This window comes from Chinchilla lanigera, unplaced genomic scaffold (assembly GCF_000276665.1).
Source record: "Chinchilla lanigera isolate Chin_1 unplaced genomic scaffold, ChiLan1.0 scaffold00012, whole genome shotgun sequence".
Taxonomy (NCBI): domain Eukaryota; kingdom Metazoa; phylum Chordata; class Mammalia; order Rodentia; family Chinchillidae; genus Chinchilla; species Chinchilla lanigera.
Genome location: NW_004955413.1, coordinates 9,593,093 through 9,663,516, shown reverse-complemented (window position 1 = coordinate 9,663,516; position 70,424 = coordinate 9,593,093). Strand labels below are relative to the sequence as shown.

Genomic DNA, 70,424 nt, shown 5'->3' with positions numbered 1-70,424 from the left:
GCCATTGCAGCCATTGAAAATCCTGCTGGTATCAGCATCACAGCTCCAGAAACACTCGCCAGGGGCCATCTCCAAGTCCGCTGCCCTCTCTAGAGCTGCTGGTACAGCTAATTGTGATGCATCGTGACTTGGGTAAGAACCGCCTAGCAGATTAGTAAAGCTCTGGGTATATCTGTGGATGATGACATAAGCCAAAACGTGAGAAGACCTATATCCAATAGGCTTGTAGCCTGGATGGAAGAAAAAGGGAAAGACCTTGAAGATAACAATATGTAATGCAATAACCATTGTTAATTTCCTATCATCCTTTTTGGGAATGCTGTATTGTTTTTATTGTTTTTGTGTTGTTTTGTTTTTGTTATTTTGTTTTTGTGCTTTTCTCTTTAAAAGAAAAAGAGAAAAAAGAAAGTCTTCTCTTTTTTTTCTCCTTCAGAGGAGCGCCAATCTTTCCCGTTGCCTTTGTACATTCGTCTCCAGTTCTTTCAGCCTGCCAACACAGACTCTTCAGCCTTCTGACATAGACCTGCACCAAACCCCACAGGCAGCTCCAGGCCTTCCACTTTCAGCTAGATCCTCAGGCCCTCCACAGACCATTCTGGGTCTTCCACCTCTGATCTGGCAGTCACTGAGACCCTTCTGCTTCTGATCCTGTAAGCCTGCCTAGTAAATTCTTTCTATATTAACATATATATTTTATAGTAATTCTGCTTCTCTAGTGAACCCTAACCAATGTACGTATCTTCTGGTGTTACTCATCCCAAGACGTGCTCCTCACAGAGGTGTCCTATATTAACTGCCATTGTCTGTATCACACAGATCCTGCCCCAGTGCCATGTGGACATGGCCACCAGTGCAACAATGAGGGGGTTCACTCCACGGGACTGGTATCAGCATCACATCCTCCAGAAACACTGGCCAGGGGCCATCTCCAAGTCCCCTGCCCTCTCTAGAGCTGCTGGTACAGCTAATTGTGATGCATCCTGACTTGGGTAAGAACTGCAGGCATGGATGTCGGCGCAGGCATGCATGGCCGCCTCTCCCGGGAACACCCCTCGGAGGGCCTGTGTGATCTCTAAAGCAACTGGAAAGGAGGAGCAAGCTGAGGCTGACAAGGCTTGTGAGTGAGGAGGAACTGCAGAGTGAATGGACTGCTCTAGCTCCTGAGTTCCCGCTATTCCACCTAAGATCACGGACTGGTCCTGGCTGGTGTGCCCTGCATCTGTTCCGCTATTTGCTGTCCATTGCACAGCCTCTAAAGGGTAAGAACAATCTCTAAGCAGTCCTGAGGCCCTCAAGCCAAATGGAAGTAAGTTGGCAGAAAAGAAACAGCCATTTCTTTTTAAATAAAGGAGTCATTCATGTCTGTAGGTGAGAAGAAGGAGCCCAGGGCTAGGCTAGGTACCTCTCCAAGGAGGCTGGGCTGTGGCAGATATCAGTGCCACTTTGCCTTCATTTTGGTGGCATGATCCCCAGTGGTCTGTTGTGATTCAGGGAGCCAAGACCCACAAGTCTGTGGTAAACCTGAGCTCCATAAAAAAGAGCTGGGATATAACCAGTGGTAGAGCTCCTGCCTAGCATGCCCAAGGCCCTGTGTTTGATCCCCAGCACTGAAAAGAAAAAAAAGTGTTACAATTTAGATCTGAACCATCACCCGACTTCATGTCTTGAAGATTTAGAGTCCAACGCACCCGTGTTCCAAGTGGGGCTTTGGAGATGTATTTGGATCATAAAGGCTCTGACTTTCTCAGTGGACCAATACATTAATGAGTTCATAATTCGATGGGCTTTGGGGAGGCTGCTAGGAAACTTCAGAAAATGAACCCCATTGGAAGAAGTAGGTCATTGTAAGCCTGTCCTTAGAGGGTTATCCGATAACAGGTACCTGGCCCCTTCTTCAAGCCACTCCTCACCCTGCTTCCTGGCCACCATGAGCGGAACGGCTTTCCCCCACCACACACCTCTGCCATGACTTTTCTGCCTCACCACAGGCCCAAAAGCAGTGGAGTCAGCTAACCCTGGACTGAAACCATGAGCTAAAATAAACCTTTTGTCCATTCTGTTATTTTCTCAGGTATTTTGTCTCAGTGACAGAAAGCAGACATGAAAGCGGGGAGGGGAGAGGAAGAAAGCTACAACTGCCTCATCAGGGAGCTTCAGCTTCTTCTAGAAGAGCTCACAGGCCTTTGGCCATGTTGCCTGAAAACACGAGCCAGGTTCCAGTCTCTCCAAATTTCCTTGAAGATGATGGTATGGAGAAAAAAACTATAACGTATTTTTTATAGTTCTCTTGTTCTGGAGAAATTTTTACTCAATTAAAAAAACAGCTGTGAAAAGGACAAATAGGGTATGATTCCACTTACATGAGGTACCCAGACTAGGCAAATTCATGGAGGAAGAAAGTAGAACAGTGGTTATCAAGGCATATGGAATTCAATGAGTACAGAGTTTACGTCTGGGAAGATGAAATAGTTCTGGAAGTGGCTACACAACATTGTGTGACTAAATTGCAGCTTTCAAAATAGTCAAAAGGATGAGAATGTGTGTGCATGTATATGTGTCATTTTAAAAAACAATAATTTTTTAAGAACACTATAAAGCAGAGAGTACAATTCTCTAAATAACTCACCAAACAAATCAGAGGAGACTGTATTATTCTCAAAAAGACGAACCATATCAAAAGAGATTATAATGGCCCAATATTATTTTTAAAAGCTATCAGCCTCTATGAAGAATCAGGGGGAACAGAACTCGACCCAAATTCTGTGGTGAAGCAGATTATATGGATGAAAAAAAGTAAAAGAAGGGAAAGAGATGGCTGGCATTACAAGGATAAAAACAATGATACAAATGAAAATCCATGTGACCCCCAGGCTTTTTGTCCATCAGAGCGGCCTTCAGCCCTGCCTGAGAGTAATTCTTTCTACCTTCTGCTTTCAGGGGCTCCTGTGGTCCCAGGATCCTTCTTCCACCTTGTTTTAGTCAGGGCTCTCCAGAGAAACAGAACTAGTAGGAGGTAAATAAAGAAAAGAAGATTTATGCTAAGCCCTTGGCTCCCACCACGGTGTGCATAAGTGGAACTAACTGGCAGGCTGGAAATTTAGGGAAGAGAGGTTACAGTTCTTAGTAGAGATTCTGCAGGCTAGAAACTCAGTCTTGGAGCAGAATTGCTTCCACTTCAGAAGCCTGTCTCCACCTACATTATGGAGAATGATAGCTTTATTAGAGTCTGCTGATGAAAATGTAAATCACACGTAAAAAATACATCCCATGCAACATCCAGACTGGTGTTTGACCAAACACCTCAACACCATAGCGGAGGCCAGTCAGCTCATGAAATCAACGATCCTTTGTTCTTTGGGCCTGAAGGAATCTCCTCTATCTCCTGCTTCCCCAGAAATTACAGCGTGTATGCGCCACCCTGGAATCCTTTCTTAGCCTACCACTCCTTCAGCAGCAATGGGAAATACCTACTCACCAAAGTGTTTTCCTCCTTTTCCTTTAAAAAGAAATTTATTAGTATATGTTTTCAAGGCACCATCTCGAAGAGTGGCACACATATGTATGGTATTTTCATCATTTATGTTCACCCTCCCCCAACCTCTCCTCGTCTCCCAGATCCTTTTCCTATCTCCACAGAATCTACTTACTGGTTTTTTGTTTTTGTTTTTTTTTTGACATCTCTCTTTTATTTTGCTCTTTAAGTTATTTATATTTTGGATCTCTCATATAAAGAAACCATGTGACATTTAAGCTTCTGTCTGATTTATTTCACTTAGTATTATGGTCTCAAGATACATCCATTCTCATACAAATGACTCAGATGTATCCTTCTTTCTGGTTGAATAGTACTCCATTGTGTATATACCACATTTTCTTTATCTATCCATCTGTTGATGGGCATACCTCCTTTGCTTCCCTCATATAACACTGTGGTCTGTCAGTCCTATATCCTAAAATAGTGAGTTCTCCTCAGCGTTGATTCAGAAATTTTATTTTTGTCTCTTTTCCAAATTATTTTCAAACTGTTGCTCAATTTTAGTTTAAGAAATTGCTCTTACTTAAGTGATAGTATCATTACTTAAATGAAATTGATTACAACATGGGTTCCATTATTAATCTAATGGAAAATTTACAGAATAATTCTTACAGAGAATGATTTTTATGATGGTACTTTGTTTTTGTTTTGTTGTTTGTTGTTATTGTTGTTGTTTCCGAGACAGGGTCTCACTACATAGGTCAGGCTGGACTTGAACTCACTATGTAGCCCAGGCTGGCCTCAAACTCATGGCTGTCCTCCTGCCTCAGTTTCCACATGTGCCACAATTTTTTTTGAGACAGGGGTCTTCCTATGTTGTTCAGGCTGGCCTTGAACTCACTATGCAGCCCAGGCTGGCCTTGAACTCATGATGATCCTCCTCCTCAGCCTCCCAAGTGCTGGGATTACAGGCATGCACCACTGCGTCCAGCTAAAAATATTTTAAGTTGTTGATTTACTGTTGCTTTCCTAGATCCCAGAACAGTGCCTGACATGTATTTAGGAGCTCACTAAACACTTTTAAAATCAATCTATTAATGTAACAAATTAGTAACACTTTTAATTGAGACTATTCTTGCATTCTGTGATAAATTCTCATTTGTCATCATATATCTTTCAGAATAGACCTAGATCAAATGTACTGATTGATCAAATCTTCTACTCTCCCATGTGATTTTGGTTGTTTTGGGGTTTTTTCTTTTGGTTTGTTTGTTTGTTTGTTTCCAGTACTGGGAATCGAACTCACGACGTCACACTTGCCAGGCAGGCACTGTACTGCTGAGCTAAATGCCCAGCCCTAACTCTCCCATGTGAGATTATCCCTGTCTCAGCTTGCTTTGTTTCCCTTGTGCTGTCCATATCTTGAAGCCAGGCTTATGAAATGAATCACACACCTTTCCATGTTACTCTATGTTGTGGAAAGACTGGATAGGATAAGAAATACCTGCCTTTTTTTTATAGAACCTGCAGTCTTACACATGCTAGGCAAGTGCTCCACCCCTCAACTACATCCCCAGCCACTCCTTTTTCCCCTTTTATAATTTTATTCTGAGCCCGGGTCATGCTTTACGTGCTTTTTCACAATTTAGAAGTCATTGGAAAACATTTTTTGGATAAGTTTTTTCATTTCAACTTCTTTTGTGGTTATCTATGAAGGCTTTCTATTTTTGGTGGACTAAATTTTTGAAATTTAGATTATCTTCAATAATTGTCCATTTAATTGAATACACTGATGTAAATTATCTACAGTATTCTCTAATTTTTAAAAATCTTTATAAATATTTTTCTTTATCCTAATGTTGATTTTTATCTTCTTTTTCCTGATTAAACTTCCCAAAAGTTACCCTAATTAGTTGTTCATTTCAACTGACATGTTCATTTTCTATTTTTAGTAATTTTAAAGTTATAAGATTTGGCAAACAAAAATGTATGATATAGGACTGTATCCTAGTTTTTCCATTTTGTTCTTCTTTTTTGTTTGGATTTATTTTGTTATTTTTCTAGCTTTTTCAGTCAAAAGCTTAGGAACTAATCTTCTACCTTCCTTTTTTCCCAAAAAAGTACATTTCAAATTATAAAACTTTTTGGTCTCACTTCTTAATTTTTAATATGTAGTACTCCTTTTGTTGCTCAATTTGAAATACTTTATAACCTTGGTTTTACTTTCTGTCTAATCCAACAGTTACTTTAATGTCACTTTTTAATTCTTAAGCATATAGATTTGAAGAAGAATCTTTGTATCCTCTACTTCTAAATTTTTATTGTATGATAATTATTGCATGTGGGCCAGAAATTGAGTTTTTCTTTGTGGTCAGGTATTTGTGTCCCACAATTTTGGGGCTGTGGCACAAACAGGAAACAATATCCGTTCATCTCTCTCACTGAGGGCTTAAGTAATGTAGAGCCCCAGACCGGGATGACGGCAGGAGTGAAGACACAGTTCCTGAGCCCCTGGACCATCCCTGGTCCCACTCTGCCACCCATGTCACACAGATTGGGAAGCTCTGGTCTACATGCCCAAGTTTTTTGGGTTTTGTTTTGTTTTGTTTTGTTTTTGATACCTGGCATCAAACTCAGGACCTTGCACTTTCCAGGGATGCGCTGTGCGGCTGAGCTATGTCCCCCGCCCATGCCCAAGTTTTGTAACTATTTTACAAGTTTTAAAAGAAGGCTACTTATGAAGATAAATGTCTATACACATTTAAGATGTTTGTCATATTCGAATCCCTCATAGTCCCTTTTTTTTTCCTTCAGTGCTGGGAATGAATGCAGGGCATCCTGGGAAACCACTCTACCACTGAGCTACATCCCCAGCCATATAGCTTGTTTTTTTCATCAATTTTCTTAAAAATTGCATGTTCTTCTTTTCCTTCCAGGGGTAAACACTATGTTGCATTTGAAACTTATTCACATGCACTTTGTTAAGTTTTGACTATGACGTATATATCCTGAACCAGTGTATAATACTCTTCTGCCTGTTTCAAACTTTGTGTAAATGATATCTTACTGAATATAATTTCAGCAATTTTCTTTTTTTTTTTCATTCAACACTACATGTTTGAAAGTCATCCCTGTTCTGAATTGACAGTTCAAGTTTAATCATAGTATAATCATAAATTATTTCATAGTAGTCTTTTTATTAATTGAATACAGTCTAGCTACCCAATTTCCCTTTGATGTGTATTGCTAATGTATGTTTTTATTTCTTTACTTTTACAATGCTGTTAGGAACATCTTTGTCCAAGTCTTGTTAACTCTTCCTGTGGTGACTTTCTTCAGCATAAATGCCATGGAGTGAAATCCTAGACCCTAGGCTGAATTAGGATGAGTGATGGTTAATCTTTTTTTTTTTTCTTTTGAGGTAGGGGCTGGCCTTGAACTCACTACGTAGCCCAGGCTGGTTTGAATGATACTCCATGCTGGATTACAAGTGTCCACCACCTTGCCCAGTGTAATGGTCAATCTTGATTGTCAGTTTGAGAGATGCCTGAAAGATTACAAAGCACACATTTTCGGGTGTATGTGGGTTGGTCGCGGGGGCGTAACCTTGGAGACTGTATCTAGTCCCTGGCCCCTTCTTCTCACCCTCTTCCCCTGTTCTTTACTTCCTAGATACCATGAGGTGAACATATTTCCTCTGCCACACCTTCCCGCCATGATGGTTCTGCCTTGGAGCCAGCTGACTGTAGACTGAAACCATGACCCAAAATAAACCTCTCCTCCTTGAAGCTGCAGGTATCAGGTATTTTGCTCTAGTGATGAAAAGCTGACTAATACAGGACGTGTATTTGCATAACTCTCCTAGACCTTACCAAAGTGGACATCATCAGATTAATTCCCTCCAATGGGGTATAAGAGGTCTTGGCTCCACCCCCTTACCAACAATTAGTATCGTCAGGTCTTTATTTATTTTTCCCAAACTAATGGGTAAAAATTGAATTATTTTATTTGCATTTTTTTTCCCTAACAAGATTGATCATCCTGTTATTTGTCATTTGATTTTACACTTCATATGCATTTCTTATTTATAATTTTCTTAATGTAATCTGGATACTGGGGGCTGGGAATATAGCTCAGTGGTATAAGTATTTGTCTGGCAAGCCTGAGGTCATGAGTTCAATTCCCAATCCAAAAAAAAATGTAATCTGGATACTAATCCTTAAGGGTTGTATTTGTCATAAGTATCTTCTTTCCAATTATACCTTTTCACTTTTTATGATACCTTTTAAGAAGCAGATTTTTTTCATTTAAAATTATCAACCCTTTCTTTTACATTTTGGGTCTATGGCTTCCTTTTGCCCTATACAAGTCAGTAAAAATATTCCTTACGGCTTTTTTTTCCTTCTAAAAGTCACTTTTCGGGGGCTGGGGATTTAGCTCAGCGGCAAAAGTGCCTGCCTGGCAAGCACAAGGTCATGAGTTCGGTTCCCGGTACCAGAGGAAAAAAAAAAATAAAAAAAAAATAAAAGTCACTTTTCAAGCCAAGCATTTTGGTACATGCCTTCAATCCCAGCTACTTGGTAGGCTGAGGCAGGAGAATTACAAGTTCAAGGCTGGCCTAAGCAAAATAGTGAGACCATGTGTCAAAATAAAATAATAAAAATGCCTTATACTTTGACCCTATGCAAGTTAGGATTCTAAATTTGTATAATGAATTGTCACAGCATCATAGGTGGAAAAAGTCACCCTTTTCCTATAGATCCTGGGTGTCAGTCTTATATAAATCAAGTTTTCACTTATGGGTGTGTTCATTTCTGAACCTTCTATTCTATTTTCCGAAAGTCTAATTATCTATCCTTGTACTAATATCACACTATTTTAATAAAAAATAAGTTCCTATTAAAGGTGGGTGTCTGACAGGAAAAGTATCCCTTCCCATCTTTTTCTTCTATTTGATTGGGCCTAAGAGAAAACTAAATTAAAAGTTATTATCTCTCAAAATTGTAAATGTATTGGGCCAGGGATATAGCTCAGTGGCACAAGTGCCTGCCTGGCAAGCATGAGGTTGTGAGTTCTAGTCCGGCTACTAAAAAAAGAAAAATTGTAAATGTATCATTGCACTGATTTCTTGGGGCAGGGATTTAGTGTGTGTGTTTGTGTGGTACTGGGGATCACACCCAGTATTGTACATGCCAAGCAAACATTCTACCACTGAGCTACATCCACACCACTTCTTTTTTTTTGAGACAGGGTCTCACTCTGTAATTCAGACTGGTAATCCATCCTGGCCTCGAACTTGTGGTAATCCTCCAGCCTCAGCCTCCCAAGTGCTGGAATTATAGGTGTGTGCTACCATGCCTGGCCACTTTTTATTTTTTAATTTTGACCCTACAATGCATGTTATCATTATGTATACCTAAAATGTACCAATTCAAATTTTAAAATGCAAAAAAAAAAAAAGCAGGAAAAGGAAAAAAGTAATCTTGAAACAGTTCACTAAGTTGCTGCTGCTGAGTCTGATGTCAGTTTGATTTTCTTTCCTTTGCAAGCATTCTGCTTATTTCCTCTGAGAGATTTTAAAGCTTTTCTCATTTTCTTTTCTGCTCACAAATTTCACGCTCTTTGGTGGAACTTTGTGGGTCCTGTCAATCTGAGGAATCAAATTTGGCTTCTGTTGGTGGTGATGGTGGTATTGTTCTTGGGATTTAACCCAGGGCCTTATACAGGCTAGGCAGATGCTCTAGCACTGAACTACACCACCAGCCCCTGAATTATTTATGTAAATGTTCTACCTTTCTTCCCTACTCTATATTCTTTCAGGAATCTTGCGAGATAAAAAATCAAGATTCTAGATCTATCTTCCATGTATTATATCTTGATGTTTCTTTCAAACATTCAATATCTCTCCCACTTGGACAATGTTCTGCAGGCTTTTTTTATTTCACATATTTTTTACTAGCCCATATTGGAGACAGAGATTAACGGGTTTCTTTTGGCAGATTCATATATGCACCTAACATGCTTTGATCATACCCCATCCCCCATCATCCTGTTCTCAAGAATTTTACAGCTCTAGCTTCCAGTTCATTAATTTGCTCTTAAGCAAATTAACTTAGTCCTTCTATTAAATCATTTCAAAAATCAGTTGAATTTCCACAGTTTGGTTTATTCATATGTATAATATATTATCCTTTCACATTATTTCAATAAACAAATCATTCTTATTGTAAATCACTAATCTTCTTGCTCTTAATTCTATTTCCCATATGGAAGTTTGCCATCTGTTGGATTTCTTGTCTCTCTTTTACGGTAGCATTCTTTAAAGTTTGACCATGTTATACCTTTCATTCCTTTCTATTGTGTAAATGTCCTGTCAGATCTATGTTGTACCTATTTTCTTTGCCTGTGTTGAGGAAGTGTCTTAGCTACTTTTCTTGCTGCTGAAACAAAATACCTGACACCCAAATTAAAGGAGGAAAGGTTTACTTTGGCTTACACTTTGTAGAAGTTTCAGTCCATGTTTGGCTGGCTCCAAGGCAAGGTGGCACATGGCAGAGGGTCATCATGGAGGAGAAACAGTTCTTGGTAGGCAGAAGCCAGCAAAACATCCAAGAATCAGCAATCAATCCTGCCTTTATATTTCATCCAGGGTGGGACACCCTTAATCCAAGCACCACATCTTTATCCCAAAGTCGTACACTGAATCTTAGCATCACACACACTAGGTCCAACCACCTCCGAAAAACTCCACCTATGACCACATGAGACTTTGGGGGGACATCTAGATATAAGCCATTAAGAGGAAGGATGGAATGTACCACTGATCACACTTTGGTGACCCATATTCTGCTATAGGTGCTCCCCTCTCTTTCAGGTGTGCCAGTGGGCACTGCCTTATTTATTTTATTGTCACTCTCCTATCGATTTTTTTTTAAAAAAACAGGGTCTCACTATGTAGCTCAGGCTGGTCTTGAACTCATTAAGTAGCTGAGGCTGGCCTTGAACTTGTGGCGACCCTCCTACCTCAGTCTCCTCAGTGCTGGGATTACAAATATGCACCACTGTGTCCAGCTTGCCCATTTTTCTTGAGTGGAATCAGGCATGACCCATCACTATGATCTGGCTTTAGGGATAGAGAAGGAATGATAAGTAGAAATCAACCCAGCTAGACTTCCTCCTGTGGAACCCAAATTAGTTAATCTGTTGCTTACCTGTCAATATCTTCTGTTCTTATCCACCCCTGTAGGGGCAAAGAACACGCTTACTGTGTCTCCTACATTGTGCACATATAGGCGACCATTCTAGTTTCAGCTGTGGCTTATCTCCTGCACCTGATTCTGTCTCATTCAGGGACTCATTACAGTCTCTGGTCCCTACAAATTTCTTTCTCTTGTTTCCAGTGCAGTTATGATTGTCTTCATTTATTGTTTCCACTACTTATAGAAATTAGGAGCTGGAAGAGGAAACTGTATCATTTTTGTTCAATCCATTATCTTCAAATTCACCCTTTTGCCATGGTTGATTTATAAGTGAAGAAAGAAATAAGACACAGAACTGGTTCGTGAAGGCCAACATGTAACCTTATTCTAATTTTTAAAAACTACTGGAAAATGTAGTTTAGTATAAAAGTCAACAGTGCTTATCCATACTAAACCACAGCATTACATAAGCTAAATTACCCAGCACTGACTGGGACAGGACATGGGTGTGTGGCATCCTGCCTACAGGAATTAGAACATGTGCTGTCTTGGACTGACTGGATCATAAAGGGAAAGAGAGTGAAACTGAGCCAATTGTCCTCTGTTTATTATTCCAGAATCTACTAATCAGATTAAATCACTCTAAAAACACAGGAGATAAGCCGGGCGTGGTGGCACACACCTGTAATCCCAGCACTCGGGAGGCCGAGGCAGGAGGATCGTTGGAGTTCGGGGCCAGCCTGGGCTACAAAGTGAGCTCAAGGCCAGCCTAAACTGCATAGTGAGACCCTGTCTCAGAAAGAAAAAAAAAAAAACAAAAACCACAGGATATATATATACTAAATGGAAGTATATTCACATGGAAGGTACATCTGTCACTTATTTTGCCACTAACAAATTACCAGAAGACAATTTCTTTTTTGTTTTGGCTTGGTTTGTTTTTTTTTTCTATTTTTGAGATAGGGTCTTGCTGTGCAGGGTCTTAGGCTGGCCATGAGCTCACTTTGTAGCCCACGCTGGTTTCTCACTTGTAATAATCCTCCTGCTTCAGCCTCCCAAGTGCAGGGATTATAGCCGTGTGCTGCACACCTGGCTTATAATTTCTTAAAACAACACAAAATTATTTTCTTACAGGTCAGAAGTCCAGAATCTCTTTCACTATTTCTATTTCAAAGTGTTAGCAGGGCTGGTTCCTTCTGAAGGGTAAGGGAAATTACATATTCTTGCTTTTTTAGCTTCTAGTGGACACCTGGATTTCTTCACTTGTGGCTCCTTCCTCCACCTCTAAATCTTTTTGCCCCAATATCTGCTTCTGTTGCCACATTACCTTTTTCTCTGACTTCTCCTGTATCACTCTTACAGGATCACTGTAATGTTGGTCATTACATTAGGTCAACCAGATAACCCAGGATAAACTTCCCATCTCAGGATCCTTAACCTAAACACATCTGCAAAGTTCCTTTAACCAGACAACATAATCAATCACAGGCTCTAGCTGTTGTGATGCACAAAATTTTAGGGAGGCCTTGTTTACCTGTCACAGAAGATATCAACAGCTGATTAAGAATCATTCTCCACTAGTATTCCCTTGGTGTTTATTTGTTTGTGTGTGTGGGGGGGTATTTCAAAGATAGAAAAATAATAAAAACAATGATACAGAATTTTAAAACAACATAGTAGGACATTAACAATGGTTAATATATTGCATATTGTTGTCTTCAAAGTAGTTGCTCAGATTACAAGATATAGGCATGCAGGGGCTGGGGATTTAGCTCAGCGGCAAAAGCGCCTGCCTGGCAAGTGCAAGGTCATGAGTTCAGTTCCCGGTACTGGAGAAAAAAACCAAAACCAAAACCAAAACAAACAAACAAACAAACAAAAATATATATATAGGCATGCAAAAATTTTTTTTAATTTTTTTTACTTTTTTTATTTTTTGTTTTTTTTCCAGTACCAGGAATCAAACTCATGACCTTGCGCTTGCCAGGCAGGCGCTGTGCTGCTGAGCTAAATCCCCAGCCCCAGGCAAGCAAAATTGATCAAACAATGTAAGCACAAACCATTCTTTTCAATGAATAGAAATTAGTAATATAATTATAGTAGCTATCTTGTGTATATATATATAAAGGAGGAAGGGAAAAGAAAATATATTATATATATATATATTATAAATCCATCCAACTGGCACAGAAAATATATATATATATTTTCTTTTCCCTTCCTCCTTTTCTCCTTTACCCCATCCCAGTTTTTCTTTCCTTTTGAGCAGGTTCCTTCCCTTTCACAATATTTTGTGGGCATTAGGGATTGAACCCAGGGCCTCACACATGCTACAGAAGTGCTTGGCCAGTGAACTACATACATAGCCCTTTTTATTTAATCTTGAGGTAGAATCTCCCTAAGTTGCCCGTGCTGGCCTCAAACTTGCAATCCTCCTGCTTCAGCTTCCCAAGTGTCTAGGATTCAGACCTGCACCATCATGTCCTGTGTCCCTTGATTCTTGTTCTCTTAATCCATTTGTTTAACCATCCACCTGTACCAACCAGGGGTAGGATAACAACCTTAGGAGAGGATCTCTGCTCTCTGCTAGTACAGTCCACCTCCATCTTCACGAGGTTACCTTCCAACTTGGTGCCCTTCCAGGAACCCTGGGGAGGGGGCAATAGAGATTTTCCTCATGAATATTTCTAAACTCCTTGTAATGAATTAAATAGATCCATGTTCCTTATAATGAATTAGTAGTTCGGCGTTATTCTGTATCCAGGGATGAAATTTCATTCAGCTTTCTATTACCCATTTTGTTATGCTTATCCAAGACAGGTTTATGCATATTTCTATTATGCTTGTATTATTGCTTGCATAACATACCAGAGGATCGGCAATGAGATTACATGGCACAATTAATGACTTCAATAATAATGGGCACTAAGAAATATCAATAGCAATTGTGTCGGAAAAATTTTAACATAAATCTCCCCCTTTTATCAAGTTTCTAGGGAGACATATATGTCCAAGATATTGAATTCATCCCCTTATAGTAAAATTCTTAGGTTATTAAAATTCAAAGAAAGTAGGGTTCAAAATAAAATTATCTTGTTTTTAATGGGTTAAAGTGCAAAGAAATTAAAGGCCCAAAATTCATATTCTCTGCTTCTTATTTCACTCTGTGCCAGTTGGATGGATTGCAATGCCTAGGTAGAATCGGAGAGGTCTTCTGGCAACTAAAACATGAATTGTATCTCACTGGAATAAAAGCAATCGCTTCAGGACCTCCAAGCTTTTTTTTTTTGTACCAGGAATCAAACTCAGGACCTTGCACTTGCCAGGCAGGCACTTATGCCACTGAGCTATATCTCCGGCCCTTCCAAGTTTAAAAATACTGTGATGTATTTTTGTTTGTTTGTTTCCTAAAGGGTCATATTCAGAAAGCAAGGCTATTCCTAGTAAGATCTCAAACATTATTGCATTCCTAGAATCAACGCTTTGGGTGGCAAGTCTATTGCAGGGATTACATCCTTACCAAGATGCCAGTTGCTCAATATCAACTGTCCCTGACTTTAGTCCCAGTTAGTGGAAACATTGAAGCCAGTAGGTTAATGTCAGCAGATGGCACCTTTCTTATTATATCTGAGAAGATGCGCCTCTGGGTACTGTCTTCTTTTTCCAAGTGAGCATTCAAAAGGATGTTGTTTCTGCAAAGTTTAGAAATGTGAAAGGGCAATAAGCCAGGCTTGGTGGCACACACCTGTAATCCCAGCGCTTGGGAGGCTGAGGCAGGAAGATTGGCGCGAGTTCGAGGCCAACCTGGGCTACAAAGTGAGCTCAAGGCCAGCCTGAACTGCATGGCGAGACCCTATCTCAAAAAGAAAAAAAAAAGAAATGTGAAAGGGCAATGTCCTCAGTCAGTACATCTTACTCCAGAGGCTGTTCTTTCCTACCCAGATGTTCAAATCCTTTTTGTTTCCGTGTCCCTGTTAAACTTCTGGTGCTGTACAGCAGTGCTGCAAGGAAAGCAAACTCCGCCCGGTAACGGAGCTCCCAATCACGTGTGCGCGTTCATCCCTGCGCCCTGTGGCTTCTTTCACAGCCTGGCTCTATGGGATTCCTCAGGCCTGAGAAAACCATCACCTGGGGAGGGCCCTCCATCCTGTCCATCCAATCAGCTTCTAGCAATCTCAAGAACCAGTAGAGTGAGTCATTCTTGAACCACATGAATTCAAACTTAGCCCATCTACCCTGCCCTTTTTTGCCCTTGAGGAGCGCTCTCAAAACAACCTAAAAGAGGAATTAAAATGCGGCTGTTTGTTTACATTACCTTCCTAGACTTCGCACTAACACATTGAAAACAAATCTCTCATTAATGCTCTGTGGTCCATAGTGAAACCAGCTGTTCCACAGATTAAAAACAGCAAATATTTTTCCTCTCCCTTAGTATCTACAACAGTAGTATATGGAAAGACTGTTTTCCCCCTATAATTGAACACTTGCCCCAGCTGTGACTGCTTATTAAGACTTCTTTAGCCTGCTGGCCCCTGCCAAGGCCCTCTCATAGCCCCTGTGCCCCTGCCAAGGCCCTCCTCCAGCTTCTGAGTGGCTTTTCACCAAGGTCTTTTTTCCCTGGCCACAGCTGTTAAGAGCCAACCGCACCATAAAAAACTACCTGGCCCAAGATAAGCCCAGACAACTGCTGAGATCAAAATGTCCCCACATACATGAAAGAACGAGGCCCCAAGGCCAAGGCCAAGCCCTGGGCACTCCAGAAGTCTATCTCTCTGGTGTTATTCCCTTACCTTTCACTAATTATGCTCTTTCTTTCTTACTTATCAATTTTCTGGCCAATGCACCAAATGCTGGAACATTAAAGGAGTAACCAGTAAATAACAATCCCCCCCAGAGCTCAAAACAAATTTAAATGAAATAAAGAAATGGAAGGAGTAAGCCAAATTGCTTTACTCCTGAAAGAGATGGGCTGCAGGATACAACTTAACATGTGAATGAGAAGAACTTCCCAAAACCAAGCTACAGAGTAAGATCCAGCATTTCTGGTTCAAGTAGACTCACCCACCCGGGACTGCCAATGAAATGACCAGCCCAGGGGCAGAGTTAGGGAAGAACAGAGAAAAGCCAGGTTTATACTAATGCAATCCCTTCCACCTGGGAGGACAAAACAGGTTTTGTTTTTGCTGGGTGCTGGGTGTCAAACCCAGGCCCTCACACATGCTAGGGCTAAGTGCTCTATGACTGAGCTATACCTCCAGCCCTGAAATTTTCTACTAGTAAAAGATATGTCTGTGTTATTTGGGCAATTAAATAACTTGATTATGTTTAAGCCAACATAGTGCCAATCGCTGCTGTCTGGTGCCATGGTTATAGTCAGAAAGTCTGTACGATAAGACTTCTCTGGTATTATCAGTTAACATTAGAGAATGTTCTCCCCTGTCTGCAAATCATTTTTCACACATCTTTGTGAAGACACCTAAGTTCATATGCTTATTAGCCATCCATGTGATTTTCTCTTTAGAGCAAGATTTAAATAAAACCTTTTCCTCGATTACAGAGAGAAATGTTTTAAGCTTTCTCAGATTCCCTCTGACAGCCCTTTAGTTCTTCCTTTTCCAGAAGTGGATGAAAGCCACCCTGCATGGATTTAGTTTATTTGCTGATGATCACAGAATGACCAGATGACCCCACCGGGGAGAACTGGGGATTTAACCACAGCGACTGTGAGCCTTGGCCGAGGCAAATGGAGACAGGAGGGAGCTGGCAGAGAGCTACTCTCACCTTTCTCCCTCGCTTGGTCTACTTGAGGGTGCAGCTTCTTCCTGTAACCTTTCTGGAGAATTGCTAAGTGCTGAGCAAACGAGCCTGCTGCGAGACTTGCTGTTCGAAAGAAGGCTCTGCATCTTGCTTGGCTTCTCTTTTCCTCACCCGAAGCTGGTTTGGCTCATCTTACCCTTGTCCTACGGCCACTGCAAAACCTAGTCTCTCACAAATCCAACACTTGTGTGGTAGTTGGTATTGAACTCAGTGCCTTTGCACTGAGCTACATCCCCAGGTTTTGTTGGTTTTCTTCTTTGTTTTTGTTTTTTGAGACAGGATCTTACTAAGTTGCCCAGGCTGATCCAAAACTTTTGATCCTCTTGCCTCAACTTCCCAGCGTGCTGGAATTACAAACAGGCATCCAGTTTACCCTTCTTAGAGAGGCAAACAGAATATGCAAAATATAGGAAAACTTCCTTTAAAATGCTTTTTGAATTTCCTTCTTTCCTGAAAAGTTGTACAGCTCACCCATCTCTTTACATGCCTCTCTTCTTTTTCTCTTCAATCTTCTCTTGAAATTTTAAGTATCTCTCTCATTTTGTGTTGGCACAGCCATTTGGTCTCCTCTCAGCATTTTAATTCCCTTCACTGCAAATCACCCTGCTTACTTCAACAAAGGCCCTCTAGTGAGCTGAGTGCACAAAGCATTCATTCTTCCTTGGGCGCAAGAAAGGAGATGTTGGCAGTACATCATTTTAATGCATGTCCTTTATCACACAACATAATTCAAAATTCCAAGCAGACCAGAAGTGGAAGGAAGGAAAGGCTATGTCAGAGTGAATCAAGACAGAGGTCTCGGTGTAAAAGTTCGTCATGACATTTGGTGGAGGGAAAGCAGATCAGGGACATGGGGCTGGGGCTGGGGCAGAAGCCACGTTCAGAATGTGGCCAAATCACTTGGGCATGAGGTGGCCAGGAGCTGGGAAAGGGTTTCCAGGAACATTGGGCATGAGCAACAGGAGCAAATGAGGACTATGAGTTCTAATGCAGAGCACCCTGGGAGTTCACTGCAAGCATGAGAAGTGACCCCAGTGGCAATGATACTGATTTGGAAAATGGGCAAAGAGTCAACTCTAGAATCACCTGCCTAGAGAGGTAAAGAAAAAGTAAACCAAACAATTCCTTATTATTTTAATATTTCCCATTCACGCTTAAGAGTACAGGTGGCCCTCCACATGCATGTGTTCCTCATCTGTGGATTCAACCAACAACAGACTGAAAATATTTGTTAAACTGCATCTGTACCAAACATGTACATATTTTGTTCTTGTCATTATGCCCCTAAACAGTACAGTATAGCAGCTATTTGCATACCATTTCTATTGGAGAGAGTATTGTAAGTACTCTAGAGATTATTTAAAGCATAGGGGGTAGCTCAGTGAGGTGGGTAGCTCAGTGGTAAAGCACTTGCCTAGCATGCATGAAGCCCTGGGTTCAATCGCCAGCACCACAATAAATAAACAAGTAGCATGGGGGGAATATGCATAGGTTATGCAAGTACTATGCCATTTTTTATAAAGGATTTGAGCATCCATGGAATTTGGTGTCCAAACAGGATCCTGGAACCAGTCTTCAGATGTCAAATACGTTCTCCTTCCATATTAGTCTTCTATTAGTACTCTAACCAATTAGCACTAATTTAGTAGTTTGAAATAATACAAATTTAAAACCTTGTGGTACTATGTGCTAGAAGTCTCGTAGGAGTCTCACTGGGCTAAAATCGAGGTGTGGGCAGGGCTGCATACCTTTGTGGATACTATAGAGCAGCAGTCCCCAAACTTTTTGGCACCAGGGACTGGTTCATCGAAGAAACTTTTTCCAGAGGTGGAGTGTTTTTTCTCTTTTTTTTTCACAGGTATATGTTTGCCATACATAGTAACTACATGTCCCTGTGCCAGCATCATCACGTTAGCACCGCTTTAGATCATCCATCAGGCAGTAGATTCTCACACGGAGAGGGAAACCTAGATCCCTCGCATGCGCAGTTCACAGGAGGGTTCACGCTCCTATGAGAATCTAGTGCAGCAGCTGATCTGGCAGGAGGCAGAGCTCAGACAGTACTGTGAGCAATAGGGAGCAGCTGTAAAGACAGATGAAGTTTCACTAGCTTGCCTGACACTGGCCTCTTGCTATGTAGTCCTGTTCCTAAAAGGCCAGGGACTGCTCTGGTCCATGGCTTGGAGATTTGGGACTCCTGCTGTAGGGAACAATCTGCTTCCTTGGCTTTGCATTCTATGGGTCATCGCTGCCTTCTTTTGGATTCAAAACCAGCAACAGCGGGTCTAGTTCTCCCCTCACATTACTCTGACCTCTCCTGCCTTTCTCGTCTACCTTTCAGGACCTTGTGGTTATACTGGGCCAAATATAGAATCCAACCTGATTCCCCTATCATAAGGTCAGTAAATTAGCAAATCAAATTCTATATGTGAACTTCATTTCCCTTTGCCACATAACACCTTCATAAATTCCAGGGATCAGCATGTGTACCTCTTTGGAAAAGGAGCATTATTCTGCCTGTCATGGGGTTATACTGCTGTGAAAAAAAACAAACCAGGCATGGGGGAAGGAGTCACAATTCTCCCTTAGTCATGTCTCCCTCTGACCACAGCTGCAGAGGTTCGCTATTTGCCTTTGAGGATTCATTTGACTACATTACCCAGGGCCACCTGGATACCCTCCCCCATTTCAAGGTCCTTAACATGGGTCACATCTACAAAGACTCCTCTGCCATTTTGGGTAACATCTTCCCAGGGACTGGAGATGAGTGTGGTGATCTCCAGAGGCTGTTATTCTCAGCCACATCTCATACGATGGGATTTTCTGGGCATCTGATCTTGATAATGACTCTGAAATGTCCAACTGGTGCTTGGTCAGAAGCCCTCGAGAATTCAGTTGTTGCATCTGATTATTTCAGTTTGATCAGAAAGCAGATTTCCCAGGAAATCAAGCAGTCACCAAAGACACAGGAGAATCACACCAAATCCTTCTCTGGTACTGTGCTTTTGTAAACACCACGTCTCAGCCTCTCCTCCCTGGTAACTACTGAGCTGGTTTCTGTTTTTTCACTTTTGCTTTTCTAGGAAACTTATGTAAATGGAATTGTATGTTATGCAGTCTGTTTTGTCCGGCTTCTTTTTTGTTTTGTTTTGTTTTGTTTTGTTGTTCACTTTTTTGCTTTTCGACAGCATCTTACTAGGTAGTTTAGGCTGGCCTTGAACTCATTATATGGCCCATCCTGCCTTGGCCTCCTGAGTGCAGGGATTACAGTCGAGCACCATCATGCCCAGCTAATCTAGCTTCTTTCAACTAGAAAAATGTATTTGAAATTCACCTCTGTTGTTGCACGTATCGACAATTCTTCCCTTTTTATTGCTGAATAGTATCCCACTGCACAGATGGACCACAGTTTGTTTTTCCATTTGGATGGTGAAAGCTATTTAGTTTCAGTTTTTGATGATAGAAATAAAGCTGTAATGAACATTCATGTGTTGGTCAAGTGAACTTTTCATTTCTCCCAGATAAATACCTAGAATTACTGGGACATGCAGTAAGCATATGGTTATCTCCATAAGAAAATGCCAACAGGCTCTCTGCTCCTGCGTGCCCACCAACAGCCGTTCTTCCCTTGCAGTGCCCGCTGCGATCCAGACACGATGATGAAGGTCAGAGTGAACGGATTTGGCCTTACTGGATGCCTGGTCACCAGGGCTGCTGTTAACTCTGGCAAAGTGGACATTGTGGCCATCAGTGACCCCTTCATTGACCTCAACTACATGGTCTACATGTTCCAGTATGATTCCACCCACAGCACCGTCAAAGCTGAGCACGGGAAGCTCGTCATCAACAGAAAGGCCATCACCATCTTCCAAGAGCGAGATCCCGCCAACATCAAGTGGGGTGATGCTGGCACTGCATACATGATGGAGTCCACTGGTGTCTCCAGCATGGAGAAGGCCAGGGCTCACTTGAAGGGTGGTGCCAAGACGGTCATCATCTCTGCCCCTTCTGCCAATGCCCCCATGTTTGTGATGGGTGCAAATCATAAGTATGACAACTCCCTCAAGATTGTCAGCAACGCTTCCTGCACCACCAACTGCTTAACCCCGCTGGCCAAGGTCATCCATGATAGCTTTGGCATCATGGAGGGACTCATGACCACAGTCCACACCATCACTGCCACCCAGAAGACTGTGGACGGCCCCTCTGGGAAGCTGTGGCGCAATGCCGTGGGGCTGCCCAGAACATCATCCCCGCATCCACTGGTGCTGCCAAGGCTGTGGGCACGGTCATCCCGGAGCTGAATGGGAAACTCATGGGCATGGCCTTCCACATGCCCACTCCCCAAGTGTCAGCAGTGGATCCGCCCTGCTGCCTGGAGAAAGCAGCCAAATACGATGACAGCAAGAAGGTGGTAAAGGGGCTGGGGATTTAGCTCAGCGGCACAGCGCCTGCCTGGCAAGTGCAATGTCATGAGTTCAATTCCTGGTACCAGAAGAAAAACAAAAACAAAAACAACAAAAAAAGAAGGTGATAAAGCAGGCATCAGAAGGGCCCCTCAAAGGCATCCTGGGCTACACCAAGGACCAGGTTGTCTCCTGTGATTTCAACAGTGACACCCACTCTTCCACCTTTGACGCTGGGGCTAGCATTGCTCTCAGTGACCACTTTGTCAAGCTGATTTCCTGGTATGACAATGAGTTTGGTCACAGCAACAGGGTAGTAGACCTCATGGTCCACATGGCCTCCAAGGAGTAAGCGGCCCCCCACCACAGCCCAGCGAGACCAGAGGGAGAGGCCTCACTGTAGAAGTCACTGCCCCACTCAGCCCCAACACTAAGAATCTCCCCTCAGCTTCCATCCCAGGCCCCCTGGAGGAGAGGGGCCTAGGGAGCCCTGGATCATTGCACACCACCAATAAAGTCCACTGTACCCAGAAAAAAAAAAAAAAAGAAAATGCCAACAAAGCAGCTATACCATTTTGCATTTCAATTAGCAGTGTATGAGAGTTCCAGACGCTCTATCTCCTTGTCGGCATTTGGCATTGTCAGCTTTTTAAATTTTATTTTGTTTTGATTTGGTTTTGGTTTTTAATTATTCTTTAGATTCATAGTATTATTTCATTTGGTTTTCATTTGCAATTCTTAGTTACTAATGATAGTGAACATATTTTTGTGTTTATCTGCATTCATATTTATTCTTTTGTGAAATATCTGTTCAAAATCAGTTGCTTAATTGTCTAGTTATTTACTTAATTATGTGCTTGATTATTGGTACATTGTGAAAGTTGTTATGTATTTTGCAAATAAAACTTTGTTCCCATACTTTAAATTATCTGTAGATTACTTATAATACCTAATGCAAGATGAATGCTATGTAAATAGTTATGAGTTTTGTTTTGTTTTCTCAATAATGGTGATTGAACCTAGGGCCTTAGCCCTGAGCTACATCTCCAGCCTTTTTCAAATTTTTTTTATTTTGAGACTGGGTCTTGCCAAGTCATCAAGATGCTTGGGTTAAGCACAAACTTGTGATCCTCCCGCCTCAGCATCCCAGAGTGCTGGGATCACAGGTGTGTATCACCACACCCCACATAAAATCATAATGACAAGCACAAGTTCAGCACAGACACACTCTCTTCTTCAAAATATTGTTGATGTGTGGTTGGTTGAATCTGGATTTAAAACCTGGATATATAGATATACCATAAACTGGGTGGCTTATAAACATTAGAAATTTATTACTCATAATTCCAGAGGTGGGGAATCCCAAGACTACACTTCTATCAAATTCAGTATCTAGTGAAGCTTTACTTTCTTATTCACACATGGTACCTTCCTCTACCTCCCTACATGATGGAAGGAACTAGCAAGCTCTCTTTTATTGGACACAAATCTCGCTCATAAGCCACATGGCCTCATGGCCTACCTCCTAACACCATCACATTGGTGATTAGGGTTCAATATATGCATCTTGGTGGACACAAACATTCAGTAAAGTCCCATCTCCTCCCTTTGTGATGTCACAAAAGGTTGTTCACATATTTTTACTGTGCAAAACTCACTGTACCATGATTATTTCACACACACACACAAAACCTCTGAGCTCTTTGAAGGCTTGAGGGCAGGAATGTTTTACATACCTAATGCACACAGAATATTCATGCGAAGGAAGGTGGGAAGGGCTGAGAGCTTGCTACCAGGAACAAGGCCCTGGGTTTGATTCCTAGCAGAAAGGAAAGAAGGCAGGGAGAGAGGGAGGAAGAAAAGTGACTGATAGAGAATTCCTTCCAAGACAGATGTTTGCCTCACTGCTGACCAAATGTGCATCCTCACCTCTGAGTTAGGTAATTCTCCCTCACATCTGTTATGTTAATTTTCTATTGAACAGTGTCTCACTATGTTGTCCAGACTGGCCTTGAACTCCTGGGCCCAAGTAATTTTCCTGCTCCATTTTCTCCCGTAGCTGGGGACTACAGGTACACACCACTGTGCCCATCTTTTTTGTTTATCTTAATGACTTCACCAGATGAATGGAGAACAGCTCCTTCCATCCCTGATGCAGTTATTTCATACCAATGGGCCAGATTCTCATTTAATTAAGCTATGTTTGTGCTCAGGAATGAGGTACTGGCACCTAAGCAGTAATTCTAACACATCATCCCTAAGGAAAACATACCTATTTTTCAAAGCTCGGGCCTGTTGCATCAGATTGTTAAGTAGTGTTACAACATGCCTTTGGCCTTTGAATTGTTCTCAATGTTCCCTAAGTAAAGAATAATGTGTAGTCAACGTTCACTTCACTAAGAACAAAACAACCAAGAAAAATAAATACGATGTTCCACCTGCTAACACTGAACGGAAGAGTACATTTTCATGAATACACTACACAGGTTGAGCGAAAGTAAAGAAAGGTGGAAAGAGATGCTAAGGAATGTCCTGGAAGAGTGCAGGAAAGGGATGTGGTGGAAAACTCACCACAGGTACACGCAGACCAGCCTCCTCCGAGTAAGCATGATTCTGATGCACACTGCTCCCAATAACAGTTAACATTCTGTAGCACTTCTTGGGGGGGGGTCCTCATTTTCACACAGTTTAATGATAAATTATAAATACATTACTTCAGATACATTATTTCAGGTGATCATGACAACAAATGGGTGAAGAAGGTTTAGTTTCCTTAATAAAATTAGAGAGAGGGGCTGGGGATTTAGCTCAGGGGCACAGCGCCTGCCTGGCAAGAGCGAGGTCATGAGTTCAATTCCTGGTACTGGAAATAAATAAATAAATAAATAAATTGAGAGAGAGTAGGCACAAAAATAATGACCCCCACCTACACATATTCCGGTCTTAGCAGATGGAAATGTTCCCTGGAGGAAGACTGCCTTAGATTTCAACCAATCAGATCCACCCTTTTCCCATCTCCCCTCATCAGACAAGCAAATGGCTCTTCCAGACCCTAAACCCAGGCTGAATGACAGCGGGCCCCCTGGGCATTATTTTTAGCCTCATCCCTTCCAACTCCTGGGTTCTGGTGATTCTCCCACCTCAGTATCCCCAGTAGCTGGGACAGGCACTCTAGGAATTCTCTAATCACACGGAGGAAATGACCCTTCTAATGAGACCTTCAGTAAATACACAAATTTCAACAACACTTGACTCTGATCTAGCTGCACCTATCCCCAAAGTACACCAGGAGGTGGGAAAACAGCATAAGGTTAGCAGATAGAAGGCTTTTGATCTGGGTCTTCTTTCCTACCGTGGAGGAGTAGCTTTGGGAAATACCTCCATCCATGGAGACTTAAAAAACAAAAGGAGGTTCAGACAGAAACTTCTTCCTTAGTGGTACTGTGCTTCTCTTACCATAAAATAACCTTCATTCTTTGAGAAGGGGTTTCCCAACCTGAAAAAGTTCTGTGGCAGTTGTAGTGACATCCACCATTTCTCTTCACCCCAAAATAACTGCAGAAAGTGACGGTGTTCTCTCATCTCACCCCAGGAGAAACTCAGGCACGCAGAACTGGAGATGCTCTTATAGCCATTCCAAACAGAGCTGGTGGTCTGTTTTGTTTTTAATGAAACAATTATTGAAGATATTGGGGTATCATTTTTCAATAAATGGCAGGGTGTTGCTAGCCAGAAATATTTAATCACCATAAGGTATTTCCATCTGGCAGAGAGTGAAAGGATAAATGTGGGATCAAGTGTCATGCTGAGACAGTTGGCCTCGCTCTCCTTGAGATTATTTGGAAGAATGACAGCACAGCCTCCCAACCCAGGCTGAGTCAGCAAGCCCTAACCCTGTGCCCTTGCTCAGCTGCCTGGTATGACCTTGAGCGACAGCTCCAAGGCTGTTTCCTCATCAATACAGCTACCTCTTAGAGTTGTCAGCAGGATTAAAAGTGTAGTGCAGATAAGTAGCTTAGCACACACTGAGTGATCCATAAATGTTGGCTGTTGTTATTATGTATTTAACTGGAGAGAGAAAGAGAGAGAGACATCAGCTTACAAAACTGTATGCTTTATTTCATTTTTTTCCTGTGTATGGACTGCAGCAAAATGCAAACCAAGAACTTCAGGGAGATGTAACTCAAAATGGAATATTTGAAGTCACAGAAACTGGAGATAATCCACATGCCAGCATCCATATGCTATAACTAAAATCGGGTTTGTAGAGAAAGCATGGAGGTCTGCAACACAGAGTCCAGGTTACAACCTAATATTCAGTCACTTGTATTCTTGTGTATTTTTCCCAGTTAGGTCAAAGGATAGGAGCACATAATTAAGAAGCAAGATTTTTTCAGGTAACCCTAGTCACATCTGCCCTTCCACATATATGGGGGGCCAGGCTAAACGGACTTTGAAAGTTTCATTTGGTTCAAGGCTTCTAATTACCTATCCATGCTGGTTTGGAAGGAACTTTAGAATTCAGGGGGAGGGTGTAACTCACTGGCAAAATCCCTGCTTAGCATGCACTGGGCCCTGGGTTCAAGCCTCAGCACCAAAAACTAATTTTTTTTCTAGCACTGGAGATTGAACCTAGGGCATTAGCATCCCTAGATCCCCAGTTGTTGTTTTTCTCTAGATAGGGTCTTGCTAAGTCACAAAGTTGTCCACTCTGAGTTCAAACTTGTGATACTCCTGCCTCAGCTTCCCAGAGTACTGGGGTAACAAGAATATGCCAGTTCATTTTTAAGGAAACAAAAAGATGAGATATTACGTTAGCCATCTAAGGGAGAGCTATGCCATGGAGCTGTGGTTTCCTGTTAGGTTAATGCAAAAAAAAAAAAAAAAAAAAAAAAATTAAAACAAGGTAAAAATATTGAATGGGGCAGCTACGATGTCCTGGATGTCCCGGATGAACCAAGGTAGAATATCCACACATAACAGGATCTGAGGAATATGCTCCTAAATGAAAAATGAGAGTTGAAGTACTCAAGTTGGTAGTATTTGATCTTATTAAACCTGGGAGTTTCTATTTTTATAACCCATGTAAGCAATAATTACATTTCTCCTAAGGTAAAAAGGATGAAATTACCTATCTAACCTCAAAATGAAAAGTTCACTCAAGAGACACTGTTCAATGTGATAACATGAACCATGGAGTAAATTACTAAAATACATTTTTCTCCTTTTAGAAATTTAGAGCATACAAAATTAGCTTTCCTCTGCAAGTTATTCCAGAATGTATTTTTAAATGTTATTTACAGTTGCCATCCAGTAAAGGATACATTTCAAATGCATCTTGAAGTAATAGTGGCTTAAGCAAGATAAACAATCCCCGGTAACAAAAGTTACTTCCGTTGAAAATGCCTAAGGGAGTTCAAAAAGCATAACCACTTCACTTTACTGTAACACTGATATGCTTTTCCTGCTCCAGCTTTCGCCTGCTTCTTTTTAAAGTACAAAGAGCACCCATCGTCTCAATCGCCCTAGCTTTCAGGCCAGTTGACAATAGCAGAATGCAAATTACTCAATAACTACAGCTTTAAATAGCCACGGCATAATAGGAATTTAGCAGAGGTGTCCTGGAGGGGGGGAACTAGTGACCCCACGCAAGATATACATTCTCCTCATTCAGTCTTCCTCAGGATCTGTCCCCACTGGCCAAGCCGACTTTATCTCCTGGTGCTCCCCAGAACACTCCCCTCCTGAATCTGTCCTTGCAGAGCCACCAACTGTACAGAAGCAGTCCCTTGCTCCAAAATCCTCAAGGACTTCTGTATCAGTTAAGATGTGCATTTGGCAGCTAGTAACAGAGCCCAGAAATAATAGTAGCTTAACCAAGATAAAAGTTTGTTTTTCTTTTCCGTACAGGAATTCTGGAGATAACCAATGCAGAGCTGGTATGACATCGCCTATACTTCCTGTATCTCTTTACTCCACAATGCACCTTCTATCCTCAGGAACAAAGAACGCCTCCTCGGGTTGCATCCATCCTATCCACCTTGTGGCAGCTGGGGGACAGACAGGTAGATGTCAACCTTCTTTTCAAATGCCTTCAGAGCCTAGCACAGTCCGCCGGACTTCATGAACACTCCATGAACACTCCGTTAATAATCGCAGACAGAAGACCGTAATTCTGTGACAACACTGAAATAAGACAATCAATCTATCACTCATGAAGCTTTAGTAAATGCCAACAATATTCTCAGAATGCCATGTGAGAAACTACAGGGTTGAAACCTGAAACTCTTAAGAGTCTGCCTTAAAATATCTACATTGTTAGGAGCTGGATATACAGCTCAGAGGTACTGCCTGGCTTAGCATGTGCATGACCAGAGGTTTGATCCCTAACACAATCATCATCATATCTTCTACACAATTGGCTCATCATGGGACCCGAAATTTTCAGAGTTACTGACTGGTAATTTTGCAGTAAAGGCTACTTCTCCAGTAAAGGTTACACTATTATGCTGATGAAGCAAGGGGAAATTATTGCAAGTAGAAAGCAACTTTTGACATACACAAATGTCAGGAACACACAACAAATATTCAAGGTTGTCAAATGGCACACAGATGCTAAGAACGATAGGCACTTCAGAGGAGGCTAACAGGTTTAAGCACAGCTTCTGGCAGAGTTGTGAAAGGAGGGGTTTGTTATGTCCCAATGAGATCCGAATAGTAAGCTTAGCAGAGGGAAGAGACCCGCCCAAGGCTGGTTGAAGAAGCTACCTGGTGGCTGCAGCAGCGGCCCGGGGGCTGCGTGTGCCCAGCACTGACAGCCTGGAGGCCTTTGAGCAGGGGAAGTTAGACAACAGAAAGGACAAGTGAAAACTGTCTCCTGAACGGTAAAGGGCAAAGGGGGCAGTACTCTTCACAAATCCAGGAGTTCTGAGTTCCAGTCCTGCCTCAGCCACTCCCTAGCTGGGTAATCTTAGACAACAGCCATCCTCTCTGGACCGCATGTTGTCACAGGAGAGGTCTGGACTAGATGCTCAAAAATGGTCGTTCCTTGATAGTAACAGTCCATGCTAGGATGGCTCCCCCGCAGGCTGCCGAAAGCATGAGTGAGTTCCGGTGGCGGGGGAGGCGGGGACATGGAAAATGGGGGCCTCCCCGCTGCTCTGCTCCCCGGAGCCAGAGGCTCATTTCAGAAGCAGGGCAAGGACTTACCCTTGGCAAGTTCAAGGCGACCCTCCACTCCTATGTAGGGACTGTGGCATATTCCAGAGTGAAAATAAAATGATGAAATAGGAAACATACATGGAGCTGTCCTTTTGTGCAGGTCTTGTTCTAAGTTCTTCACATATATTAGAGGTTTTTTCCCAGAAAAAAAAAAAAAATTTAAGATTGTGAGCTGGGCATGGTGGCACCCGCCTGTCATCCCAGCATGAAGATAGGGGGTGGCTGGTGCAGGAAGACCGCAAGTTCAAACTCAGCCTGGGCAGTTTAGAGACATAGTGAAACCACATTTCAAAATTTCAAAAAAGAGGGAGGGGAGGGCCAGGGTTGTAGCTCAGTGAAAAGGCCTGGGGTTGGAACCTTAGCACCATCAAAAAAAGAGGAAGGAGGAAAAAGACGGGATGAGAGAGCAGCAAAGCAAGGGACAGAATTAAGGTACATGAGGTATTTAGGCCAAGGCCTGATACACACTGGGAACTTGTTTTTGTGGCTGCCTAACAAAGGTCTCACTCAGCGAGACAATCCCTGTGCTCCCCCGGGGAATGACCCTCTTACATTTTTGAGCATTCACCAAGATCCACTCCACCACTGTGTACCCCCTTTCCCACGTTAAGCCCACCGCCCGCCAGAGACACCAACAGGAAGCACAGCTCTTCTCAGATCTGTAACACCAGCCGGGGCCCCAAACACCGACATTCAGCTGAGGATCCGCCTGAGATAAGCAGCGAGTTCCCTCCTTCTCACTTTCCATCAGCACGGCCCTCTTCTGCGGGAAGATTTGTTCCGTTGTACTGGATGAGGGGCGGAGGGGAGGTGAAGGGCAGGAAAGGGAAGGGAAACAAAGACGATAAGATGCCGGAGCCGGTTCAGATCTGGGCTGGGGCTAGGGCTCATATTTAGTGCTGTTGTTCTCAAGAACCATGAAAGACGACCCTTCTTCCAAGAGATGGAAAGAGAGGGAATCACAGGTCACTCAGACAAGCTCCGACCTGTGAAAACTTCAGGCTGGCAGCTGAAGAAACGAGCAATAATGAACGGGGGATTCGCTACCAGCTCTAAATGCTTCGGGGACAGACCACACCCCTTGTGGCTTCTCTCTGGGTCACTGACCAATTCCAGGTCATTGTACCACTTTAGCCAGCAGAGGTCTCTCTTTTACTAATCTTCAATTTCCCAACCACCAGAACAACTTCCTTCCCTTCCTACTACTCCCCTTCTGAAGTCTCTTTCTGAAGCTAAAGAAATAACAAATTATTTGGTCAAAGCATCTGTGAGCACGAAGTCCAGGCACTCAGTAAAACTGAAAGACAAAAATGCTGAGCTATTTGAAGAAAAGGATTCAATAGTCACCCCTCAGTTGTCTACTTGCTTAGAAGATTCACAACAATTATACAGGCACAGAGCAAAACATTGGTTGAACTCTAAAACAGCACGAGCAACTGGCTCATCAGGACCACGAAAAGGGAACTCCAGCTAAAACCAGTAGCTGGGTGAAGCAGCTCCTCCTCAGACCTCTGATTCAGTAGGCTGACACGAGGCATGCCTCCTGCTCAGCTGTCCTCCTCCTGAAAGCTGAAATGTGTCACTTGTGTAGTATCCACTCAGACATTCCAAGCATTGCACATTACATCCTTTCCACCAAATGAAGCCAGATCTTTAAGGTAATTTTGTGTAGGTTTAAGCAGCACCATGGGGAAACACAGAGGTGTATGCTTGCTCTTGCCTTCCCACATTCTATTAGAACGATACCAGCACAAAACCAAGGTTTTAACTAGAATAAGACAAAATGAGAAAATAATTGACCTTAATTGAAGCTGCTCAAGTTCCTGGCTGGTTTGTTTTTGAGACAGCCCTCCCTGTGTCGTTCAGGCTGGCCTTGAACTCACTATGTAGCCTAAGGTGGCATCAAACACTCAAAGATCCTCCCATCTCAGCCTCCCCAGTACTGGAATTACAGCCGTGCACCACCACACGGGCTTCAAGGTACTCTCTTAAATAAATTAATGGCTTCCCGGTGTTCTTTGAGTGGAGAATTGCTAATGTGGCTTAAAAAAACCAGCAACACTCTGGCCAAAGTGCTCATTCCTTCTGCCCTTAGCTCACTGTTTACCTGCCACAAGCACCTTCAAAGTCCTTCCATGACTTCATGCCTAAATCACTCTCCTTCTCCTCCTTTGGTTAATTCCTGCTCAGCCTCCAGGTCTCAGTTTGAAGGTCATTTCCTTCTAAGAGATTTCCCAGCCCCTATTACAAGGTTCGCCTCCTGTTTCAAATTCAAGGAATCCTACAGAGAAGCCCCTGGAACATAGAGAAGGGAACCACATATAGGGGGCTAGATCCTTTCCAATCCACCCCCAGGGAACAGGGCTGGTCAGAAGAATTTCAATTTTAGCCTCTTCTTGGACAATTTTATATGAACCTCAAAGTGCTGGAGCATAAAAAAGCAGCTCTAAGTTCCCCTCAAAACTCCCATCGAAACTCGATTTGCTAGTTAGAGCTGTGATTCCTTGCACATCTCCACCAGCAGACTGTAGCTCCATGAGGACATCCTCTTTGCAAAGACGAAAGGCTGCATCCTGAGCATGCAGACGAGGACATATTCAGCACCTCCAAGCAATCATTAAGTGATACAGTAACATGCTTTCTTAAACTTTAGATCCTAAAGGTCCACTGTTCAGTCTACACTATTGCACTATCCTCTCTCCTGGACTCCTGTGAATCTGTGGTTTGAGGCCAAAAAGTTAGGAACCTAACTTCCTTGGAAAATAACCTGATCCACAGCAGTGGAGTACTTGCTCTTGATGAGGAAGCAGGGATCACACGGCTGCAAACCAGAAGGAACCCATAAGTCATCTGTCTAACCTCCCCCTTTACAGGAAATCAGGAATTAGAATTTTCTCATCTACATACATTAAGGGTAGATGAAGTGACCTTCCATACCCAATCTGCTGAGCTTCTGAGATTTGCTCGAGATCGGTCCCATGCAGAGTGACAGCTAAAGATTAGTCTGCTAATGAAATATAAAACGATTTTCTCAGCACTTCGTCCTAAGTAACTAATCCCAGGCAGGGGGCTGATTTCCCAGGCAGATTCCCTGAGTGTACCAAATGCCAAAGATCAAGCAATGTGAGTTCAGGGATAATGTTACCAGTGAGAGCCCATGTGGCAAAAACATGGAATAGGCTCAATTTTTCATGGTTTGTTAAGATATCCCTGAGTTAATGGGAATGATATTTATACCTCACTTATGTGCCCTACAAGCCAAACCATATACACAAACACATATGCACACACTCCTCATAATTCATATATGGATTTAATGATGTGTGAAGTTAAACAGAAAAATGGCAGGAAACACATCATAGAAATGCTTTGTACTCTACTGATGCCTGAGACTTGGAACACTTGGAGAAAAACTCTGATTCCATGGTCATAAAGTTATCATTCTTTTTCAAATTTGAAATATCTTTTTTTTCTTTTGGTTTGGTTTTTTCCGGTACCGGGAATCAAACTCACGACCTTGCTGTGCCGCTGAGCTAAATCCCCAGCCCCAAATTTGAAATATCTTAATGAGCTTTTCCTTTTTAAAATCTACTATAAAAAATTCAGCTCAACACAAATATGTAAGGGAAACTCTCCTTATAATCTGACCCTCAGAAACAGAAATAGGAGCTATTAATGTAAGTAATGTAAAGGAATATAAAGAATAACCTTGGAGGCTGTGTGTGTGTGTGTGTGTGTGTGTGTGTGCGCTTATAATGGGGTCTTAATATTTCACAAAAACACTTCCACACCATATTACTCTGGGCCTGCCCTTTGCCTTAATTGATAATAGACAACTTTTCCTACTAATAGATAGAATAGTTTCTGAATTATTTTGAAAATGCTGAGAATTTAATTCAGGGCCTTTTGCATGCTAAGTAAGTACTCTACCACTAAGCAATATTCCCAGTCATACCTGAGATGTTTTAACAGCTGTATTCTGTGTCATTCCTGGATATACCATAGTTGATTCAATCAAATAACCAAGCCTATAAACCTATATACATGAAAGGGAATTTTGTTAGATTGCTTAGTATTTTATTTCTTTTAAAAATCTAAAGCCAGGTATAATGGTGCACGCTGTAATCCCAGTGCTGCTCAGGAGGCTGAGGCAGGAAGATTGATGTGAGTTCGAGGCTAGCCTGAGCTACATAAGCAAGTTCAAGGTCAGCTTGCACTACATAGTGAGAACCTGTCTCAAAAAAAAAAAAAAAAAAAAAAAGAGAGAGAGAGAGAATACAGTTTGAAGAAAAACAAGAAAAAGGTAACGATTTTGGAACAACTCAGATTATTACAATATATTGAAATTAAAAGCAAGTATGGAAGAAGATGTGTTGAAGTTGTTCCATCTGTAAGAGACTGATTCAGGAGATTTCTACGGGCAAAGCAAAGCGATGTCAGAAAGCTAAAGGTCAGAAGGCTGGGATGGTAGGGATTTTACACTCAGCCTGAATGATGGCCACAGATACCCCAGCACAAACTCCTTGCTTCTCTGGTAGCCTGGGAAGCTACGGGGAAAAATTATTCAGCCTTCGATAGAAAGGGAGGTAATGGTGAAAGAAAGAAAAATGGCCACTTCTGTATTCAAGTGATGCTTCCTCTGCCTCTGCTTACCTACATGTATGTATTCTGTATATAGTTTCTATTCTAATAGCCTCAAACTAAGAGTGAGCATGTTTTCATACTTTAAGAGCCTTTTATACCTATTTTTCTCAAAACTGTGTTCACAGCCTTTGCTTGTTTTCCTTTTGCTATGTTTAGTTTTTAATTGATTTGTAGACATCCTTTATTTATTGGGGAGATGTACACTTTGATATATGGATTACAAACATTGTCTCATTTGCCATTGTCCTTGTATGTGGGTATGTGTGCTCTGGATTTATTACCTCAAGTAAAGCTAAATCTAGGTTCATTGAGAAATCATCAGAAATGACATTAAATTCAACAGATGTCTTATTTTTAAAATTTTTTTTATTTTGGTAAAGTACACATAATTTACCATTTTTAATTGTCACTATATAATTAATTCTATTTATTAAATGCCAATTAAAAACACTTGTTTTTCTTAGCTGGGCGTAGTGGTACATGCCTGTCATTCCAGCACTGAAGAGGCTGAGGCAGGAGGATTGCCTGAGTTTGTGGCCTAGGCCAGTCAGTTTAAGGGCAACTTGAACTACAAAAGGAAACTCAGTTTCAAAAACACCAAAAAGAAATTTTTAATTAAAAATAAAAACAATTTTTTTTGGTTTTTTTGCAAAAGGGTCTCACTATGCAGTTCAGGCTGGCCTTGAGCTCACTTTGTAGCCCAGGCTGCTTTCAAACTTGCAACAATCTCCCTGCCTCAGCCTCCCAAGTGCTGGGATTATAGGCATGTGCCACTATACCCAGCTTCTAAAAATAATTATTTTTAAAAGGTAGTAATAGCAGTAATTAAAATGTGAAAATATATTTACAAGATTAGCATAACACTGGTTATGGTTACTGTGAGAAGACAAAAATAAGAACTGGATGGTTATAGCAATTATATTGTTTACAAATATACAATGGCTATTATTTACTATACACCAGGTACTAAGTGAAATACTGCACGTACATTATTCCATTTGGTATTTTAAACAGCCCTATATAAGTGCTATTAGCACCTTTATTATATGAACAAAAAAAGAAAAAAAAGAAACCTAAAAAGAAAAAATAAGGCTGTGGTATAGCTTAGTGGCACAGCACCTACTGGCAAGCGCAAGGTCCTGAGTTCAACTCCCAGTACCAAAAAAATAGGGAAAGTAGTTTGCAAAAGGCAATGAGTCTCAAACCCAAGCACCTGATTCCATAACTTGTAATCAAATGACACCAGTCTCAAAAACAATGGAGCTCAAAACAATGTGAAATTTTTTAGATAAAACCTGGATGAACTTTAAATTTTTTGAGTAATTTTTGTGTATTTTTTGTTGTGGTTAAGAATGCATAATATAAATTTTATCATTTGAACTTTTTTTTTTTTTTTTTTTTTTACTGGGGATGAACCATGGACCTTCACACTAAGCTGTATCCTGGCCCTTTGTTATTTTTTATTTTTTAAGTTTTAATTTTGAAATAGGATCCCACTAAATTGCCCAGACTGGGCTCAAACTTACAATCCACCTATCTCTGCCTCCCAGAGTGTGGAGGTTATGGGTGTGCACCACCATACTTCACTCACTGTAACCAATTTTACATATGCAGCTCAGTGACATTAAGTATATTCACATTATTATGCAATTGTCAATGTGTCATTTTCATTTGACTTTGTGGTAGACTTTTGGAGTACAGAACATTTTTTTATTTCAATGTCATCAAATTTACTGAGGTTTCATCTTAGAATTTTATGTTTTGTGTCTTACCTAGAAAAGACCTTCCCCACTCTGAGGTTTTATTTTTTTTAAATCTTCTGAGGTCTGGGCATGGTGATACATGCCTCCCTGCACTCTGAAGGCTGATGCAGGAGGATCACAAGTTGGAGCTCAGCCTGAGTAATTTAGCAATTTAATGAGACCCTGTCTCAAAATAAAAGTTTTTTTTTTGTCATGAAAAAAATTTTTTTAAAAAATGAGGCTGGGTATATAATTCAGTGTGAAGGTCCTAGGCTCAACTGCCCAGTATTGAAGAAAAAAAAATCCAAAAAAATCCTGAGGTTTCTTCTGGTATGTTTATAGTTTCATTTTCTCTACCTTATCCTTTTTTTTTTTTTAATTATTTAGGAATTTATCCTGGTGAAAGGTATTAAGGATCCCATTTTATTATTTCCTTAGTGCTAACAGGAATTAAAAATCAGACAAATGTATATTAAGTCCATATGGGAAAAAACAACAAACAAAGGAAGCCAAGATTTTGGAGGTGGGGGAGCACAAAGGGACTTGCTGGAACGTGGAGAACTAGTCCCATCGGCAATTATAACATATCCCAAATTATAGTAATTAAAATAATGTGGCCCTAGGTACATAGACTGACTGATAGAACAAAACAAGATGATCAGATGCTAATTTATTATCAAAATTGAGTGCAGAGGTATCAACTAGAGAAGACTGCCACTTTCTCATCTTGAGTATTTCTATAAAAGAATGTTACCCTTTTTCATTTGTCTGCATATCTGTTAGAGACCCTGCCCTAGAACAACAATGCTCCTGCACCTTTCCTCATCTTTCTGTCCCCTAAAAGCCTGAGTGAAAAGTTACCTGTTGAGGCTTCCTTTGGGATTTAAATTCTTTCCCCAGAGTGATTCCTAATACTTCCAGTCTCTTCCCAGTCTCTCTATTTACACACTGTGGACAGCTGTGGTGACTAAGTTTAATTTCACTGGATACATACAGTTACGCAGTGTTTAAGGACAGGGACACACCCTATATATGAGTGAAGTGGTTTTGTCCTGTGCGCCTTGGAGTGTGCTCACCCACCCCTATCAGATGGCAGAGCCCGCTGCACACCTAGGCTGTACACAGGGCTTATTGCTACAAACCTGCAGCTGCCTGGCTCTCTACTGGAGACTGGGCAACTGTAACACAAAGGGATTTGTGTATCTGAGCACAGAAAAGTAAAAACACTGTATACAATGCTTGTTACAGTAAAAAAAAAAAAAAATACAGTACCCTGTAGAGTATAAAAGAGAAAAAATGCCCCACCTGGAGGGCATGCTTACCGGGAAGGGAGCTGAGGGCCGCTGTGGCTGGACAGTGAGAGGGAGGGGGCTGTAAAGGCTGAGGACAGTTCTGCCCAGGACTACAGGCTTGGGAAACACTGCACACTTGGGCTGCACTGCGTTTATTTATCTTTTAAATTTCTTTCTTCAAGAATAAATTAACTTTAGCTTCCTACTATTTTTTACTTCATAATAAACTGTTATTTTTTAATTCTTCTATAATAACATTTAATTTAAAACACATTGTACAAGTATAAAAAACTATTTTTTCTCTCTTTCTTTTTCTTTCTTTCTTTCTTTCTTTCTTTCTTCCTTTCTTTCCTTCTTTTTCTTTTTCCAGTACTGGGGATTGAACCCTGGGCCTTCTCACTGGGCCTCATCCCAGCCCTTTTCTATTTATTTACTTATTTTATTTGGAGACAAGGGTCTCACTAAGTTGCCCAGGCTAGGCTTGAACTTCTAACCCTCCTGCATCAACCTCCCAGAGTGCGGGGCTTACGGACGTGTGCCATCCTGCCTGGCTTTTTTTATTTTTTTACTTTTTAAGCATTTTCTTTCTTTTTGTTGTTGTTGTTAAAAGCTAAATCACAAACACACATTATCCTAGGCCTGCGTAGGATCATGATCGTCATTATCACAGTCTTCCACTTCCACAGCTTGTCCCAGTGGAAGGTTTTCAGGGGCAATGACATGCACGGAGCCGCCACCTCCTCCAACAACAATGCTTCATTCTGGATGGCCTCTGAGGCTGTTTTACAGTTAACTTCAGACAGACAGATAAACATCTACTCTAAAATCACAATAAATAGCAAATACAAATGAGTAACAGTCATTTCAAGTACAGCATTATATACTGTATATAATTATATATATTGTACTTTTTTTTGGTGGTACTGGGAATTGAACCAGAGAGTGCTAAACTATATTCCTAGCCCATTTATCTTTTTTTTTAATCTTGACTTTTTTTTTTCCCCTCCCAATTTATTGAATTCAGGGCTTCACATATGGTAGGCAAATACTTTCTGAGCTACATCCCCAGCATATTTTTGCTGTTGTTGTTTAAGACACATTCTCACTAAGCTGCCTGGGCTAGTCTCCAGCTTGCAATCCTCCTGCCTCAGGCTCCTGGGTAGCTGGAATTACAGGCATGTGTCACAGATTGCATCTGTGATGTACATCTGGCAGTGCAGTAGGTTCATTTGCACCAGCATCACATCAAACATGAATAAGCATTGAGCTATGATATTAGGATGGCTAAGACAGCAGTCAGCACTAAGAATCTTAGCTCTAGTCTAATGTTGTGGGACCACTGTAGAAAATGCAGTGTCTGACCCTATCTGTACTATATTCCTATAATCTGGGATCAAACTTAATACTGTGAAAGACAATACAGTAGGTGGTAGATATCGGTACATCTATACTGAATGGTTTCAGAGGCTGCGTTTGGGCCTCACTTTAAATTGGAAAGTTAGCCTGAGAGGAGTAAGTCCTGCCTGTGGTCTGTTAATCTAGAGGATGAGGCAGGAGGATCTCCTGAGCTCAGGAGTTTGGGGCCAGCCTGAGCAACATAGTAAGACCTCATCTCTAAAATAAATAAATAAGCAGCAATTTTTAAAAACAATAGGGATACTTATTTTTAAAAAGCTAAGATAACGCTGGATGGTACATTACTGCTCAGTATTACCAGTGATCATTTTTCAAGACAGCCTCAAGTTATAGGTGTTGGTTTAGAATGCCCAATAGAAAATGTAATTTGAGCCACATTTGTAAAGTGAAATTGTTTACCACACTAATTAAAAGTAAAAACGGAAGGCCAGTCTGATTCTCTTCATCAGATCTGTGCTCTCTTCTGTTCTTCAAACTGAAGTCCCTTTCCTATTTTCTCTTCATTTCTAACTCTGCCTAATAAATCCTCCTATTCCTTACAAAAAGTAAAAAAAAAAAAGATGAAATTCACTTTAATTGTATATTTAACCCAATATACCAAAAGTATTATCATTTTAATGTAATTAATCTAAAAATGTGATATTTAACATTTTTTTCATACTAATTCTTGGCAACCTAGTATCTAGGTCACACAGCACACCTCAGTCTGGGCCGGTCACCTCAGTCCAGGCCGGTCACATTCAAGTGCTCAGTAGCTATCTGTGACTCCTGGCCACACGAGCAAGAAAAAAGGCCTAATTTAGTAGAACTCCAGAAATCCCAAGGTTGGAAATATAGTATCTCAAAGGTCTGGAACAAACGTTGAAACTACGTGATACTTGAATCTTGTCTACAGTGTCCCCATGAAGGGGTCTTCCAGAGATAAACTCAGGGATGGTGAGGTCAGTCTAGCCTGTCTTTAACTCCAACTCCCTCCTTATAGAAGGCACATGTGTTTCCTTACAGTGCCCACCCTGTTAGGTGGGTGCCCTGGAGGTCAGGGGTGGCTAGTGGACCTCTAAGAGGTGGGATCAGAGAGATTAAATGAGACAGCCTTACTAAAGGAACAAGCACGCTGGTTTATGATGGTTTTTGTAGAGTAATGTCAGGGATAGTTAAAGGGTTTGCTGACTAACAAGGATTGGGGCAGTTAAGAACTAAAATACTCCAGATGCGTTGGCACTCGGCACTTGGGAGGCTGAGGCAGGAGTATCACTGGGAGTTCGAGGCCAGCCTGGATTACACAGGGAGGCCCTATCTCAAACACACCAAAAAGTAAGAGAGCAAGAGAGAGAGAACTAAAACATGTCACCAGTGGGTTAGGAACTCTTGGAAGGGCTGGACATCTAGTTGAAATCGCCTACTACAGTGTAACAAGACTAACAAGAAATAAAAAGAACAGAGAAAGACCTAGAAATGAAGAAAAAGAAGAAAGGGAGAAGAAGAAAGGGAAGAAAGGCATGCACATACAATACCTTCACTGAGGTGAGTGCTTTGGAGAACAAATTTGAATTTTTATAAACTTTTAAGGTGATCACAGTAAGGTAAAATATAACTGGGTTCTAATTAATAAAGGATATAATTTCTGGTAGACCTGTGTTACAAATAACATTATCCTAAAACCTAAAGTACTCTATGAAAAGAACTTCCAAGACCCAGAAATCAAATGCACTTATTTCCTCTCTTCTTTTTTTAACATATTCCTTATTTTTAAAAAAAAAAAACAAAACTAGAAAACAAAGATACAAACTTTTTCCCACTTTGATTCAGTTTTTTCTAAATGATACCGACTGTCTGAATTTTGGCTGAGTGGCCCTTCAAATAATACATTTTTGCTCTATTTCCATCTCCTCTATTTTTCCCCTCTTCGGTTGCAGGAAAGTGTTCTTCTCTGGGCCTCCTACACCCTCCCGTCCTCCCCAAGTCTACCTTTCCAAGGCAGGGGAGAAGGTGCATCCTCGCCTTCCTAGTGCCTCTGGCCAGCAGCGGGAGAACGCGCGCCCTGGACATCCATTAACGTTTATACTACATCGCGGTCCCCAGCAGAGCCGGTCCCGCCCGCGCCCGCGCCCGCGCCCGCGCCCGGCGTCCCCCTCCCGCCCGCACCCCCGGCCACCGCGCTGGGGGGCAAATTTTGGAACAGAAGCTCCACCCATCCTTCTCCCGCTTGCACCAAACCGACTACAGCACCCCACCTCCGGCTACCCATGTAGGTTACATCACATGATCTAGGCTAGGGTACAGTATATATATATATTTTTGCAAGAAAACAAGCATCGGTAAAAAAATTCAAACTGCACGCGCCGGCCAATGGGAAGGAGCGCGGGGTGGGCGGGGCGGCGCGGCGGGGGCGGGGCGCGCGGTGAGCGCCGGGCCCAGACCGCAGGGGATTCGTAAAAAAACGCGCCGGGCGCCCGGTTTGGGGCTTTTTTTTTTTTTTTTTCTCCAAAAGTAGCTAAAGCACGAGAGACTCCGCAGTCCCTCGGATCCACCTTAAATCTTCAGTGGACTCGGCGCAGGGGTCAGTGGGCGCAGCCAATGCCAATCAAGTTTACAACCACCAGCACTGGAGGGGAGAAAAAAAAAAAAAAGAGAAAAAAATAATCTTCAACTTCTCCCCTGCACACACGCACACACACAAATACATGTACGCACGCACACACGCACAGACACACGCACACAAAAGGAAGGCGGGGGTGGGGGCGCGCGCTCCGGGGAGGGGGAAATGTTTGCAAACTGCGCGCTCGAGGCTCGCTGCTGCGGCCGCGGCGCAGGGAACGACGGCGACGACGCGCGGGAAGCGCGGCCCGACCCGAGCGCCATGATGGTCGCCGCGGTTCGGAGCCCATTTTCTGCAGGGGGAGCTGCAATGATGCAATCCCCCGGCCCGCGCCCCAACTGCGCGCCCTTCTTCCTGCCTTTGCTTAACGTTCCTTTGGACGAGCGTCGAGTTTCGCGCCCAAAGCTTTGACGGCTTTTTAAAAGGAATATATTTCCCAACTTCCCGATTCCTGCCTATTCTGTGCGTCCCCACGCGTGACAAGTCGGGTTACGCGCGATGGCCGCACGGGGACTTGGGTTGACGTAGAAAACACTGCACTTTCGGTTCTGCGAGGTCGGTTGGCGGGTGACCCCAACCTAGCCCAGCCCCCGCGCGAGCGATTGAGCTGGCTCCGGGAGGCGCCCCCCGAGGTTTCCCGGCGCGATCGTGGGTCCCCTTTCCCTTCCCAGCTACGTTCAGCAGGAGTTTCGCCTTATTATTTTTTTGGCCAGGAAGTAGGTAGTAGCGAGGCGCAGGTAGTGTGGCTCAGGTGAAAAAGAGACGGCAAATTACAGAGAATTTCAGACTTTGAAGAGCAAGCAGATCGACGATGCTAGGCGAGCTTCAGAAGCACCCTTTTAAAATCCGAAGGGCAAGTGTGTGACGCTGTCGAAGATGAAGATGCAATGGCGAAGGCAGGGTTCCCAGGCGCCCGGGAAAGGTCGCTCAGGGCGGTGGGCGCACCGGGCCCAAAAGGCCGCCTGCTCAGCTCCTTCGCACCCTTTGAAGTCTACTCCGCTCCTGTCCCCCCGATCGCGCCCCCAAACCCACAGTTCCCCCGTTCTTCCCTGCCTGGGTCCCCCAGCGCTGATCAGCCGGGGAGGCGACTGGGGAGACTTGGCGAAGCCAGGATGAGGGCAGGGGCGTCCCCCGAAAGCGGCTGTGGCCCTTGGACCCCGCTGCGCGCGGCCGTGGCCGTCCTCGGCCGCCGGCGAGCCGGAAAGGCTTTCGAAATGCGCGGGGCTGCGGATCATTGGAGCCCGGGCTAGGGGTGGGAGCGGGCTGCTGCCCTGGAGGGTCCGCGCACCGGGAGAGGGTCTCCAGCCTCGCTCAAATCCCGTCACCGCTCAGGAGGCGGCGAGGTACTGGTGTAAGGAGGAAAGGAGCCTTTCGCTGCTCTCTTAGTCCGGAGGAGCGATGATAAATCAGGGAGGAAAGTTTCAGAGAAACCGCCCAGCTCCGTTGCGCGGGCAAAGGCGCGGCCGCTTTCCGCGGCCTGCGGGCGCCCAGAGCGCGGGAACTGTGCGCGGCGACCCGGGCAGTGCGGGAACTGCAAGCTGAAGGGGTCAGCGGGGTTTGCTGGCCTTCTCGTCCAGACGCGCCAGCCAACGCGACCCGCAACTGCCGCGGCGGACCGGCGGGCGCGGGGCCGCAGGAAAGTTTGGCGGAGACGACGCTGGTGCACTGGCCCGGCTGGTGGGCAGCGAGTGGCTGGCGTCGGCGGCTGCATACCCCCAAAAGAGATGCTAACGGTGGGCCACGCAGTCCGGGTCGGGGTGGGGACAGGACAGTCTTTACCGAAGGATGGTTTGTGGGAGTCTTGACACAGATGTGCACAGGGCGGAGGACAGGGTGACTTGGGGGCTGCGTCCCTGCGAACGTGCCTGGCGCAGCGGGCACCCACTAGCTTCCCGGCCCAGCTTTCCTAAAACGCAATCTCTAAAAACTCGCATTAAAGAGACCTCTTTCTGAAAGGAAAATGAGGAACATAACGCAGTTAAAAGGATGTTTTTCCCCTCTGTTAGGGACGCTTTCTGAAGTACTTTTTATTCAGAGGAACCTTAATTTTATTTCATTATTTCCTAACCTTCCACTCCTTTCTCCCCATTTTGAATTTTTTCTTCCTCTCTCAGTCTTTTCCTGAAAAACACCCTTGGATGCGTGTTTCACACAGTCACAAAAACACCTTTGGTCTTTAATTAAAATAATACCTACTTGAAGGAGGTGGGCCAGCCACCAGTAAAGGACCTATTTTTCCCTTCTCGGCAGCAGGAATCAATTCTGCTTTAGAAAAAAAGAAAACTTTCGGGTCAAAAATTCCGAAACTGTTTTATTTAGGGCCCGGGTTGAGGTACAATGATGTAAATAATAGTGTTTGAGTGAAACAATTTTACCTAAATTCAGATTTTTACAATTTGCCCATTTGTGGATTCCTGTAATTTACTTTACACCTTAACCACCTTTTTTTTTGAGAATGTGAAGTAAGATTTTAGTAAATCTGACTTTAAACTGATTTGTCTTAGAATTTTTTAAGTAAAATCATTTACCTCTACTGCGTGGATCTAGGGACCCCAGGCCCCTCAGATTTGGTATTTTGATTAGTTAGTTTGGGGATGTGTAGATTATAGCCAGGATATTTAGAAGCTGAGGAATTTGTGTATGAGGACCAGTGTCAGTTGACAAATGCTTAAGTTTATATGGAATGCACACCAATTTCTTAAGGACCCATGCAATTTAATATTTTGGGCAAGATTGGTAGATTAGGTGGACTAAACAACTGCTTTTAATTCCTTACACTTTGAATGTGTAAGTAACAGAATTTAGAGAAGTCATGATGTTACTTTCATTTTCAATCCTGTAATGTGTGATCAGTCCACACTTAGGTAAGGATTTTTGGTTCTGACACATCTCTTACCCTAAGAGATGAGTATTTTAAATAATGAGGATTTTTACAGTATTTTTATATGAAAAAATGGCTTTTCCATTTCCCACTCCTAAAGTTTTGTCCACCCATGCAGAACTAAGTGGAAAACAGTAACCATTAACCACATTCATACCCACACAAAGCATCATCTGAGTGGGCCTGAATTATCTAGGTATTTGTCATTTTACATTTGTGTAAATATGACAAGGCCACGATGAACACCTTGAGCTTAGTGAAATACATCACAGTTCCACTTAATTAATAGCTATGGAAGTTTTCTTTATTGATTGCTTGATGTGTAACAATAATTGGCATTTTTTTCACACATTACAAAACATTATACTTGGCTCAGTATGCAACTTTTAAGCATAGCCATATTATTTAACAAAGGAGGAAGAAGACCTATTCTACCCAATACAGCATTTACAAATGCACAAAACATGCCACTTTGGCTTGTATATTGTCTAAATTAAAAAAAATCTTTTTAACATAAATAAGTTAGTATAATTTTTCAGTGTCTTTACAGAGTTATGTACACAGGTACAATTCAAATGCGTTTGCCTCATACACGTACACAGGCAATGAAGAAATACTGTTTAAAGATGTAGTATCCATTTCACTTACTCTCCCAGTGTGCCTTTCTCTATATGCACCTTCCTTTAAAAACACCACTTTACTATGGGCAAATTAACAAATAAAATGAGGTTTTAAATTCAAAATTATTTCATTATTGTGTGTGTGTGTGTGTGTGTGTCTGTCTGTGCGGTTACTTAGATCTTTAAAATATCCAGGAATTTAGAATTATTTTGACTGTGTGTACACAACCCAAGTGAAAAGAAAACACATTTTCTCAACAAATATAAAAGTTACACCCCAGCATACACCCCAGGTTTTTGCCCAGAATTACCTGGAGTGATTATCAACAGCTGAAAATTAACTGGTAAATTCCAATTTTTAGGGAAAGCAAAGAGGACAGTTTTTTGATTTTTTTTTTTAAAGCCATTTGTTGCTACATAACAGAATCATCAGAACTCCCAAATGAGAATAAGTTTCATGTACAAATAAATAGCAACTATTTGTAGCCAGTGTTCAAATTTTTATGATTTTAAAAATGAAATACCAGCTCTCACTGAAAGGGACATTACATCTTTAAAGAAAACAATTCAAACCCTTCCCCAAAATTGCTTCTCTTCATGCAAGTCAAATATGTTTCTCCTTGCTATAAACTGAAGCAAATTGTACAAACACCCCCATGCCAATTCCTCAGTCCCACCCGCCCTCCCTTCCCCAATGTTTATGTGCTACATAAAAAGTAAAAACTATATACACAGGTAGTACAATGAAGCAAATAAGGAAAAACCTAATTGCACAATGCTACATCCAATGCTTTTAGAGGCAGGTCATTTAAGAGTGCCTAAAATTTTAGTGTTATTGTGTTGTTGCTTTCAGTGCTTATACAGGATGTCCATTCCATGGAGTCAGCGATATGTATTTAAATGTTTTAATGTATATCTTCCTTGCTTCATCAAGCGTCATGTATCTGATAAACAAGGAAACATATTCTTAACTCTGCAAAAGAAACAAGGAGGAATTAGGAAGAAATCACTAGAGTAATATTACTAATAAAGTATACGAATTATTTTGTTACTATCTTAGGTGGGAAATACCTGAATGCCAGACTAAATCTTTGATGATTACAGTAACCTCCATCTAATACTGTCTTAACTGAGCTTTTGCTCTCCTCTTGTATTAGAGCAGCAGTTCTTAACAAATGGGCAATATTCCTCCCACCCCACCCCGGGGGACATTTGGCAATGTCTATAGAAATTTTTGGTCGTCACAACCAGGGGAGGATTGCTACTGGCATCTAGTGGGAGAGGCCAGGGATAATGCCAAACATTCTAAAATGCACAGGACAACCTCCCACAACAAAGAATTATTCGGCCCCAAATGTCAATAGTGCAGAGGTTGAAAATCTCTAAAGAATGTGGGTAAAAGATAGTGAGAAAGAAAAAAAAAAAAAAAAAAGGAAAATTCAGAAACTGTTAAACCTAAGAGTAGCATAATTTTCTAAACCTGAAAAATACTTGGACATGTAACTTGTGAAGGCCTCTAGAAAAAAATCCTATTAATATCTAGGGTTTTCCTCCCAAATATCCTAGTGTATTATTCATATGCAATTAATACATATGAATACTATTGACTAGGTCCTTACTACTTATTTCTAGTATTCTTTGAACTGGTGATATTACTATCAAATGCCTGGCTGTGTGTCTGAATGGGGCCTGATCAAAATCTAGTAGGTATGACTGATGTAGCTCATCCGATTAGGTAGGCCACAAGTCACACAAATCAGTGAGTTGCAGACGTTAAGGATGTTCAAGAAAATTATTCATTCAATTTCCTCACTTTATATAAAGGTGTGATATACAAGTTCTATAGTACCATTCTGTATAGCTCTGAAAAATACCAGATGTATGTAGACAAGTCATATTATGACATTATGATTTAAAAACATAACAAAACTGAATCCCACCTTAATCCCTATGGCCTTTAATTTACTTTTTAATTTTTATAAACGATGATTTAAAAGTTAACATTGATATTTATTAAGATCTCTTTATATGCTGGGCTCTTAGTGTGCTTTGAAAAAAGAGATCACAATCCTTTTATGTAAGTAGTGCATTCATTCGTATATTTAGTTTGATCATTACAGATAGCCAATCTATGTAAATTTGGGGGCTGGATTATTTAAATTAGCTTTTTGAGGAGATCAGATTTTCATACCTAGAAAAATCTTCACTTGTGCTAGACTGACCCTCCATCTATCCATTTCCCCTAAAATATCCAAATCATCCAGTTACAGCACAATTAGCATACACGGGCTGACGTGTTCCTGGATTGCTTACTCTGGCAGCCAATTTAACTTCTGCTTTGCTACTTCAGTGCTATCAGAAATTGTGCAGAGACTTTAGTTATTTCTGAGCTTTCCATTTTGTATTTTTTTAATATCAAGTTTCCTTCTCTCTCCCCAAACTTACCAGAAAACTATAAAGATAAAAGAATACAGCACAACACTTTGTCACATTCCTAACCCCTTGCCTAACCAAATCTTAGCTACTTATACCTAATGTTTCCCTCTAAACTTAAGTATAATCATGTATTTGCCATTTATCCATGTATGGTGCAAAATCTGTTACTGACTTGATTAAACCCCAAGGAAATGAATTCTCATGAAGTAGGGTACCCCAGTTCTTGTTCAGATGGGGAAAGAATCTATTGTTCCCAACATGTTCTGGTGGGACTAAAGGGACTTGACCTTCCTACCACTGGAGTCTTGGTTACAAGTACTTGCCTGGGAGACTTGCTCGAGCTACGTAGTATTAAAAAAATCATCCTAGACTTAGACACTTATAAGAATTACTGTATTCTCACAGTGATTCCCAGCCTTTCCCAATGCTACTTTTGCGACCTCGAAAAATAAAACAGAACAAAACCTCTGCAAGGTGCTAATCTGCCAGGAACCAATAAGGCCCAGTACCCCGGGGTCTGAAGGCCCACAGGGCGCTTGGGTGTCACTTTCGTGCTCTTGGTGATCAACCCACCGAGCTGTTTACGTTTGACGTCTTCGGAGGCCAGGCTTCTTGGGCGTCTGCTCCACAGAAGCTGCGTTGGGGGAACCGTCTGAAACATTTTCTTCTGTTCTGTTCGCTCTTTTGTTTTGAGGAGAAGAATCTGAGGGCAATGGGAGATTTTAAAAAGAACACACACAAACAATCTTTATTAGCAAAAACAATGGTTTGACAGAAGTTGGCCCAACAGTCAGGGGATGAAAAGCCCACCACCTCCACCCACAATCCAGATCCATCATTCCCGGTGGCCTTTAAGGGAACAAAATGAGGTTGTGTCCACACAACAGAAACTGTATTCTACACCCCGCATCTCTCTCTCTTTCTCTCCCTTTCCTCTTTCTCCCTCTCTTTCTTTCTTTCTCTTTCTCCGCCCCCTCCCCCCAGCACAGTTGATAAACATCCCGAAGTTGTCACATACCTACAGCTCCCTAGCAGGGAGGAGCTGCGACGTATTTGGCTGGGGAAATTATCAGATCTTAGCCATCTCCGGCTTCTGACTTCAAAAATTGTAAACAGACAGCCAGAGAGCGATTTAAAACCTAAGGTTAACAAAGTTCGATCCCCAAAAGCTACATCAGAAGACGCCGAAAAGCAAGCTGAGGTTAAGACGCCCAAGCAGGCAAAAGCGGCGCGACAGACTGACAGACAGACATTTTATGGTTTTGAAAGGGTCATTACCGTCTGTGGCAGGTCGCTTCCTGATGCCTGCGCACTGCTCCGCTAACCCCGTCTGGCTGTCTGACGGGTCAGGCTTTGGGTCTACCAAGTGCGTGTCCTCTGAGTTTGCCTGAGACCCAATTAAAGGCACCGCCTGGCGGTTCCCGCTGACATCCTGGCTCTCCTGCGGCGGCACCTTGCCTGCGCCTTTGGGGGGCCGCGGGGGTCTGTAGTAGAACTCGGGCAAACTGCCCTTTTCCACCTCCTGCCACTCGTATTTGCCCTCCAGGGGCTTGTGATTCTGAAAATCGAAATTCCACTTGCGCTGGCTCGCCTCTTCCATGTCTCTGCAGTGCTTCTCCAAGTCCCGGGTTAACTCTTCGTGATTCACGGGGCCGAAGAGGTTTCTGCAGGCGGAGGGCTTGGGGTGCTCCGCCTGCCTGGCGTCCATCCGCTCCAAGCTGGGGCTCCCGTTCGACACTCGCACGTTTGACATCTTCCTCCCGCTCGGATCTCGACGATCGCCTCGCTCACGCTCTCAAAACAAAAACAGAACCAAAACAAAACCACAATAACCAGAAACACTGAAAAAAAAAAAATCAAAAACCGCCCCGATGCTGCCCGATCGCCTCTTCTACACCCCCGTGACTGCGCTCGGAGGCGAGGGAAGAAATACCGCCGCGTCCGTCCGCGCCCGAGCTGCAGGAGCGCGCGGGGTCCGGGCCGGAGTGCGGGGCGCCCCGGCCAGGCAGCTAGAGTCGCCGCGGATCAAGTGTACGGCGGAGCGGAGGGCGGGGAAGCGAGGGGAGGAGGAAGGAGGAGGTGGCAGAGCCAGTCCAAGTCCGGGCTGCTGCACCCCGCGGGCCCCGCGAACCCGGCCGCTCTCCAAACCTCGCTGCCGTCGCAGCCACGGCGCCGTGAGAAAGTGTGGAGAGGGGAAGGGGGAGAAGAAAACACCCCGAAAAGACGAGTCCCCCCTCTCTCTCTCTCTCTTTTTTTTTTTTTTTTTTTTTTTAAGTTGCCCAATATGGCGGTGGAAGGGAGGCTGACGAAGAAGAAAATGATTGACACGGCGAGTCTATTTAAACAGAGCCGGAGATCCATTGGTCGCGGCGCCGGGAGCCGCCCCGCGAGGCTGGCGAGCGCGCTCTTAAGGTGGCCCCGCGCGCGCCCCCGCCTCCCCAGCGCCGTCCGGAGACCGGCTGGTCGCGTGACTGCCGGAGGTGCGCGGCTGCCAGCAAACCTGCTCTGGCTGGCCTCGGAGAAATTAAAAATAAGGCAAACTAGCCAAACGGCCGGGAAGCTGAGGAGGGCCCAGGAGAGGCCCGGGGAGGGGGGGTCTGCGCTGCCTGGCACGCGGCCGCTCCTCACCGCGATATCCAGGGCCTGGACCCGAGGCTTTCCAAGGTCGCCGGCCCTGAGGCTCGATGGCCAGCTCATTTTGCACGCACTGCGGGTCCTGGACTGCGGGCGGCTGCGGGGTGGAGGCATGAGGTGGGAGCTGCACCCACCAGCTCGGCTCTCAGCAATGGCTCTCACTCTGCCCTGAGCCCCGGGAGGCCTCTGCCTAGGCGCCTTATCTGGGGGTGGGCATGGTTAGTTCGCCTTCACTCGCAAGCCTGTATTTTAGAGGGAGGCTTAGGGAAGAAGCCAGGGCAAACGTCTTTCTATAAATTAGCAGGGACTCAACAGCAGCACTTATATGTTCTGAACCCCAAGCTCTCCCTCAATAAAAATAAAAAATCTCAAAATCAAAAACTCGACTGGACTCTCAAGTCCCTTAATAAACTTTGTAGCCAGCCGTCTCAGACACATTTAGTTTCAGGGAGAAAAAAAAAAAAAAAAAGCAAGGTTACACCCCTGGCTCAGGTTCTTGCTTCCCCAGCAGAGTTAAGGGCACTGACACTGGCTGCGTGTGAGAACTCGTCTCTTTATACTTTTCAATTCTTTCCTGGGCTGTAGCCGTTTCCTCTACCTGAGTCCAGCCGCCAAATACAACAGCTCCTTCCTTCCTCCCCTTTTCTCTCCCACCGGATTCGCTGCTCCAACCCACTCAGCACAATATTCAGATGCAAGAGAACGCTTGCAGAGGGCTGCGAGCTGGTAAAGGGCGAAAATATTTCCCTATGGACCGAAGTCCAGTTTATGAAAAGATGTGCAAAACCACCACAACTGTGTCCTAATATCTAGTATGACTATTTGGACAGTTCGCTGCTCTCCTTACAGCGTCAAATTTATCTGTAGATGTGGGCTTGAGCGCCGTAATGCAAGTTAAAAACAGAATGAGCAGGACTGTCATAGCCCAGACGGAGCTTACTGGGGATTTAACTGCCTCGCCACTCACATTCCCACCGCAGATCATCTTGGTTTTGGCCCAAATTAATAGATTTTATAGGAAACTAACCTCCTGGGTGCTTTGTTTGGTTGATGTTTCATTTGTTTTGCGGTGCTGGAGATTGAACCCAGGGCCTTCACACTGAGCTACAGCCCTAGCTTTTTTTTTTTTTTAACTCCTGAGACAAGGTCTTGCTAAATCACTAGATTTCCCAGGCTGGGCTCCAATTTACGATCCTGCCTCAGCCTTCTGTTTCAGGGTTACCCAGCAGCAATGCTCTCTCATGCACCTTTGACTTTTGTTTTCTTATCCACATCTTGCCCATTTTGTGCGCTTGCCTCACCTCCTACACTCAGCATGTTACAGCTGGGAGGGCCCTTTGGGACCCTAGGGTTTAACCCTGCAGATGTTTCCTTTGTTGTCACCGCGGTCACTGCCATCTAAATGTAGCCAGCTCTCACTGGCCTTTGGTATCACCATCCACTAGCTCAACTGAAACACAGATCTTACACATACAGGGTGGTACCCAGAGACTAGCAAAGAAGGCAGGTGTCCAGAACTGGGTTCACTGTCAGGACTTCTTCCTTACTGGCAGGAAAGAGTTCACTTGAGGCCAGAACCGGAGGTTCACCTACTTGTTTTTTTCTTTTCCTTTCTTATTCTCTCTCTCTTTTTCAAGATGCAGGTCTTACTAAATTGCCTAGACCAGCCTTAAATTTCTGGGCTCTGCTTCAGGTTTCCAAGCAGCTGGCACTACAACTCCACACCTCTGCAGCCAGCTTTTTTACTTTTTTCTTTTTTCTATATTTTATTCTCCTTACCTCTCTTTAATTGATTGGACCTGGTTTGGCGAAGAGGAAACAGGGAAATTAGGGTGGGCCTTACTACTATAATACAATACATACTCCCACCCCTAACATTAGCTAATGTTCACATTTTACAATAATTGCTAGAGAGCACAGGAATTTTATTTTGCTGGTATACATACATATGCATCTTTACACAAACTACCCCAGATATGTAAATGGAGTTCTAGAGTATTTCACTTTGCCACAGAAGTGTGATTATATTCATGGTAGCATCATCTACATCAAAGGAGAAAATTAACACTTCTCTTTCACACACAAGCTGAATCTCTGAACTAATATATAGGAACACTGTTCTGTTGCTTTGTTAATCTTAAAAGTAAACGAGTCACGGTCATGCCACCTTAAGAAGTCTGGCTGGCAGCGAAAGGCTGTGCTTACACCCACCTCACTGTGATCTAAAGTGTTTTGTTTACAGTGGAGGGACCAAGAGCTCTGTAGAGCAAATACCCAGGAGGCTGGCGTCTGCTGTAGTAGCGATGGAGCGTGGAAAAAAAGAAAGGAAGAAAGAAATACTGTGGAGTCCCTGAAGGAAGAAGGAGCACGGGATCACAGTGCCATCCCTGCAAGAGCAGGCAGCTGTGAAGGAGCAAACCAGGGAGAAGAATTTCACACAAACGGTGGAAATGCAGAGCCTGGAGAGAAGAGAGTTCCACCCTGCACTGCTTAAAAATGGGTGCTACCTCCCCCAACCCCCTAGTGCTGGGTGACGTTTTTGTTGTCATTTGCACTCCTGGTGGTTTCCTACATACAGCCGAGAAGTGTCACATAGGCCACCCCAAGTTCCGGTGTCTTTCACAAGCCAAGGAGAGAGGCAAAGACCAAAACAACTTACAAGAAAACACCTGTGTGGCAGACAAGTGTCCGGAGGGGCAGTTGGGAACAGCTGTGTCAGCCGGGCTCCTAGACACTCCGCCCCCACCTCTCTCCCTCAGGAGGAAAAGATGCAACCCACAAAGTTCCTACGGAGTCGGACACTCAGCTTCCCGCAACCAGCTGCCCCTCCCACCTCAAACACACCATTTTAATCCTGTTTTGAGACTGTATTGCATCATCTTTCAATTGCATCATCTTCCTAAACTGACGTTTTTAGTGTTTGACAATTTCAGTCGTCTATTTCTGACACAAATTGTTTTAACAAAGAGTTACGGAGCACCTTCCATTAATTTGCTTATTATTTCTTTCTTTCAGCCTCTATTTACTGAGGGCCTCCTATACACCAGGCATTATTCTAAACTCTGGGGATACAGAAAAGAAAGCAAATGAGGCTTTCACTCTAGTAAGGGGAGGAGAGAGAGAGAAAATAAACAGAATAAATGAGTAAAATACTGTACATACTAATACTGAGAGGGGGAATATGTACTATGGAGAAGGAAATAAGCAGAGATGGAAAGATTGCAAGCTGGGTGTGGTGCTGCATACCGGTGATCCAACACTCTGGGAGGCTGAGGCAGGGAGATGCAAAGTTCAAACCCATCCTGGGCAATTTAAAGACTTACTGAAACCCTATCTCAAATTAAAAAATAAAAGGCACTGGGAATGTAGCTCAGTGTGAAGGACCTGGCTTCAATCTTCAGTAGTGCTAGAGAGAGAATTTGGGTCATGATGTGAATAAGGTGGTGAGGGAAGACCAACTGGAGAAGCTGGCCTTTGTACAGAGCAACAGATGTGGAGATTTTGGGGGAATGTTCCAATAAAGAGGACAACAAACACAGACTGTGAGGTGGGATCTTGCCTGATGTGTTGAAGGAAGCCCATGTAGTAAACAGAATACAGTAAGGGGAGAGTGGTAGCAGGATATCAGATAGTATAGGATCAAGTAGGCCTCTGGAGGGCTTCTTATTTATTTTTACAGTACAGGGGGTTGAACCAAGTGGCCACTGAGCTACAGCCCCAGCCTCCCTGTAGGGTTTTTTAAAAAAATAGGGATGACATTGGGATATTAGGAGGGTTTAAGCAGTGAATTGATGCGATCTTACCACATGCAAGGTGTTTCCGAGGGTATTATTCTCACAGCACAGGGAGTGAGGAGATGAATAAACCCTAATCCCTGCCTGTGGGGCATGTACACCCTAGAAAGGGAGACCACTGAGTGTAGTAAACTTAGATACGGAGCTGAGGATGGTGGTACCCACCTGTAATAGGAGTTCTCAGGAGACTGAGGGAGAAGGATTTCAAGTTCAAGGCCAGCCTCAACAATTTAGAGTCTATTTCAAAACAAAATTTTATTTTACTTTTTTTTTTTTTTGCAGTACTGGGGATCAAACTCACGACCTTCCACTTGCCAGGCAAGCGCTTATGCCTCTGAGCTATATCCCCAGCCAAAACAAAGATTTTAAAAAGGCTGTATGTAGCTCAGTAGCAGAGTACCCTGGGTTTGATCCCCAGGACCACAAACCCACACAGTACAGGTGGGGAGCAATACATGGCAGAACATGGTGCTATTTCTCTTGCTATCAAAAAGAAAGTGAGTCATTACATTTTGGCTTCTTTTGTTATAGTATTTTACAGTCAACCCTAGCCAATGCAGAGGAAAACGTCTAAGAGGTAGAGGATGGGGAAGGTTAAGAATTTGGTTTATTACAGTCAGGAAAATTATAAGGGTATATCTGTAGGACTAGTGGGGAATGGTAAGGGTAACCTGTAGGGGTAACTATAAAGGTATATCTGTGGAATGAGACCAAATGGTCATAAGAGGCATACTTAAAAAGAAAATCTGTTAGGTATGCAGCTGTGGAAACCCATGGGATATGTGATAAAAAGAATGACACGACCACTACTCAAACTTGTTCCCTGGGCCAAAGCAAACCCGGGATGTGAGAGTTCTGGGTTTGGATTTGTGAGTTTGGAATGGTTTGCAGAAGGTGCAACTGAACATGTTCAGACACAGTGTCTAGGGGTGGACCGAGCTGAGGAGCTCATTGGGGAGACATCCTACTATGGTAATAATCCGAAGGCAACTGGGAGATTGTCACAACACAGGCAGGAGACAGAAGGGCCTCAAGATGAGGATGAGTCAGCCTGAAGCAGAGAGTAGGGGGCAGTTATCTCCTGAGCTACAAAGATGAAGCTGCTGTTGCTTTTTGGTGCTTTGAGCTGTGACTGTGAGTGGGGAAGTGACTGGTAAGGGCCCGCCCTGTCTTGGACAATCAGCTCTCTGTGTGTGGAAGCAAAGAAAAGGGTGAGCCAGGCGAGGCTCCACAGGGAGGTAATTTGGGAGGCTCCTGCACAATTAAGCAACAGACACCACGGCCTAAAGTGGTGCTGCGGAGAGAGGACTGGAAAGCAAAGAACAACCGCAGATTACTTTGGTAGATGGGTGAGAGAGGAAGACTGGGAGAGTTGGAGAAAGTGAAGATGGATTTAAAGAGTCAACTGGGGTATTTGAGAGAATAATGCCAATATTGGAGAGGGAGAATGTAGCAGTGACTTCTAGCAGTCCGTCAAAATCCGTTTTTGTTTTGCTTCTTAGTAATACAACTGTAGCTAGACATATAGTTTCCCACTTTTCTTTGCAGTAAGGCATAGCCTTGTTAGAATGTAAGCGAAAACAAAATGTGTCAATATTTTACACATGGTGGTACATGCCTGTAACCTCGGCTGAGGCAGGAGGATCATGGATTCAGGGTCAGCTGGGCCATATACCAAGCTCAAGGCCAGTCCGGACCACATATCAGGACCCTGTCTCAAAAAACAGAACAGAAATGAAATTTGCCTTCCAAACCTACTCGTAAAACCTGCCAAATGAGTCCTTGGTTCTGCATTCTTGTGGGGAAGACAGGTGAAATTAGGGAAACCTTGGAATATGACCGGGCACCATGAACCCAGATCCCTAACCCAACCCTCCAAACCATTACATTTTGCATTAATTTGTTATATTATTTTACAGTCAATTCTAATATAGAGGAAAATATTCAGGAGGTAAGGAAAAGGGAAGGCTAAGAATTTGACTTATTAGTCATTATGAGCATTGAAATTAATTAGATCCCTAGAGAAAAGAAAGAATGAAAATATATGATCCTTAAGAGAACAACCAAGACAATGCTAGGGATATGAATCTGACACAAGCTGTGAAGGGATGGCAGGGTTGGTAGAGCTCTCTGAGACCATCCATTTGGTCTGGTTTGGTTTAGTTTGGTTTGGAGACAGGGTCTCACTGTATAGGCCCAGCTGGCCTTGAACTAACTATATAGCCCAGGCTGGTCTTGAACTTGTGGTGATCCTCCTGTCTCAGCCTCCTGAGTGTTAGGATCACAGGCATGTGCCACCACACCCATCCATGTTTTCAAATGTGCCATTAATCATATGGACAGGTGAGATTCTAAGTAGATAAGATTACAAAAATATGGGACTAGGGACACACGTTGTATTCTTAGTGTTTTTACATCACATTGGGGTAGACACACTTGTTACAAGACTGTTCCTCTCTCCCTTCTCAGAATCATCAGATAATGTGATCCTGTTCCCATTTCTTTCCTAAAGTTCTTCAGACAAGGAGAGAGGAGGTGACTATCTGACCTAAACTTGGCTAACTACATTCTTTCTCCTGAAAATCTGGAATCAGGTCTCAGCAGTTAGAGACAAATAAGGAAATGTGTACTTGAGGTGAAAAGTGCCCTTTTAAGAACGCTACCTTCAGCCCATGTGTGATGAAGGTGCAGATAAAGTCTGTTTACAGAGTGTCAAAAGAAAGAAAATGAAAAGGCAAAGAGGCTAGAGAGCAGAGACCACAAGGATTTGGAAAAACAGATAACGTTTAGTGACCAGAGTCCTCACTTTGTGGATCCTGTAGTTCCTGAGGTCCTACTTTCTGTGCTGAGTTCAGTGAGATGTTTATATTGCCCCTTTTTCTCTAAGCTAGTTTGTTATGGGTTGATCAACAAATACTTTACATATTTGAAAGCAGCTTCCTCTGGTGACATCACATTTTGTCCTCCTAAGACAAGTGCTATTATCTTCTCTTGCAGATGAAACCCTGAGATAGAGAACTGAATGTTCCAAAAGCCACAAAAAAGAGCACAGGAGGCACTAGGAACAGTGTTCCCTCTCTTCTGACACTGCTGACTCTAAAGACCGTGTATGGGAGACAGAATGGCTTGGTGGGTTTGCAGATCCTATCACTGAGCTTGCAATGGCTTAAGTTTCTTATAAGAACTATTCACAATAAGAAGGTTCTGGCCAGATGTGGTGGAACATGCCTGTAATCCCGGCACTCAGGAGGCTGAGGCAGGAAGATTGCAATGAGTTCAAGGCCAACCTAGACTATATAGTGAGACTGTCTCAAAACAAAATAAAGAAGGAGGAGGAGAAGGAGAAAGAGAAGGAAGAAGAAGAAGAGGAAGAGGAAGAGGAAGAGGAGGAGGAGGAGGAGGTTGTTCTGAGAGAGAATGGGATCCAAAGCCCTAGAAAGAGAATTTGTTTTGGGGGAAGAAAATCTATATTTCAGAAGTGTTTAAATCTGGTAAGGATAGGACTTTAAAAAGTGCTAGAAAGTAAATTTTAATTTCAGGAAAACAGTCAGCAAATGCAAGTTTATCACTATTGCCAGTGTCATAAGACTAGGAAAAAGCAAGACCCAAATTTATAACCACTTACAATTTTTTTGTTTTGTTTTGTTTTGTTTCTGGTACCGAGAATCGAACTCACAACCTTGCACTTGCCAGGCAGGCGCTGTGCCGCTGAGCTAAATCCCCAGCCCCATCTCTTACGATGTAATTTCCATAATTAAAACATAAATGGGCAACTCCTGGGCCAGGGATATAGCTCAGTGGCATAAGCACCTGCTTGGCAAGTGCAAAGTCATGAGTTCAATTCCTGGTTTCCCCCCCCCCAAAAAAAAAGACAACTCCTGCAACTAAAATATAGAATTTGGAGCAAGAAACATGTTTGCCACCAGTCTACCACTTTCAACCACATTCTATTTGACACATGGAGAAAATATGAAGAAAAAAAGTCTTGATTCTAACCTCAGCCTTGAGTTTATACAAACATATACCTAAAAACACCCTGGAAACTCTCCACTTTCTGCTTCTGATCACTCATTCTGAACAATCATTCAGATGAATATTTGTCCATTTCTTCATTCATTAAATTTTTAATGAGCCCTTAGCAGATGCCAGACTCTCTGGGGATAAAGCAGAAAACAAAGATAGCCAAAGTCCCTGCTGTCATGGAATGGCATTTGCGCACGAGTACGGAAAGCACACAATACACAAATAAATAAGCATAATATGTCATATTGTTATAAGTGCCAAAAAAAGACAAATAAACTCGTTAAGCACAGAGACAGTAATGAAGGCAGATGCTATTTTAATAGAAAAGGATTCTTCGGATAAAATGTCATTTGAGTAGAGACCTGCATGAAATGAGGGCACGGACCATATAATTTTCTGATTTCCAGGCAGAGGAAATAGCTAATCCCAAGGCTCGGAGGTAAGAATGTGCCTGGGATAGAGGAGGGACAATTAAGGAACTAGGAAGCTAGAAACATTGTAAGGGCTGGGAGATAGAGGAAATCAGAAAGGAAGGAAGGAACCGGATGATGTAAACTTTATAAATCATGGTAAAGAATGAATTTTATTCCAATCAAAGTAAGTCATCTTTCAGCAGAGTTTTGCTCTTGTTTTGGTCAATTTCAGTCACTTTGCTAAGTAGGAAGTCAGGATTCAAAGGAGCCAGAGAGAAGTGGGGAGGGCCATGGTCCCTCGGCGTGGCAGCAGTGCTGGTGAAAGCTAGGGTACAGTTGGTAGATTTTTTTGTTGTTCTTGTTGCTTTGTTTATGATACTACAGATTGAACCCTGGGCCTTCACACTGAGCTATATCCCCAGGCCTCTTTTTTTTTTAATTTAGAAATTTATTGTTTAATCTATAAGTTTCATACAGCTTTACTTAAAACAAACAAACAAACAAAATACAATGAAACCAAGACACTATTTCAAATTCCAGGCCCTTCCAGCTTCTGAATATAGCAGCTCTAAACATTATATATCCCATCTGGAAGAATAAGACAAAAATTTGAATGGATCATGACATTTCAGAAAACAAAAATTTCATATAACTGAAGGACCCTTCCTGGGAGGAGTACACTGCCTTTACAAGACCTCCAGCCTTTTAAAAATTTTTGAGACAGCATCTCGCTAAGTTGCTAAAATCGCCCAGATTTGTGATCCTCCTCCCTCAGTCACCTACAGTGCTATGCCCAAGTGCCCAGCTGATAAATGTGGGTTTTTTTGTTTGTGTTTTTGAGACAAAGTCTCCCTATATAGTTCAGGCCTGCATTGAACTCAAGATGTAGCCCAGGCTGGCCTCAAACTGGCAGTGATCCTCCTGCTTCAGCCTCAAGAGTGCTGGGATTACAGATGTGAGCCACCATGCCTGGTGCTAAATGAGGGTTTTGAAGATACAGCGAATAGGATTTACTGAGGAATTGAAAATGGTCTCTGTGTGAGAAAAGAGAGCATAATGACAAACATAATGAGCTTTCTTGTACTAAGCGACTAAAAAAAAGTCGCTTACTGAGATGGGGTTGACAAAGGGATGAACAAATTTTATTTTGAACATGTTAAATTTGAGATATCCATGGATATCCACATGGAGATGTTGGATGAGCAGTTGGTGTGATTCAGGGGCGAGGTCTGTGTTGGAGATACAAATTTGAGAATTTCCAACACTTTGGTAATATTAAAGCTATAGGACTAGAGAAGAAGCCTAAGCCATAAGCCTCAAGGGACCAAGAGAGACCAAGTAAACATGTTTTTAGGAAGAGAGAGAGAGAGATCAATGGATCAAATTTGCCTGATAGGTCAAGTAAGACAGGACTAAAAACTGACCACTGTGTTTGGCCATTGAAATCATAGGTGATCTTAGTAAGAGTAGTTTTGATAGACTGGAAGATGTCACACCTTGACTGGGATGGGCTAAAAAGGAAGAAAATCGTCTATATGCATGCTGTATACCCATATGAACAAAGTACTCACACACATACTTAGACTAAGCAGACAATAGCTAGGTTCTAATATCAGGCAAGCAGCTTGGGCCAAGGGTGTGGTCTGGCTGGCTGGGGAGCAAGGGTATTAAAGCTAGGACTGAAGGGAGAGCTCAGAGATAGAGCACTTGCCTAGAATGTACAAGGCCCTGGGTTCAATCCCTAGCGACAACGAAGAAGGCCCACATATTGACTGCCTTCTCCTCTGTTTTGTTATCTTGGCTCACACTGCTTCCTTCAGTGTCTTTTCTTGACTCTCATACAAAATTGTCATGTCAACAAATGACCTGAAATCTCTTTGAAAGCAATCATTCAGAGAATATGCTAAGAGAATTAGCACAGAATTACTGTGGCTTGTGAGTCTCACATTTCAATCAGTCAATGTTCCACCCAGCAAAATCACCACAAAACAACATCTTCTGAACCCAGTAGCGGACCCAGTGTAACAAAGCCCAGTGTAAGGCTTTATTATGAATTCTTAGCATATTAAAAGGGCAATGAGTTACATTTCTCTTTCCCAAGTTGTGGTGATAGTTTTTTAAACTCCAGTAACCTGCTTAAGCTCTATTCAGTGGGTTAGTTATGGCTCCCATGTCAAATGTAGTTTGCAATTTACTGCTTTTTTTCATAATTCGGAATTAGATTGTTCTGACCTAAAATGTTTCAAGGTAGTTTTCTTTCTCTGCCTTTACTGAAGAAACAGAAAGGGCCCAAACAGTTAGGCCTTCTGTGGCCACTTGAGGACAGAAGAGGGTTAGGAATAAGATAGACTCCCTCCCGTTCCGCGCTAACTTTCCAGAAGTGGGGATGGAATGGACCTGCTGCACGTTTGAACAGCACAAGAGGCAGTAGGAGGCCAGAACTGTCAGCTCCAACCCTGCAAATTCTCCAAACTAGGAACCATGTTTATAATCTACTTTTCTAAATGTATATACAAGAGTTGTAATTCCTAGAAATTTAACTGAACCCCAAATTTGGAAAAATTCTACTTACTAACCATTTTCTGATCATTTTTCCTACATTGCCCACATAATAATGTGATTTTAACATTTATTTTTTGATACAGTATTTTAATAGTTGTACAGTCAGCATTAAAATTCTTAATAAGTGAGGTAGAGCTGAAGATACAAGGTGACTTATTTATAGTCACGTGCAGTTAGTTGCAAAATCAAGATAACAATCTAAACCTACATTTAGTTTTCCACTAAATGTAGTTCTTTAAGAAAGCTTCCAGACTGGTATGGTGGCACATGCCTATAATCCCTGCACTCGTGAGGCTGAAGCAGGAGGATTGTCACAAGTTTGAGGCCAGCCTGGGCTAAGTAGTGACTCAAGGCCAGCCTGAACTACATAGTGAGACCCTGTCTCAATCAATATCTCCCTACCCTAATACATACACTGTCTCCATGATATAATTTAAGATATACATCTGTACTCTAACCTTGTTTTTATCCTCCAGTGAGGCCAATTCCAAGGCTAATCCCAATGCTCTAAATAAAATAAATGCAAAATTGATAGCTAGTACCTAGTAGATATGGCAAGTGATAGGATTCCAATGAACATCCCAGAGATAGCTCCCAGGGTATCTTGTTAGGAGTCGTAGATATAGCAGTGTTGCATGGATTTCCTGGACAGAGTATAACTCTGTTCCCGAATTGCAAGGCGGCTGACAGACCAAAAGAGCACCTTGGACAAGTCCAGCTTGACCAGTAAATGAGTTTATTAGGGGCTACTTGAAAAGCAGTGAATGACTTGCATGCTGCAGCACTGTGAACGTCGCCAGTCCCCCTTTGCTATGGTACTCATTAGAACAGCAAAAGCAAGATCAAAAGCAAGAAGGGTCCTTGGGAAAAGTTGTGTGTACTCTGCTCCCATCCCTATCAGGAACTCCTCCAGACTCAGCAAGCACTGTCAAGCCACGGTGATAGGTGACCTTGTTATGCTGCTGGCTGGCACACAGCCGCAGCACCTGGGGTGGGGTGGGCAGCACGGATGGCTAAATAGAGATGGAGTTACTCCGTGTTCAGAGGACAAGTCTCACTACAGGAAGTCATGGGAACTATCAAGTCTACAGCCTCTCGCAAGAGAGAGTACCCCAGCCCCCGGTCAAGGCACGGGTTCCTGCCCAAGAGCTGTTGTTTATAATGGTGCCTAGCACAGACAGATTTGCCCGAAAAGAAGGAGAGTGATTATTTGCTAAGTTGATTTTACACTTTCCCTTAAGAATTAGAAGTGGGAAGTTCAGAAAGAACTAGAGGACCATAGCAAGGAGGAAACAGACAGCTGCAAACTGAGACCCAGTCGTGAACGGCAGGCACCTTATGCTGTCATAATTAGCTATGGGCTTCTGTGGCAAAGCTGTTTAGAGTGTCTGAACATCCAGTGAATTTTTCAAAGCCCTTTCAAAGTTTGGTTTTTCGTGCTGTAAGGACCTGGCAGCATGGCTAAGGTTCCTGTTACACACATGAATACACATGTACACATACTCCACTCATGACTTGCAGAAACAAATGAGACTTTTCCTATTCAACCTCCTCACAGAGAAGGTCCAATGAATGTCCAATGTAACGGATACTCTGCATATGGTCAGAGACAAGGTTGATTCTTTTTTTTTTTTTTTTTTGTACTGGATATTGAACTTACGGCCTTTCTACTGAGCTACATCTCCAGCTCTTTCTTTGCTTTTTATTTTGAGACAAGGTCTCACTAAATTGCCCAGGCTGGGCTTGAACTTTTGATCCTTCTGCCTTAGATTCCCAAAGTGCTGAGACCATAGGCGTGTACCGTTATACCTGGCCAGTTCAAATTATTTACAATCCACTACAGTTAACCCAACCAAGCTCCCATGGAACAGGTGACAGTTTGACCAATGGTGCACTTTATTTATTCCTTATGTATCTATTCATTACTTATACTGTGTCAAGTGTTAAGCTGGGTGCTAAAGTCATACAAACAAAAAAGAAAACAAATTTTAAAAAGTCTGTACTTGAGAGGTTACTGGATCAGTGGGAAAGACACAAAAATACCATTTATTTATCTAGTTTTAAAATTTCATTTAAAAAAGGAAAATAAATGACTGAAAATTTAGAGAAACTGTACATAGTTCTGATTGTTTAAATGGGAGATTCTCCTCTGCATCTGAGTCATTCCATTAGAGCTCTTCTATCCCAGTCCAGTTTCTCAATCATGATGAGATTTGCATCCACGTATTATTTAAGCAAACAAAAAGATAAGGGAATTATATCGTAGTTCATCAGTGCTTAGATCACTTCAGTGTGGAATGGCATAATTAGATGGCCAGGGTTAATAACTACTAAGTTCAACATCCCCATTTTTAACAAAAGTGCAGAGCTTCTCTGAATTTTAAATGTGGTTATGATATTTTAGACTTGAAAGTTCGATATCATTTACTGATTTTTTTTGTTTTCAATGATAATGAAGGCATGACTAAAAAAATACAGTGTGTATTTAAAATTTATTCCATTAAAAGACAGATTACCGTTAATCACCCTCAAAATAGTACTTCCCCTCTCCTCAGGTACACTTATCACATTTTGGTTTCTGAAGCAGTTCTCAAAGTTTTCTTTCATGAGTGTCTTTACAAGGTGTGATAAAAATAATATAGTGAATACTGCTGTCAAGTGCCACCCAACAGGAAGACAGTGTTGTAAAAGACTTCACAGTATGACCTCATCCACCTTATTCACAAGATCAGGCAAAATGTGTCTTTCCCAAAGTCAAAACGACCGTGGAGAGTTAATACTTTGAATCAATTCAGGACATCAAGGCAGCCAGGAGAGTGGAAGTGAAGACCTAAAAGAGGACTTCTGGAACTGCTTCAGAAAGCGGCAACTATGAAGCAGGGATGGTGGTGCACACCTGTAATCTCAGCACTTGGGAGGCTGAGGCAGAACAATTGCTGCAAGTTTGAGGCCAGTCTGCGCAACACAGTGAGTTCAAGGCCAGCCCGAATATAGCAAAACCTTGTCTCAAGCCCCACCCCCTCCACAAAAGGGGCAAGAATGATGGGTTGTGTTTGGGTGTGTGTGTGTGTATGGTATTTTGAGGAAGATTAATGGCAACTGTCTTTTTTTTAGGAGGGCGCTGAGACAGGGTCTTGGCATGTAGAAGACAGATCCAAAAGACCAGTCTTAAAATATGAGTCATCATTATTTATTTGTAGATCCAGATTTACCACAGATCTATATTTACCATAGAGAGAGTCATAATCACTTAAAGTAAAAATTATAAAACCCACCAGTGCCTGTTCTAATATGGTTATCCTGACTTTCTAATACTATTCTATACTGAAAGTTCTGTTGTATATTTTTTAAAAAGCATTGGTGATATAAGTCAAACACCAACTCATGGATTTGGGGTATAGCTCAATGGTGGAGTGAGTGTGCAAGGTCCTAGGTTCAATGTCCCAGAGACAACAACATTAACAACAAACCTTCCAAGAGTGGTGGTGGGGCAGGCTTGTAATCCCAGCACTCTGGCAGGCTGAGGCAGACAGATTTACAAGCAGAAGCCCAGCTTGGACAATTCATCAAGTTAGTGAGAACTTGTCTCAAAGTAAAAAAAATTTTTAACAGGGTTGAGGATGCATAGCTTAGTATGACGGCCTTAAGTTCAGTCTTCAGTACTGGAAAAAAAAAATCCTTTACATTTTTTCACAACATCGACTTATGTGGTAAAGCTGCAAAGTGTAAATGAAGGTGTGAAACCATTTTCTCCTATGGGGGGAGGGGAAGCGACTGATGAAGTAAAATCCTGGGTCTGATTTTAAATTCTGATGAAAGTGTTTTTAGTTGGAAGAAATGCCCTTGATACATGTCGAAGCTGGAAGCACAAGCAGGATTAAATGTTCTGAAGCAACACCCTCCCATAGAAATATGAGATGCAGATGCCATGTGGGTTTTCTCATGGCTACATTTTTTGAAAAGTAAAAGTGAAATGAAACAGATGAAATGCCATTTCAACACATAACCGACATAAAAATTATCAAGACTTTTACTTTTTTTTCCACACTCCTTTCTTGACCTCTACACAAGGTTAATCACCACCATACTGGACAGCACAACCCTAAAAGATGACAGTGATATTGAGTACAAATGCCAATGGAGACTTAATTGTGTTCTTAATTTTCATTAGCATAGTAATTTTTATGATCCTTAAGTGAAGTTCTGGTGGTCTTGCTCCTAGCCCTAGATTTCTGTTATTTTTAGTACAGCATTTTAAAGAATATACTTGTTTTTCCCAGACATACTTTCTAATCCTCCCCAGCCTCTGCAGCTAAGGGTAGTCATATGATATAGTCTGGGGAGAGAGATGTAAAATGAAATCTGGTATTTTGTCCTTATAAGAATAGATATGGCAGTCATCTTGCTACTATGATAAAAGCTCTTTAACATACCCCAGATAACAGAACAGAAAGGTATCTTTTCCCATCATCGATATAACTGAAATGAACAAACCAGCAACACAAACATGGGGGTAGAGGGTGGTAAGGGCCGAATCCTTAGCAGAGTTGTCCTCAGTGGGCTTTGCTTGGAGATTGACAACCAAAGTTTGCCCTTCTCTCTCCCATTTTCCTTCTTTGGAAGATTCTCTTCCCTTGGATAGAAACATTCTTTCTTTAGCTATGACAAGAGTACTCAATTACCCCTAATACTTAAGAGACTGTATTTTGTTTTTGTTTTTTGGTACTGGGAATTGAACTCAGGACCTTGTGCTTGCTGGGTAGGCACTTGTGCTGCTGAACTGTATCCCCAGCCCTTTAAGAGACTGTAGAGCTAGAAGCAACAGCAAAATGTCTTTGAAGTTTCTTGATTATCATTAACTATCCATACACAAACACTGCCCTAATCTGTATGTTTAAAATTTTTTAAAAACACTTTATCATGGGGGCCGGGGATATAGCTCAGCGGCACAAGTGCCTGTCTGGCAAGCACAAGGTCCTGAGTTCGATTCCAGTTACAAAAAAAAAAAAACCACTTTATCATGAGAAAATATCCTATTATTCAGTTAATAAGTGAGGTTATATTGTGTTAATTCAACCAAACTTGGTTAATTATGAATACATTTTAGATTCATTGTTCGATGATTTCTCGTTTGCTGTGGAGGGTCACAATAATTCAAGAACTGAGATTCACCTAAATACATAGGAAGAGTTTTTCTACAGCTTTATAATGTCAGGGTAATCTCAGGGGAATATGCAAAGAATGGTGCCTAAGGAAGCAGTATGATCAACTTTTGCAGCTGCCGATTGTGGAAATTTTGGTAAGTGTATTTCCTGAGTCATATAGTAGACTAAATGGGTAACGAATCCACTATTAGTTTTGTGTGTGTGTGGTATTAAGTATTGAACCCAAACCTTGTACCTAGCTACAGCACCAGGTTTTTCATTTATTTTTGTTTTTATAGAGGGTCTCATTAAGTTACCTTGGCTGGCCTCAAACTTATGATCCTTCTGCCTCAGCCTCTCACATAGCTGGGATTAGAGACATGTGCTCAGCAAGAAAGATGTTTTATTTTGTCTGTTACCAGTGTTATCCTGCAATTTTTATCATGTGTAAATAAACTGAGTCTGCAAAGACTCAGTTCTTCATCTAAGTCTTCATCCAACTCCCAAACTAATTTTCACTAGAGCCATTCCATCATAAGCATTCTGATTTGGTTTTTTTTCAGTACTAGGGATTCAACTCAGGGCCTTCACGCCCAACTATATCCCCAGCTCCAGACAACTCCCTTTTTTGAGACAGGTTCTCACTAAGTCACTAAACCGCCCAGGTTGGGCTAGAACTTGAAGCCTCTTGCTTTAGTTTCCTAGAGTGCTGGGATTACAGGACCATGCCACCACATTATGACAGTTGTCTTGACAAAGTAAACCCTTTTTCTGAGTTAGTCTTAATTATTAAAGTCCACAGAGTTCATTCACCTTATCTGCATTTCCTTTTCTTCATAAAGAAAATGTTCAAGACTGACCTGGAAAACTGGTTATCTTACGTCAACCAAATCAACATTCCTTTAGATAATGAACAGAATTTTAAGGTTATTTACCACTCTGCTAAAAATTTTTGTTAATAGGTATTCAAATTATTAGATTGGCTAAATTTTACATCAGATTGACATAATAAGAAAATCTAGGCTGAGTGTGGTAGCCTAGGCCTGTAATCCCAGCACTCCAAAGCCTGAGGCAGGAACATTTGGGAAGTTTAGATGTCAGTTTGGGCTACATAGAGCCTGAACTACACACAAGATCTTGCCTCAGAAAACAAAAGCACAAATAAAAATCCAATGGCTAGCTAGCACTTTGAAGTGATGGTCTTTCTGTGGTGGATGCTGGAAGCATGCAGAACCTTCAAAATGTGGTTCCATCTGCTTCCACATACATTTTCTCTACCTCATTTCATATTACTGAAAAATCTCACTTTCCTTGTAGGAAATTTCTTGTTACAAATTAGCCTACAAGTTCATCATTCAAAAACATGACAAGATCCCAGTAAAATTGCCAAACTTAACATGTATGTTTTCATTTGACACTAAGATAAAGATCTAGATGTAGCTTTACTGAACGTTTTTTGGAGCACACTAAAATGTATCCTTGGAAATCCTTTCATAGTGCTACTTTTAAAATCAGCTTGTCTTCCTCTTTTTGTTTTCAAATGGATCCAGTCATATCTAAAACACCAGTTTCGTAAGAACTCATAAACATCATTGTCTTCTAAGCATCCGAAACTGACTTTGATGGGAACCTCAAGCCATTTAAAACACTGCCTTGATGGTTTGTGCTTTTTCTGGCTAATGCCTCTAGAGTTACCTCTTTTTAGTTTCGAAATTTGCATGGCTGCCTTTTTGATTTTGCCTCAAAAGTCAGTCTTAATCATGCAGGAATTGTTTGAGGTTTGCTTGAACAAGCTGGCCTTAGATTTTCGGCTTATTTGCATTTTCACCGTGGCAGAGTCCACATTTTTAAAGTAGATCCTAAATGCTGCCTGTACGTTTGGTTTGCTGCCGCCGCTTACTTCTTGGTGATAGCTGGGAGGCTGTATCATCTTTGTTAGGTCATTATTATTATCTTCCACGACGGCCGATTTCTGAGTGTACGCTTTTTGTCACCGTTTCTCTTCACTGGTGTCAAGTTTGCACGGAAACTGTCCTATCTGAAGCCTCGGATCCGCGTCCCTGGATGCAAACGCGATTTTCTTAGGGAGTCACAGCGGGACCAGCGCGGCGCGGGCTCGGTAAACACGCAGCGGCGCAGGCGCCGAAGCAGCGGGAGGCTAAAGTCAGCCGCCAACCGGTCTGTTCGTATTGAGGAAAAAAAAAAAAAAAAAAGTAAAACGTGCCCTAAGATGATGAACGATTCGACTTTTGTACTTTCTTGTATCTGTGTCTGAAGAACGAGTTTTGCGGTCTCTGGGGCCTCACAGAGAAAGTTCTCTACAGAATTCCTCAGCCCCGGAGAACCGCCACTAGCCTCCCAGCCAGTTACGGCAGCCCTAATTTGTTCCCGCTGAGAAGTCCTGGCTTTTTCTTCTGAGGGTTGCACTCATACAGTGGGGTTGCAAAAAATGGGGGAACTGGGTGGGGCGGGCACAGCAGCGCCACATAAAACTCGTCTGTACGCTCGCTTCCCCCAGCCATCGCGAGATCTGCTTGCGGGGAAGCAGGACTCCGCCCCCTGGCGTGTGCGCTTGCGTATGGCTTTTAGCGCGCAAACATTTCAAAGCTTTCTGTCTGGCGGTGATAGGCAAGCGAGTTTAGGCTCGGGGGAGGTCTGTCACGTTGATACCCCGGATTCAAGTACACAACACCACCTTTGAGATTTTCAGTGAAAACTCCACTTGTTTGTGTATCGGCTTCTCTTTGAGAAGTTTCAGCGAGTTAAGCGGCCAAAGAACAGAAGTTGGGGGAGCCTGTTTTAAAAATAAGAGTGAGCCGGGCGTGGTGGCACAGGCCTCTAACCCCAACTCTCTGGAGGCTGAGGCAGGAGGATCACTGTGAGTTCGAGGCCAGCCTGAACTGCATAGTGAAAACCTATCTCAAAAAGACCAAAAAAAAGAAAAAAAAAAAAGAGCGAGTTTTATTGGAAAAGATAACTCTGGGACAGCATAAGGGGATAAACCTGAGGGGTGACAGGAGTTTTGTTTTTCTTCTTGAAGAAGGCAGAGGATGTGATGAACTAAGGTAATACGTACAGTAAGGAGGTGGGAAAATTCATTGACCGGAAAATGAAGTCATTAGCTATCTAGCATACTTGAGAGGTGAGGCGAGAAAGAACTGTTGGTAGCACAGGAAGTTTTTCTTAAAATACCTAAGCCTGTTTATAAACAGAAAGGCAGAAATGTCACACATTTAGTCCATGATATATCAAGTGGAAATGAGTGAAAACAAGATTTGAAAAGCCACAAATTGTGAGCACGGGCTGAGGTTGGGTCTGGGTAGAACGGTTGAGTTCCCAGGTAGGAGACAGGGATTTAGGAGCTCTTCTGAGGACTCTCACTAATCTGGCTTCTTTTTCTCTCAGGATACACGGAACAGCTGCACAAGCCCTGGATTTTGCTCTGCGACATCTTAAAGGTACCATCCAAACCCCTAAGTGTCCTCTTCTTGCTGGACATGTTCCTCTAGGGTCCCCTTCCTCCTCTCACTGACCCCATCATTCAACCAGAATGAAATCTGATTTAGTAGAATGAATAGTGACATTAGCTACTGAGTTACTCAGATATGTCACTGGCACATACTTGTAGCCTCCCCGTTCCATAGGTGTTAGAGTCCCCTGTGATATCGTGAGCAGTCTTCTGCAGCCTAGGCAGTATATGGTCACGCCTCAGTATCCCAGGGAATTGTTTCTGGACTATTCAGGAATATGAAATCCATGATGCTCCAGTCCCTTGCAGAACATGGAGTAATATTTTCATTTAACGGATGTACATCTTCCTATAAACTTTAACTCATCCCTAGATTACTTATAATAAATAAATGCAAATGCTATTTAAAAAGTTTCTGTACTGTATTGCTTAGGGAGTAATGAAAAGAAAAAGTAAAGATGCTTAATACAGATGCAATTTTAAAAATATTTTCAGTCTACTCTTGGTTGAATCTGAGGGTGTAGAATCCATGGAAATGGAGGGTTGACTTTCTGTGTATGTATATTTTGAGATGGGTGTCAATATGTTGCCTTGGCTGGCCCTCAAACTCCTGAGGTCAAGCAGTCCTCTCGCCTCAGACTTCTGAGGAGCTGGGACTACAGGCATGTGCTACCACACCTGGTTCTATCCATATTTGATTCTTTGTGTACCGCCTGGAGTATAAGGGAGAGAAATGCTAATGGACTACATAATTTCTCTAGACCTGATAAGGGAATGGCTGAAAGGTAAGGAAGATGGCTTCATCTATAAGAACAACTAAATATGGAAAGCCACAGTATTGAAGCCAGCAGTGACAGAGAAAGATCTAGGTTTTGTTATTTAGAATGGAGGTAAAAAACCAGACATAGAATCTGGGCATCACGGTATGTGCTTATAGTTTCAGCTATTCAGGTGTCTGAGACAGAAAGATCACTTGAGCCCAGAAGTTTGAAATCAGCCTGGGCAGCATGGTGAAACCTTATCTCAGAGAAAAACTAAAAAAGAAAGCCAGGCATGGTAGTCTCTCACCAAGAAGTTTTCTTTCAAATGCTTCACTTTCTTTTGACAACCTAAACTGTACCCTGGCAGCTGGACTATATGTGTGGAGTTCATAGGAAAATGCTGCAGGAAAAAAGCCTTGGATGCAATAGATTAGGATTTCTAGATGTCTTGTTTTAGGAAGTGGGATCATCCAGCTCTAAGAGGCATGATACCTAAGTATGAGGTCGTAGAAGTACAGAATTGAGAGTCAGACCTGGGCTTTGACTTTTGTGTATGCCAGTCACTCTGTATGACTTCTCAGAAACTCAGTTTCCCCCTCTGTAAAATATTATTTTACATAGTACTATAAAGGCAAAACGAGGTACTGTTAGAAAGATGACATGAGTATATAGAACCTAGGCTGTAGTATATGGTCAGTAAATGAGAGTTCCTTCCCTGAGCCTCCTGCCATCTTTGCCTGCCACCTACTGAACTGAAGATTCTCTATGGAGCATACATCCATCTGGGTTTAAAGAACCTTATCTGCACATTAGAACCACCTGGAGAGTCTTTTTTTTAAAAGTATACACTTGTAGTACATAATGATTTCATTCCTTGTGAGGAATTGGTACATGTATGTAATGCATTTTAACTCTTTTTTTTTTTAATTCCTTTTCTTTCATCTCCCTTCCCCAACCTGGGGAGCTTAAAAAACCCCGAATGCCCAGACTTCACCCCAGTTAAATCAGAATCTGAGAGTGGAACCTGGATATTTTTTTTTAAGACTCTCCATTTTCCAACTAAGGTTGAGGACCACTGCTTTAAGATTTCCCTCTAGAAGGAGAAAACAAATTAGACTTCTTGATCTGGATGGTTATATATTTGAAAATTTTCAGGAAGAATAAAGATGGAGCCTGAGATGGGCAGATGAGTGGGCACATTGAGCTATATGCTGGAAGGAGTCCGCTGTGGTAAGAGAGGGGAGAACGTGCCAGAATACACAGGATTTTCTAGAGAGAGGGAAGACTTTGAGCCTCCCAAGCTAGTCCTTTGATCTAACCCAGGCAACACAGGTAATGTCTTTATTGCTTTAATATGTGGTGAGTCTGGGGTGGTGGGGTTCAGTGAATTTTTACAACCTGCTCTCCTGCACGTGATTGAAGTGCATGCCCGTGAGCGTTCTCATTGGATGGAGTGCGGACGGAATGCTCGTGTAGCAGGCTGTTGATGATGAAGCCTCTTCCCCTGGAGTGTCAGTTGAAGTGACAGCTGTGACCACACGAGTGGTTTTGTTGGTATGGCTAGGTGAGAAGAGTGAGGTTTAAGTCTGTCTCTGCAGTCTTTTATTTAATAGAAAAACACTTGGAATAGGGGAGGTGGCATGTCTGGGAGACAAATTTCAGCTTCTAAGAGACAACTATGTAGTAAGACAAGACTGACTTCTAGGAATAGATTATACATTTATTCCTAGAGATGAATTATACGTAATTCAAATGTTGAAACCACCATAGTACTTTATTTTATTTTTTTGGTACTGGGAATCAAACTCATGACCTCACACTTGCCAGGCAGGCACTGTGCCACTGAGCTATATCCCCAGCCCACCATAGTACTTTA

General features: G+C 42.5%; 3 protein-coding genes and 1 long non-coding RNA gene across 7 annotated transcripts in view; 2 read left to right on the top strand and 2 right to left on the bottom strand.

Moving 5' to 3' along the window:
* The first annotated feature begins 20,111 nt into the window (after window positions 1-20,111).
* Window positions 20,112-21,271, top strand: LOC102019158 (glyceraldehyde-3-phosphate dehydrogenase-like). The gene is given in 3 exon segments (XM_013511580.1): window positions 20,112-20,715; window positions 20,718-20,902; window positions 21,022-21,271. Coding segments are annotated over 3 exon segments (981 nt in total). The 5' UTR covers window positions 20,112-20,147; the 3' UTR covers window positions 21,250-21,271.
* A 3,724-nt stretch (window positions 21,272-24,995) lies between these two features.
* On the bottom strand, window positions 24,996-39,313 carry LOC106147964. Its single transcript, XR_001233017.1, has 2 exons — window positions 39,181-39,313; window positions 24,996-27,083 (listed from the first exon to the last, which is right to left on the bottom strand). It is a non-coding gene; the product is annotated as an uncharacterized LOC106147964 (long non-coding RNA).
* Window positions 39,314-42,974: 3,661 nt separating this feature from the next.
* Window positions 42,975-47,975, bottom strand: Cdkn1b (cyclin-dependent kinase inhibitor 1B (p27, Kip1)). Its single transcript, XM_005378971.2, has 3 exons — window positions 47,027-47,975; window positions 46,322-46,451; window positions 42,975-44,285 (listed from the first exon to the last, which is right to left on the bottom strand). The coding sequence occupies exons 1-2, from the start codon at window positions 47,499-47,501 to the stop codon at window positions 46,330-46,332; spliced, it is 597 nt and encodes a 198-aa protein (XP_005379028.1). The 5' UTR covers window positions 47,502-47,975; the 3' UTR covers window positions 42,975-44,285; window positions 46,322-46,329.
* Window positions 47,976-67,237: 19,262 nt separating this feature from the next.
* The window catches only part of Gpr19 (G protein-coupled receptor 19), a 45,124-nt gene continuing 41,937 nt past the window's right edge, over window positions 67,238-70,424 (top strand). For 3 of the 4 annotated variants that reach the window (XM_005378970.2, XM_005378969.2, XM_013511277.1), the window contains exons 1-2: window positions 67,238-67,383; window positions 67,724-67,776. The gene's annotated coding sequence lies outside the window, so the exon portion shown is untranslated. Of the gene's footprint in view, window positions 67,384-67,723; window positions 67,777-70,032; window positions 70,113-70,424 lie in introns of those variants that run through there. The other variant, XM_005378968.1, reaches the window with a different exon arrangement.

What these genes read in the sequence shown, in the direction of transcription:
- Cdkn1b (XM_005378971.2), bottom strand. Translation starts at nt 47,501, where the DNA reads ATGTCAAACGTGCGAGTGTCGAACGGGAGCCCCAGCTTGGAGCGGATG. An exon ending in GAAGCGACCTGCCACAGACG is followed by an intron (nt 46,452 to 47,026) that starts GTAATGACCCTT and finishes CATTGCCCTCAG; the next exon opens with ATTCTTCTCCTCAAAACAAA.